This window comes from Vicugna pacos, unplaced genomic scaffold (assembly GCF_048564905.1).
Source record: "Vicugna pacos unplaced genomic scaffold, VicPac4 scaffold_20, whole genome shotgun sequence".
Taxonomy (NCBI): Eukaryota; Metazoa; Chordata; class Mammalia; order Artiodactyla; family Camelidae; genus Vicugna; species Vicugna pacos.
This window is the reverse complement of record NW_027328741.1, coordinates 42,201,674-42,273,762: the sequence shown is the minus strand read 5'-3', so window position 1 is coordinate 42,273,762 and position 72,089 is coordinate 42,201,674. Positions and strand designations below refer to the sequence as shown.

Here is a 72,089-nt window from a genome sequence, read left to right as displayed (position 1 = left end):
AGTAAATGGAATGTGAATAAATGGAATTGCTCATTGCTTCTAGAAATGACATTAGCCTGCTCAATGAGGGGTCTTAGACTAAGATCAGAATACTAGAAAATAACGTTTGCATCCCAATCTTGTTTTTGCTTTGGCCTTGGTTTTTAATCCCTTATATTTGCTTCAAAAATAAGGTATGAAATTTCCTGTTACCCCTTGAAATCTCAGCAAGAGTAACCTTTACTTCATAGGTTTCAATTACACTTTTAAAGTGTTTAGAGACAAATTACTAAACACTAAGAATATTCACTGGTGAGAGGAATTCCCATCATCCTTAAGTTCAGTGGTGCCATCTCTGTTGTAGGCAAGTACAGAAGGTGTGATCCACCACTGCAGAAATGGATGCCTTGATAGTATTGGGGAATGAAAAACCCAGACACACGGAGGCCAGCTGTTGGCATTTAAACACCAGAATTCAAGTACATACAATGAGAGTAAGGAGCATCGTGGTTTGTCTTAGCCCAGGCTGCTATAACAAATTACCATAGACTGTGTGGCTTACAAAACAAACATTTATTTCTCCCAGTTCTGGAGGCTGTAATTCCAAAAGCACTGTGCCAGCATTGTTGTATTCTTGGTAAGGGTCCTCTTCCAGCTTTACAGATGACAAGGTTCTTACTGTGTCCTAGCATGGTGAAGAGAGAGAGACAGAGAGAGAGAATGAATCTCATGATTCTTTGTTATACGGGCACTAATTAGATTCATGAAGGCCCCACACTCATTATCTAATCCCTCCCAAACCCGATTTCCAAACACATTGGGACATTGGTAGTTGGGGTTTCCTCAAATGGATTTTGGAGAACACATTCAAACATTCAATCTATAATTTGGTTGGAGTGGCAGCCAGCAGACCTGACCAGAGAAAATTCTGAAGATGGCAAATAAAACAAGGTGTCTGTAGAGAGAAAAAGAATGGGGAGGAAACAATTGGAATCAAGGATATTTATAGGAAGCTGAGAGGTAACATTGATAAAAGGTTATAATCCCTAGCCTTGATCTAAACCAATTTCAGATGATGGAACTATCACCTGGAGGAGAGGTCAGGATCCCGAGAGAGAGGACCTTGCAGCTCTGGGATGAGGATAAATGATAATGATTTTCACAGTGCCTCTCCTAAGGGACCTCTGTAAATGTACTTGGATCCATATGCTGGGAAATGAGAATGCCCAAACACTTCAAGGACTCTCAGAATCAGGATCCAAGCTAGGAGTGATGCTCAGATCCTGAAAAGACATCACAGTCTCCCTGTTAGAGGTACATGACATCCTGGTATAAACACAGTCTTGGCCCAGGTGCAACTAACTTGGTCTAGTATTTGTTTTCAAATAAAAATAAAGTTCGTCTGAAGACAGACACCATTATATATATATATATAAAATATATTTTTTCTGTACATCTTCATAGTGTATGTTTAGGCACAGAGAGTACTTAGTAAGAAACTTCTGTAAAAACAAAAAGCTGACCCATGTGTGATTGTTTTCAATTGCCAGAATTCCACGATTACTCCAAACCTCTGACATAATAGATTGTTTGGATTTTAGATACTAGATTAAGGTCTCTAAGTTGACATAAGGACCAGAGAAGCAGAAGAAACTCTTTCAGTACTGTCTCCCCCTCTGTGTTCTTATGCACCACAGTCTCTGTATCTCTGCGAGGATGTTAACTCATCTCCACTGGAGACTTTAAATGACTCCATCTAGCCATGGCTTCAAGTGTTCAGAAGGAAGAATGAATGGCTTTGCCTTTTAAAGAAGAAACCATATAGTAATGAATATGTGACCAATGTATCATGGGTTTTAATGGAAAAGTAAACTATTCTACAGAAATATCTGTACATCTGTTCCCACTGAGAGCTTGACTTAAGCAGATGTTCTAATCCCTTGGACTAGACACATCCTGCATTGAAGAGCAAAGAGAAGCCTTGCCTTTTTTAGATTCGACATGTAAGTGATATTGCACTGTACTTGTCTTTCTCTGACCTATCTCACTAAGCATAATGTGCTCAAGGTCCATTGATGTTAGCAAATGGCAGGATATCCTCCTTCCTTGTGACTGAATAATATTCCCTTGTGTATATGTATATGTGCCACATCTTTTGTATCCATTCATGTGTTGGGCATTTAGGTTGCTTTCATTTCTTTGCTATTGTGGTTAATGCTGCAATAAACATGAGTGCAGATATCTCTTTGAAATACTGTTTCTATTTTCCTTCAATAAAAATATAATAAAACTGACAATGGTCACTTAGAAAAATAAAAAGGCTTTAAAAAATAGTTAACAATTTATTCACACATCTATTCTAATCCTCATTAAGGAATGCTTGGTTCTAATTATTTACATTGTTAAATTCTTATGTCCTCTCTGCCATTGTTCTGGGTTATGTAAAGAGAGAAAAGCAAAGATCTTGTCCTCACGCAGCTTACACCGTGTATGGGTCTTACATAATGTTATTTAGGCAGAAATAAATATTGCAATTATATAAATGTATATATATATGTGTGTGTGTGTGTATGTGTGTGTGTGTGTGTGTGTGTATAATTATTTTATGTGTAGTGATCAAGAATCTAAGTAGCAACCAAATAGTCATTTTTTAAGTTTGGTTTCAACCTAGTGCATCTTGCCTGTAGATATAATTGTGTATTATAGAGCCCTAAGGACCAAATATGATAACTTTAAAGTAAGGTAAATCCTAGAGTGCATGGTGATTGAAACAATGAATAAATAGATTAATGTTTGGATGTATGAATAAGTGTGACATTTGTTTATTATTTCAAAGGGTAATAAATATCCCTCTTATTACCTATAGGCAAAAATGTAAAGGCTTTGATGAAGAATTTTGTGTCCTTTGATCTCTCTTCCTTTATCACCTGTACAAATTTATTATGTTTAAACAAACTAAAGTGGATTCTGTTTCTATGACTGTACTAGGACTGATATGACAACTCTGGAATATTCTTCCTTGTGTCTCTTTTTCCATGGAAGTGTGGTTGTGCCACTCAACAGTGTTATTTGGATGGAATTCCTTTTATTTCAGATAATGTTATCTTATTCCCTGACCACTGTTTTGTGGACAGTGGTCCCAGGCTGCATTGAATATGGTGCCCACTCTTAGCCCAGGAAACAGTCCCTGATCAAACATGAGTAATGCATTCCTCCCCTGATATATTTGGTCTAAGGTCCCAATCTCTCTCTGCCCCTGCTGACTATCCATTAATATAGAAAATGCAGACAATCAAGTTCTATTTCCCTCCCACTTAAAGTACCTAATTATTTTATTTTGATGAAATATGCACAACTATTTACTATTTTAACTATTTAAAGTGTACAATATAGTGGAATTAAGTATATTCACATAGATGTTGCAATCATCATCACTATCTACCTCCAATCCTTTGCATCATGCTCAACTGAAACTCTGTATCCAATAAACAAGTCCCCATTTCCCTCTCCCCAAGCTCCTGGTAAGTGTGAGTAAACTTTCTGTTTCTATGAATTTACCCTGGATACCTCATAAAAATGACATCATATAGTATTTTTCTTTTTGTGACTGGCTTATTTCAGTTAGCATAATGTCCTCAGGTTTATTTAGACTGTAACATGTGTTAGAATATCCTTCTTTTTAAGGCTGAATAACATTCCATGGTAAGAATGTACTACATACTATTTTATTTTTTTAACTTCTAATTTTTATACAACTTTTACATTTCCACTTAATTTGCAGTTATTACAAAATACTGGCTATGTTCTCTGTGTTGTGCAGTATATATTTGTAGCTGTCTTATACTCAATAGTGTGTTACTCCCACTCCTCCACACCTTTATTGCCCACCCCACTTCCCACAGGTAACCACTGGTTTGTTCTCTATATCTGTGAGTCTGCTTTTTTTGTTGTTGATTTTGTTATATTCAATAGTTTGTTGTATTTTTTACATTCTACATATAAGTGATATCATATATTATTTGTCTTTCTCTGTCTGACTTATTTCACTTAGCATAATGCCATCCAAGTCCATCCATGTTGCTGTTAATAGCAAAATTTCATTTTTATGGCTGAGTAGTATTCCATTGTGTGTGTGTGTGTGTGTGTGTGTGTGTGTGTGTGTGTGTTTGTGTGTGTGTGTGTGTGTGTAGTATACAATAAATATCTATACATACTATATTTATCTATATCTATCTATCTCTGTGTGTGTGTCATATCTTCTTTATTCATTCATCTGTTCATGGACACTTAGGTTGCTTCCATACCTTGGCAATTGTAGATAATGATGCTATGAACATTGACATGCATGTATCTTTTCAAATTAGTCGTTTTGGTTTTGGTTTTGGTTTTGGTTTTGGTTTTGGTTTTGGTTTTGGTTTTATATACCCAGGGGTGGAATTTCTGGGTCATACAGTAATTATATTTTGATATTTTTGGAGAAATCTCCATACTATTTTCCACAGTGGCTGCATGAATTTACTTTCCCACCAAGAGCCTACCAAGGGTTTCTTTTCTCCACTTCATTGCCAATATTTGTTATTTGTATTCTTTTGATTACAGCCATTTTGACCAGCAAATACACTACAATTTATTTACCCATTCATATGTTGGTGGATAACTAGATTGATTCCATTTTTTTGTATTGTTTTGAATAATGCTATTATAAACATTGGTGTACAACTATATAGTTGAGTTCCTACTTTCAGTTCTATTGAGATATATAACTAGAAGTTGAACTGTTGAATCAAATGGTAATTTTATGTTTAATTTTCTGAGAAATTGTTATACTGTTTTCTACATTAGCTGTTCAATTTGTTCCTACCAATGATGTACAGGATTCTCAATTTCTCTACATCCTCACCAAAATTTGTTTTCTGTTTCTAAAGAAATGGCAACCATAGTAATGTGTGTGAAATGTATCTTATTTCCTTAATGAATAATGATGATGAGCACCTTTTCAGGTACTTATTGGCCATTTATCTCTGTTATTTGGGGAAGGTCTCTTTAAGTCCATGACTATTTTTGAAATGAGCTCTTTGTTTTTGTTTTTGTTGTTTCTGAGTTAAAGGGTTCTTTTTATATTCTGAATATTAATTTCTTATCAAATGTATGATTTGTAAACATTTTCTCCCATCCTGTGAGTTTCCCTTTATTCTTTTGATATTGTCCTTTGATATGCACGAAAGTTTTAAGTTTTTGTAAAAACCAATTTATCTATTTTTTCATTTGTTTTCTACACACACCTTTAGTGTATATCCAAGAAATCATTGCCAAACCCAATAGAATGAAGAGTTTCCCCTACGTTTTCTTCTAAGAGATTTTGTTTAGCTTTTACTTTAAGATCTTTGTTCTATTTTGAGTAAACTTTAAATATGGAGGAAGGTAAGGGTATAACTTCATTCTTTTGCATGTGAATATCAAATTTCCTCAGTATCACTTGTTGAAAATATTGTGCTTTTCCCACTAAATGGTCTTGACACCCTTACCAAATCATTTGACCGCATATGAGAAGATTTATTTACTATATTGGTCTATATGTCTATTTGGATTACAATAGTTTGTACTAAGTTTTGAAATCAGGAATTATGATATCTCCCACTTTGTTCTTCTGTTTTCAAGATTTTTTCTTTGTTTATTTGGGATTTTTGAAATTCCCTATGAATTTTAGAACTTTTTATTTTCTGGAAAAATATTGGAATGTTGATAAGAATTGCATGAGATCTGTAGAATCTGTTGAATAGTACTGACATCTTAACAGTATTAAAACTTCCAACCTATGAACATGGGTGTCTATTTCTTTATGTCTTATTTAATGTCTTTGGCAATGTTTTCAGTTTGCAAGTCTTTCTTCTTCTAGGCTAAATTTATTTTTAATTAATCGTTTTGATTCTATTTTAAATGGGATTGCTTTCTTAATTTTTTGAATTGTCATGTCAGTGTATAGAAATGCAACGGATTTTTAATTGTTGATTTTGTATCCTCCAAATTTGCTGAATTTGTTTATTTTTTCTATTTTTTGGTGAAATCTTTGATATTACTATATTTAATATCATGCAAATTAAAAGCAAGACAAGACACTCTAAATTGGAGATCTGCTTGCTGTTGGTGAGAATGCCTTGAAATATTGTTCTTGATCTATATGCGAAAGTATAGGGACACACTTGTCAAAAGAGAATACAAAGTTCAATCTAACCAATCCATCTTGTGCAGATTTTCCCTTCATTCAGTGCAAGTTTAAAATGTATAAATTATTTTGATCAGAATTCATCAATAAAATCTTAACTCAAAAACAAAAACAACAGAAGTGTCTTGTTCACACAATGCCTGTGTGTCTTTGAAAAATGAAAACTACCTGGAAGCAATCCTCTCTGTACCTCTCTGCCAATTTTGATTAACAGATTCCCTCATCTTGACTTGGAGCAACTCTCTTAGAACCATAAATTGTGAAAATGGATTGCACATTAAAGGTTCTGGCTCCCGAGGACCTTGAGTTTTCCAAATAATGTTTTTCAAGACATTTAACTAAATGCAACTATTGTGTAAGGAGATGGCAGTTGTCAATATGAACACTTCAATAGAGTAGAAGTAGTCATGTTGAATATTTTGTATTCAATTATTCATTCTATGTTATATGATAACACATAATCTATTAATTATTTTTTAACTATCACAATTAAATTTGTCAGAATTTTTGGTAAAATCACTACCAAAAACAGCAATGACTAAACATGCTTTTATAAGGATCAAGCAACCAATGCAGTTTAACACATAATCCATTAGAACCTCTCTTTTCAAATCCTGGAGTTCTTGGTGGAAAAAGGTGGAAAAAATGTAAATACTGTATACATTACAGAAGAGATCTTACAAAATTTTATCAATAAATATCCACAAAACTATTGCATGTCACTGTTAAAATTCAATTTCACTATTCTGTTGAAAAAATTCCATTGGTTACATATCTCATTTAAGTGTTGGAAAGAATACTCAGTGACTTCTAAGAAATGATGGACAATCTGAATTACATAGCCAATTAACTTAAAATCAAAACTATAAGTTACATATTTGATAAAAGTAATCTATATGTGTGCTTATCACACTAATATAATGTAGAATAAGTTGGCTATATTTGTGGATGACTGGATCTACAGAGGTAGTAAAATGGTCCTGCTAGCTAGTAAATATGATTATTATATTCAGGAAGGAATAAGAAGAAAGTAGGGTAGAGTGGGAGAGAGGAAGATGAGAGGAAGTGAAAGAGAAGAAGGAGGGAAGGAAGGAACGATTTATAATCAAACTGTTACATGTCAGGCCCTAAAATAAATTCTTTTCTTAATTCTCCAACACTGGTTCTATTGTCCCCAGAATTTATTTTAGCTTTTTTTTCCCAAGGTGAAAACATCAAGGTTTAAGAAGATTAAATAAACTTTCTGTGAACACATAAATAATGAAGAAAGAAACAGGACTTTAAACTATTGACTTTTTATTATATCTGGACAGCAAAAGTTACTTAAAAATAGACTGATTAAATAAATATTTACTACTATTTATTTTTATCATTTACCCACTTTCCTGTAACTATGATAATCACCAGCAAAAACTCAGGATGTAATGTCTCTTTATTTCACCATTGTAACAGTAGAAATGGAAAAAATATTTCCTATACAAAACATTTGATTTTAAGATATTTTTTACTCAGCATGCTGAAGATAAATTCAATTAATGGTAGTTAAAATTAATCAGCAAGAAATTGAATGGGACAAAGGGCCTAAGTGTTCCTTAAAATGTTTATTTCACAGTCTGTTCTAGATGTCATTTTTTATGACGTCTTGTTGGGATAACTCTTAATAATAAAAATAGTTACTTTTTTAAGATACACTTTTGAAAGGTTGTGATAATATAATACAAATAGAATTATTGCTGTTTTACTAAACTTGCATAAATGCAAATTCTGAAACACAAGCATAAGGTCAGCTTTGTTTCTCAGTACAAAATTAAACTATACTAAATTAAACTATGCTAAAGGGAAGTGCTTGGCTAAGGGAGTTTGGCCATCTCAATAAATGATCATCATTTATGCAGTTTGCTCATTCCCCTGCAATGCTTTTGCATGTTAAATAAAAATTGATATGAGTGAAAGGATATGAAATTTCTACCAACAAATTAGAAAGAAAAAATAACACACTAACTTAAAATAAACTTCAGCTACCTATCATGAGCAAATTTTAAAAAGCCTTAATAGAAAGAAGCACAGTATTTGGCAATATCAGTATTTGCTTGTATAGATGATTCAGCTTATTTGAGTCTTAAAAAGGACTTAGACATATTTGTATCTTCATATCTGAATGCTATGTGGTTTTCCTGTGGGATAAGGTGAATTATTTCCATTTAATAAATTTAGAAACAAAAGATAGGATATTTCCATATTAAATTTTAGATGTTGGTATTTAAAATAGCACCTTTGGCCATAACTTGACCTCATATTTTGTTTCTCTTTATTTTATATTAATCTTAAATCATCATTTGCAAAATTTTGTGTATGGTACTTCTTGTGAATAATTAAAATGGGTCAAACCAAGGAATTGTATTTGACTTCTTTAGGGCAGAAAACGGGGAGAAAAAGTTAAAAAATTCTACCATTTTACTAGAGATTGCTCTGCAAGGCTGACTGCAGGGGACTTTCAACTGCTTACCCATGCAAGGGTTTATCAATAAACTGACAATTTCAACAGTCTGTATTTACAAGTTCCTGCTGTTCAACGTCAATAAACTCACTGACTGAATTCATGCAATTCAGCCACACAGCCGAGCACTGACTGCAACTGCAAGGAATGCCTTTGAAAATTTGAGATCAAAGATTGAAAACTTGCACTTATAAGTGTAGATCCATTCAAATTCTTTATGACTCTTTAGGGAAGCACAGCAGTGGACAGTCATATAACTGCTATGCACTTACAGTTGGTGTTATTTTGTTAAGGAAATGTATGGCAATTAGAAACCAGAAAAGGGATTGACAAGATGACAGAGTAGAAGGACACATGGTCCACCCTGTCCCATGAACACACCAAAAATTATATGCAAATACAGAACAATTCACACAGAATAACTCCTGAAATTTGGCATATTTTCTCTTACTTTGGAAATACAAGGAAAGCCCCACAAAACCAGGTAGAGGAAAAAAAAAGAAAGAAAAAGGAAATTGGTGCATGATATGCTTCACAGAAAGAGAGCAGCATAGAAAGAAAAGTGCCCTCACCCTGGGAAGCTCCCTCTCCAGCAAGGAGATCCACAGGGACAGAACAGGAGCTTCAGAGGTTCAGAGGAGGCAGCAACAGCTGCTTAGCAGAAAGAACTAAGAGAAACCAGCAGTGAGAGTCACTTTGAATCCTAGCCTAAGATGCATGCAAGTGGGGACAGGCTGGGCTGGGCTGCTGGAACTCAGGCTTCCACGGATGAACCTGGGGAGAGGACTGGCATTGACTGCACACAGGCAGCCTCAGGAGCCTGGAGTGTGGTGCGGGCTGTGGCTAGAAGAGAGTGCAAATCAATCTGGATCCCTCCATAGAAAGCACCATTGCATGTGGGATGAGGGGTGCTTTGCAACCTTCATAGATGCCATCTCTACCAGTGCACAGGGTGTTGCTCTGCACCAATGTTGATGAGCATTCTTGTGAGAAGAGAGGCGGGGTTCAGTCACAGCCATCTTCTCAGCTTGCTCTGGAGCGGTACAACTGCTGGTGCTCGTCTTCTGGGCAGAGAAGGGGCTGAAACATGAACTGTTACTCAGGGGCCATCCAACATCACAGGCAAGACTGTCATTCTAGTCCCAGGAAGAGGTGGTGGATTTGCTCTCCTGGTGCCTTTGTGGAGCTGTGCCTCTAAGACAAATGAGTGGAGATTTGGTGCACATTTGGGATGGGTTTGGCATCAACCGTAGGTCTGTGTACCCTGTTTTTGATTTGTGGTTACCCTGTTTTTAATTATGTTAGCCCATTAGTATATCTATTTGCTTTAGAGTGGTAGTCATAAAGGCTCTAACACATCCTATGTAGAATGCAAAGAAAATTTACATTTGGTTTCACTGGGGAATTCTACCAAACATACAAAGAAGAACTCATATTGATCCTTCTCAATCTCTTCCAAAAGATTGAAGAGGAGGGAATACTACCAAACTCATTCTACAAAGACACCATCACCCCAATATCAAAACCACGTAAATATACTACCAAAAACAGAAAATTATAGGCCAATATCATTGATGAACATAGATGCAAAAATCCCTCACAAAATATTAGCAAACAGACTCCAATGACACATAAAAAGATCATACACAATGATCAAGTTGGATTCATCACAGGGATGGTTCAATATACACAAATTAAACAATGTGACACACCACATCAACAAAAGAAAGGACAAAAATCACATGATCATCTCAATAGATGCAGAAAAAAAGCATTTGATAAAATTCAAAAATCATTTAAGATAAAAATTCTTACCTAAGTGGGCATAGAAGGAACATATCTCAACATAATGAAAGCTATTTATAACAAACCCACAGCCAGCATAATACTCAACAGTTAAAAGGTGAAAACCTTCCCTCTAAAATCTGGAACAAGACAAAGATGCCCATTCTCATCACTTCTATTCAACAGAGTAGTGGAAGTACTGGCCACAGCAATTAGACAAGAAAAAGAAATAAAAGGAATCTAAATTCAAAGAGAAGAAGTAAAATTGTCACTAAATGTGGATTACATGATACAATACATACAAAACATTAAAGGCTCTACACTAAAACTAATAAAGCTGATAAAAAATTTGGCAAGGTAGCAGGATACAAGATTAACATAGACAAGTCAGTTGCACTTCTTCACACTAACAATGAAATATCAGAAAAGGAAAATAAAGAAACAATCTCTTTTAAAATCTCATCCAATTAAAAAAAAATTCTTAGGAATAAATCTGACCAAGGAGGGGAAAGATTTGTATCAGGAGAACTACAAAACATTAATTAAGGGAATTAAAGATAACTCAAAGAAATAGAAAGATATCCCATGGTCTTGGATTGGAGAAATTAATATTGTTAAAATGGTCACACTACCAAAAGCAATCATTAAAAAGTCCATGAATGATAAACGCAAGAGAGAGTGTGGAGTAAAGGGAGCCCTCACACACTGCTGGTGAGAATGTATTTTGGTACAGCTATTATGGAAAACAGTATGGAGATTCCTTAACAAAAACTAAAAATAAAGTTACAATATGATCCAGCAATCCCACTCCTGGGCATATATCTGGAGATAACTCTAATTCAAAAAGATACATGCACCCCAGTGTTCATAGCAGCACTATATACAGGTAGCCAAGACATGGAAGCAGCCTAAGTGTCCATTGACAGATGGCTGGATAAAGAAACTGTGGTATATTTATACAATGGAAAACTACTCAGCCATAAAAAGAATAAAAGAATGCCATTTGCAGCAATATTGATGGACATGGAGGTTATCATTCTAAGTGAAGTAAGCCAGAAAGAAAAAAAAGTTATATGTGATATCACTCATATGTGGAATCTAAAACAAATTAAAAATAAAGACACAAATGAACTTATTTAGAAAGCAGAAATAGACTCACAGACATAGAAAATAAACTTATGGTTACTAGGGTGAAAGCAGGTGGGAATGAATAAATTAGGAGTTTGTAGATATATGTACTATTATATATATAATAGATAAGCAACAAGCTTCTTCTCTATAGCACAGGGAAGTATATTCAGTATTTTGTAGTAACCTAAAATGAAAAATAATATGAAAACAAATATATGTATGAATACAAATATGACAGAAACATTATGCTGTGCACCAGAAATTGACACAACTTTGTAAACTGACTTTACTTCAATTGAAAGAAAGAAAGAAAGAAAGAAAGAAAGAAAGAAAGAAAGAAAGAAAGAAAGAAAGAAACTAAAAAATTTAAAAAGAAAAAAGAAGGCCAACAAAAATAATAAACAAAAAAGAGGAAAATTGGATTGGATTGTTTCAAAGTACCCATTCATCTTATTATTTATAATTTAGTCAGTCCTCTATTCAACCATATATCAGTTGGTTATTGCCCCTGACTGTCACTGACCTACTTTCTCTCTCTATCGTCCTACTTAATCCAAACATTTCATATAAGTGGAATCCAATATGTGGCTTTTTGTGTATGACTCCTTTCACTTAGCATAATCAGAACTTCATTCTTTTTATGGCCAAATAATATTGTATTGTATGGATATACCATATTTTATTTACCCAATTACTTATTGATATACTTTTGCTTGTTTTCATTTTGGGGCTATCATGCATATTGATGCTGTGAATATCTGTGTACAAATTTTTGAACGTATTTTTTAAATTTTCTTGGGCATAACAGTGGAGTTGCTGGATCATATGATAATTCTTTCTTTAACTTTTTGAAGAACCAGCTGCCTTACAAATTGGCTTCACTATTTTACATCCCCCCGACTCTAAGCAATGTATGATGTTTCCAATTTCTTCACATTCTTTCCTGTTATTGCTTGTCTTTTTTTTTTTAATGATAGCCGTCCTGGTAGGTGTGAAGTGGTACCTAAAATTGTATTAACATTCTTAGCATTTACAAACTAAGTGATATATGGGTAGATATGAAACTAGATTCATAGGGACATAATTAGATACATGATAGAAGAAGGTATACAGGAATATCTCAAAGATATTGCATGTTCAATTCCAGACAACTACAATAAAGCACATATCACAGTAAAATGAGCCACATAATTTTTTAGGTTTCCAAGTGCATATAAAATTTATGTTATACTACACTGTAGTCTATTTAGCTTGCAATAGTATTATATCTAAAAAGCAATACACATACCTTAATTAAAAATACTTTAAAATCTGTTAGCCATCATTTGAGACTTCAGTGAGTCATAATTTTTTTATTGGTGTAGGGTCTTGCCTCGATGCTGACAGATCAGGCTAGCAGTTGCTGAAAGTTGAGATGTCTGGCAATTTCTTAAAATAACAATAAATAATAATTGATAGTGAAATATTGATTGATTCCTCTTTTACTTGAACACTTAGAGGCCACTGTAGGTTTATCAACACATCTAATTTAAATATTGTGTCTCAGGGAATAGTGAGGCCCAAGAAAAGAAAGAGAGGGGGGAACAGTCAAGTCAATGGAGCACTCAGAACACACACAGCATCTGTGAATCTGGTTTTCATCTCATGTGGGTGGGGTTCATGGCACCCTGAAACAATTACAATAGTAACATCAAAAATCACAGGCCACCATAACAAATATAATAATAATGAAATAGTTTGAAATACTGGTAAAATTACCAAAGTGTGACAGAGAGATACAATGTGGAAAAATGACAGTGATAGACTTGCCAGAGACCAGGTTGCCACAAACTTCCAACTTGTAAGGAAAAAACTCAATATCTGCAAAGTACAGTTAAGTGAAACACAATAAAATAAGATGTACCTGCATATAGAAACTTCCAAACAAACTATGCAAATTCATGTTTTTTTCTGAGAAAAAGCATAGTCACAAGGTCAGATACTCTTTTGTGAGAGGAAGGACCCTTTTGAAGTCACCGGCATTGACTGCTTTTTGAAGGATGAACACTATTCACACAGAGTGAGAAGAGAGAGAAAACTCTTCAAATAGAATATTTAAAGTAACATTTTGGGAAGGCAAAGTGTACAGGGTATCATTGTGAATCACTGGGTAGTTCTACTTTGCTTGAGCAGACAGTTTTACAATTGAAGAAAATAAACCTGGTAAAACATATAACCATTACAACTAAAATAAGGCAACATAAATAATTAGAGTAATTACATACATTCAATAATTTGAAACAATGCAAGATGATGATATGTTCAAGTGGCATCATGAGTGAAACATCATAATTAACATGACTGTGCACTGAAATTTTCATAAGAGTTTCAGATAGGGATAGTATTTGGATGGACATAGACACATCCCAAGTTGGTCCAATAGCAGAAGGAAGTATTGAGAATTAGATAAGCTATGAACAAAGCTGTGCCTGCTATTCATTTCTCTCCACAAGCCTTGTGCTGTACCATGATATCCCACTGAATCTGGGCTTTCTGAGGACCCTAGAGCTAAGGTTGCTTCTGATCTCCATGTATTTCTATTCTTTTGAACCCAATTTGTCTACTAGTTAAATTATGTTTATATAAACAAAGTGTTTTATGTGAGGGTATTAATTAGCTATGTCAGCACTGGACTTCATCCTGCAGGTCTACAAGCCCTGTACTTGCCCAGCTTCAAGACCTGAGAAAAAGCCCAGAGTCAGCAACAGAGATAATCAATAGTTTAATGATTAGGGTGATCTTGCACATCTGAAGCAAAGTCCTGGAGCAACATCCTGCCATGTGTGGGAGCTGGAGGGCAGGACATGATAGCAGTGTTTGCTCCTGGTGGGGAAGTAAAGGTTACCAGTTATAGGGGAGTTGATGTCAGGTTGGCTCATTGGTTACCAGGGTAATCAGCAGAGGGTCATGCCTCTTACCACCCCTATGATAAGCATAGTGGTGATTTCTGATCTAAATCTAGAACAGTCATTAGCTCGGGCCTGGGGCAAATATGAAGGAAGATCAGTCATGTGAGTTGTGTGTAGGTGAAGCAGGCACCAGTCAAGCAGGAGATGTATAGAGAGCAGCCATCTTGAGTTGCCTGACCATACAGCCATCATCAGAGGTACATGTTATTTATTGACTGAAAATAAAGAATCACGGAGTAGTGACATCAGAATTCCCATGCTCTCTTAAGGTTATAATTGCTTGTTCTCACTGTATGGTCAGAACCCTTGCCCCCAAGTTTCTGTTGAAACATGTTTCAGGGAAGTGTCTTCCAGAATAATGTTCCTTGTATACAGGAAATGGAACTGGAAATTAAGAGAATGGTTAGGATATTAGAAAACTAGACAAAATGATGACAAAGTGATGGCTATCCATTCAGAGGAGAACATAAGGAAAGAGATGGGAGAATGGCAATCTGATAGTGGACACTTAAAATAACCAACTTCAGAAACAAACTTTGGGAGGACATTTTACTTTTCAATAGTAGGAGATCACCAAAAAGGAAATCATAAAGTTGGCTTGGAATGTGTGCCATCATCCTAAATAGTCTTAAGACATGTGATATGATATGTCGAGTTCTCTGGTGAGTGGAGTGAATAAGCTCTAATGACAGCTCCACAGGGCACAATGTCAGGAACCAGTCCTGTTGCTTTTCTGTTGAGGAGGGCAGTAGGGTGGAAGTGGGATTCCATTTTCAAGTTCTTTTAATATGCTGGTCCTCAAGCCAGTGCATATGTATCCGGGGCAGCTGAAAAGAAGAAGGATGAAGAAGGGCATTGAAACCCTTTAAAACTGTACTCAAAGAACAAGTAACACTTACTTTTATATGTGGCTGACTACAATTTAGTCACTAAATCTAGCTACAAGTCATGCTGGGAAATGTTCCCAGATAAGAACAACTATCATTTCTACCCAGGAAAGGAGCAGCAGACATTGAATGATAGAAAACTGGCAGTCTGGCCCACAACTCCTTTAACAAAGAATCAGAGTAAATCCCCTTATAAACCTGTAGTTTTATGACTCTCAACCGTTTTCTCACAGAAAAGAAAAGTGAGTTTCAGAATCAAGAGTAAGCATTTGTATCCTGCCTTCCTCTGCTCTAACGTCACTTGTTCTCAGTAAGTCAGCTGCTCATTCAGAGGAGAAACTATCAGATGCCAAAAGCAAAATTGATCTATTGTGAAAGAGATGAACTGTGTTCTAAAGAAACTTTAGACACTTCTCATTCCTCGACACTGAAGGCCTTCAGGATGTTATGAGATTGTTATAATTATTTTTGGTTCCTTTAAGCCTGTGCTTAGAGCATGGGACAGGTAGTTGTATTTTATTTTAAATATATTTGTATGATACAATTCACTGAGAAAATTTTGATCGGACTTAATGCATATGAAGATCTGTGTTAGTCCTGATAATTACTTTAGGAGAGAACAAAATATACATAAAATTGTGATGTGTTACAGACCCCCAGGCACCCATAGTACAATGAGAAGATGACAAGTATTTCAACAACCAGCATGAACAGCTTTACCACACATACACATGCCACATATAGAATATGTTATGTTATACATGCTATAACATATATGCTACATATTATATTATACTATAATGTATTATACTATACACTTTACTGTAGAGGTGAGTAATACATTCTTCCCATTTTCCAGGAGATAAATCCTTAGTAATTTGCATTCAAAGGGAAAGTAGAAGAAGAAATGCTACCACTTGTTTCGGGAAAGAGACAACATGTAAATATACTCAATCAATAAGGCAAATGAGTTGAGGGTACTTCTTTTTTTATGTGTTCCTCAATACATGCACTTTCTTGTAGAAGTGTACTTGAGCATTTTGATCACTAACATGTACACATTATGAAGATGCTGGGTGAAGATGAGTGTTTCAATAGGAAACTCCATAGCATACTCAACTGGAGCATTCTGCCACTGGCTAGAATGACAGATTCAGTGTAAATGTCTAAGTACAGCACTAAGACTATTTAAGTTTCCCTTTTCTATGTGAAACACTGAGGTCATGCTCCTTACATGCAGCTTGCTTGCGGGGTAATTGGAGAAGGTGATCAGGGCAATCACACTACCTTGTGGATGGCTGGAGGGGATGGTGGGCACAGAATGCCCTGGAATATGACACGATAGATTTCTACTCCTCTTACAATGTGTACCCCCCCAAAATAAGCTACTTTTTAGTATTTTTAAATACATATACATATATATATAATATTATTATATATAGATATATATATAATATTTCTCCTTAGATATTTAGTTTAATTCAATTAAACTTTTGGATAAATTTGCAGTCTTATAGTCTGTCAGACAACCTGATGTTACAGGTAAATAGAATATAAATTTAACACATTTTAATTCACTGTATAGAAAAGCACTTTAAGATGAGAAAATTCACAATTTCAAAATTTTTATATCAATCTTTAAAGGGCACTATCTGCTTTTAGTTTGGGGAAGCAAACACCGAGGGATTTTTGTGATTGAAACATCATTGTGGTTTCCCATTTTCTCTATGGCATCATTGTCATTACTCACATCTAATTTAATCCATCCATCTTATTAGTGTTTTCTGACTTTAAAAAGGATATAAAATTACATTTTATTGAATTATAAATGTGAGTATAATAGCTATTAATATTTCCTGTGGGTTGATGTCCATGCACCAGAATGTAATTGTACTATTTTATTAAATTCAAAAATGTTTCTGTTTTGCTGCCCATTTGGTTTGCACATTCTGTGTCTTGAGTGATGTTCACAAAGTTTTCTTAAGATTTGTTTCTGCCATTGCCACAATACAACACATTTTTATAGTAATACTTTCCTTTAGTAATTTAAGACAAAAAGTTGTAATAATTTGGAAAGATAGTTATGTTTCTAACAATCCTTCCTATGCTCTGGCAATCAGAGGAAGTCAAATTCTGCATTTTCTAAATGTTTATAAAAGCTTTATAGCTAGACAGAATAAAATGATGCTGACAATATAAAAAATAATATACACATATAATATTTTGATAAAAAGTGCATTTAGACAACATTATAATATTTAATTTTCATAACATTCTGGTACAGGAATGCTATTATCTACAATTGAAGAGAAGTGAGTCCAAGAGAGGTCAGTAAACATGTTCAAAGTCGCACAGTTTAGATTTCAGATCCAGAACCACACAGTGAATCTTGTGACTCCAAATCTCTTACTCATTCTGCTAGACAATTCTTCCAGAAATAGATCCAGGCAGCACAGGTCTATCTCCACAGGATTCTTTCTCAAAAGAAATTTCATGGTAGGCCAAATTAAATTAAAAAATGAACATCTATCTTTTTCTCATATTTAATTCAAGATTAATCTCCCTCTTCTAAATGTGTCTTTATACTTGACCTTCACTTCAAATCCAAGTGCCTTTTTAAATGAGTTTAAATTTATTGTATCTTGTTTATCTTTTAAACTAAGTAAATGATTTTCAACTTCAGCCTCTACCACCAATTGAAACTGGTTAGTAAAAATGACTTTCCTTTTGATCATATTTTTTAAATTTTGTTTTGATAGAGGAGGTATTGATTTATTTGTTAATCTATCTATTTATGATTTGTTTGTTTGTTTGTTTCTTTAAATGAAGATACTGGGGATTGAACCCAGAATCCTGTGTACACTAAACATGTACTCTACCACTGAGCTAGAATTTTGTTATAGAATGAACTGTGTCCCTGTATAATTTGTATGCTGAAGTCTAAAACTTGGCTGCCTCAGAATGTGACCTTATATGGAATAGAGCTGTTGAAGGTGTGATTACTGAAGATGAAATCATGCTGGACTAGTGTGGGCCTCTGACCTAATATGACAGGAGTCCTGTGAAAAGGGAATATTAGAGCATGGATACACATGGACACAGGGACAATGCCACGTGAAAATGAAGGTAGAGATTGGGGCAATGCTTCTTCACACCAAGGAATGCTAAGGACTGCCAGAAAACCACCAGAAACTAGGGGAGAAGCCCAAGAAGGAATTAGCCCCACTAAAACCTAGATCTCAGACTTTTAGCATCCTAATCAATAAATTGCTGCTTAAGCTACTTAGTTTGTGGTATTTTGCAGGCCTCATCGGTATATATATATAGCCTTTTCTTTTCTTTATCAAATCCACTATTCTTTCCAGGCTCTTTCATCTTTATTATGATTCTTTAAGAGTCTCTAAAAAATTTGGATTTACCATCCCCTATAATGCCTAAAATGCTGGTCTTCTTGAGGATCGTCCTTTATATACAGTTTTAGAATAATATCAAAATCTGTGGTTTAAACTAGTACTCATTTATATGCCGAAATTGCATATGTCTTCTAAAATCAGGCACAGATTACCCAACATATCTAAAACTGAATTCACTACACTTGGTGCATTTCCCTATCTTCTTATCTCTCCCCCACTCTCTCTATTGCTGTAAGTCACTCCTTTGACTCAGTTACTCCAGCAAGAATCTTGAATGAAAGTCAATCTATACTTGTCAACTTCATGTCCTACTTTTAAATAGTACATAAGCCCATCAGTTCTATCTCCTTAATAATTCTTGATAAATCCAGCTTTTTATAACCCTTTATATTCTCTCCTGGTCAACTACACTACTTTCCTACCTAGGTTTCTGACCTCTGCCTTGTGTACTTCCCCAAATTCATTGCTTGAATGTTGTTCTGTTTAAAGACCCATATTGTTCTGAAAGATATAACACAGTGTATTGTGACTTTTTAATTTTATTTTTCATTTAACTCAGGAATAATTGACAAATAAATTGAAATTGTGATTCTTAATACACATTAATGAGAATAACAGTTTTTAGATGCAGTTCATTTATGCAAAACATCTATCTATTTATAGCATCTAGGTGTCTTTAATCTTAATGCATTTTTATTTCCATCCTTTGTAATGATGAAACATTGCAGATTTAAATAAATTTACATCAGTGTTTATATTATCTCTTAAGTTTAAAACACCATAAACAAAGCCTCTTTTTTCCCTATCTACTTCACCTTCAAACCTCCTGCCCCTCCCCAAACACATGCATACACACACACACACACACACACACACACACACACACAAAATCATCACTCTCTCTTTTTTTCTCATTTGTGTCAGCAACATGCCATGGATATAGCAAACATATTTCTTGGTTGGTCTTTTTGTGAGTCTAAATGAGGTTCTTGTGCATCTGTAGGTGATTAAAAGGAAATTTTTGATTTCATAGAAAAAGTGGTATAATGCTTTGGAAAGTCTTTTAAAATAGCATTTCTAAACTTGAAGTGGAATTTTGACATTTTGGCATTTAGCATTTAAAGTTTTATCCATTTATTAAGCAATTTAATGTGTTTTTGTCACCTGGCCTTTTCTGTGTTACACATATATTTCCAGATGGTACAAATTTCTTCCCCAAAGAAAGTTCATAATGGCAAGAATGTTAGTTATATTCTTGATTTTGCATTCTGTAAGGTTTTATTGAACCATACAATTCTAATAACATCTTTTTTTCTGTTTTGGTGGAAATGGGAGAATAAAAAATCATTTGTATCATTCTAAGTCAAATACTACTTTCTTTCAATAATTAAATATTTTAAGTAAACTTATCTATTAACAGTTTCTCTTTTTAATTTTTTCTTGTTCATTTCCCTCCATGAAAATCCCTAGTTTTTAGCACAGTAAGCAAAATTTCCTTGGGTGACTAGTTCTTAGAAATTGGAAAATGCATTTGCTCAGGCAATAAGTGCTTTACTATATCAACATATTTCTGCCATGCTTATAAAATCATTAAGCTTGCACCTTTGGGAAGATTTTAATTAATTACAAAAAGTCAATTAATCGATGGAGTAAAATGAGCAAAGGTAACATGGAACAGATTTAGCAATATACAAAAGAGTTGGATATCTTCAGTCTATGCTTGATAGAAAGTTCTAATTTCCCTATCTTGAGAACAAAGGACACTGGACTTAGACATCTGTTTCCAATTTTGCTGTTAAGGAGATTTGGGCCCAGGAAGGTCACTTAACTGATGGACATCTCTTTTCTCATAAATGAAAGGACAGGACCAGAGTACGTAATTTCTAAAATTCTTTTCAACTCTAATATTTTATTTTTTTGTCAAAATCTATCAGCCTCAGTGATACATGTTGTCAAAGACTAGAGATATAGAGAATGATGATGATGATAATGATGATTTTGATAATGTCTAATATTATTGAGTGCTATATGCCTGCATTTGATCCCCTAATTGTTCTAATAGTGGAATATTACTGCCTTCCATTTTATTAATGAGAAAATTGAGGAACAGATAATTTAACTAATATGCCCAATATCATAAAGCCCTATGCCAAAGTCAATTATTTCAAATATTAAGCTTTATGGAAAAAATATTATCAGTGTTCATTTGTATCCTTTCTGTGCACCAACAAGACTATATTATTTATCCACTTGAAGATAAATAAGGTCATGTAATTAGCTTTGTCCAATGGCCATGAGTCAAATTTACATGTATAAATTTTGGCACTAAGCACGGAAAAACCAGAAATGGCTCTGCAGGTGCTACTTTTTCTGAGATGCCCATCAGGAGGCAGTAGGTTCAAGACGGTGATACTTTCCTTGTTCTGAATCACTGAGTTGCTGGTTGTGGAACAGTTCACCTTGCTTCTTATCTGGATACAGACTTTGCTAGAGTAAATTCTAAATCTTTGTTGTTTAATCCACTGAAATTTGGGGCTATATATATATATGTGTATGTGTGTGTATGTATACACACACATACACACACACACACATACACATATGAGGATATCTAGCCTATATACAAAACCAGGACATTTTTATCTTCAATGAAAGTTAAGGGCATGAAGCTTTGAAAGTTTTCCATGTTATGAATTATACCAGTATTTTCTGATATAACCAGCCACCTGGTAGTTAGCATTGGCTATCATGAAAACATTCTTAAGCATGAATTATTCTCTCCTGCTAGATTATCTCCTTTTTTCTCACTTCTGTCTCTCTTGAAACCTCTTATTCCTTGCTCCCAAATTCTTTTTTAGTAAATACATAACCTAACATCTCCCCCCCTTTTTTTTTGGAAATATTCTTTCTTTCAAGATTGAGAAATATTAAGAAATATTTGATTTTCAATACTGACATTTAATAGCAGTGTGATCTCATCAAAGTTATGTCTCAGTCAGATTCAATCTGAAAATGTAAACAAATCTGAGTATTATGTAATAAAGAGTTAGATATGTGATAGCACTTCCCCAAATTGTGTGTATTGCTGGGGTCATAAATTTCTAAAAGGGAGAATTGGAGGATCAGAGAAAAGACAATTACCAACCCTTTGAAATAAAGCAGTTTGGGCTGCCAAAGTGGGTCTGCAAAGGGGAACTGGTGGAAAAGATTATGGAAAGCTGCTGTCTCCACTTATCTGTTGGGTCTCAGTGGCTCTTGGTCAGCAAGATTTTCATTTGGGAAGATGATGTGGGTGTGGAGCCAAAGACAGCAAGAACTAGCTAGAATCCACATGTATCTCTTTTTTTTGTTACTCGTACCTCTAAAATAACAGATTTCAGATGAGCTACTTTATTTTCCCCTTCCAAAATTTGTAAAAAGAATTTCTTATTGGGCCAGTTAACAAAGTATCCTACAGGATACGGGATTCTTGTAAACTATTCTAGCTTAGCCAAGATGACAGTGCAAAAAACTGCTGCAAGTCAATTAATTTTCCTATACTTAAATTTCTTTATTTTTAAAATGTTTGATTTTGCTTCAGCAACTCAGTGTCATAGTTGTTGGAATCACATGTGAATATACACTGAAAATTAGGATAATGATAAAAATTATTGTTGTTTCCAAAGTAATTGTGACAACAGACTTTAAAACGATTTGCCTAAACACATCAATCTGTGAAAATAAATATTTAATGCATTTTAAAAATAGAAGCCTCATGAAACAGTGTGGGCTTAACTTGTCTTGTGTATATCTGCTTATTCTATAGTCTATGATTGTAGACTTCAAATTTTTACAGTGCAGTACACAAAATTTACATATAAAATTCCATAATCATCTGTTAACTAAGTCCTTACTTGTGACTTCTAAGATAATATATTAATAATTTAATGTTCATGACACATACAAAGAGGTGGATAGCTTACAAATTCTATTACATGGAATTCTGTAGTTCATGTACTACCAAGAAAATTATAAATATAGATTTGAATCTTATGTAACTGCTGCTCTGATAAAATTAGTTGGAAGAAAATTCAGTGCTTTGAGTTTTTAATAGTTATTATTTTTAATACTTATTTACTTCAATTTTAGCTAATTAACAGTGAAAACCAACACACATTTAAGTCAGTAATTTCTACCTCTAGCCAGAAACACATAGGAACTGTGTATAAATGAATTCAAATGCCATTAATATATAGATTTTTAAAGTTCTACTATATTTTTCTTGGAAATGAAGAGAAATTTCAAAATTATCTTTCTTAATCCTATCATTTGATAGATAAAAACAGAAAATTACCCAGATAAAGTAAGAAAAATTATATAGATCATAAATAAAAATTTTGTATAATTTACTGAACTTTTCATGTGCCTGTTTTATTTTATTATTGTTTTTTGTAACACAACTGATTACTTACACCAACCACTGTGGTATATATTTTACCAATTGTGCACATATTCTATGATTCAGTCATACAAACGTTGATTATGGTGTGTTCCAAATTCATTTGGGTTTGCAAACCTAATCATAACTAAAACAACTGAGGAATTAGAAATTCACTTTAAACAAAAATCAAAGGACACTTTGCAAGAGACTATCCCAATCAAACCTATGGCCCTATTGTAGAAAACAGATGTTAAACAAATCTGGGCTAGGCCTTGATATGTACACAGTATATAGACTGAGGTTCAAACCACAGTGTCTGATGTTGGGAGTATGTGGTCTTATTAAGATAGTGAAAGACATGTAGTCAGTAGTTACAGAGCAGTGCAAGTATTTGACAGTGACTGTTTCATAGGAGAGGCAGTGAAGTATTCATTTCTGTGTTTTCATCAGAGACATAGAGTTCAAAACAATGACTTTGGTCCTAAACTTAGGAGATTTTATACTACAATAAATAGTAGTAAGGAGGACTTGTGGATATATTGTGTTCTGCGTGTGGGAGCACACACACACATGCCTGTTTTGGGCAAAGGTAATGTGTTATTGGCAGGGTAACTCATATAGCCGATACTAAAAAAAATTGGGGGACATAGATCCCAAGTGACTTTGTGATTTTTACTACTAATAATTATAAAGAAAAACACTGGCAAAATAAGTGAAAATTACAGAATTTTTCTAGTTTTTTTTTTATTTTTTAACATTTTTTATTGATTTATAATCACTTTACAATGTTGTGTCAAATTTCAGTGTTCAGCACAATTTTTCAGTCATTCATGGACATATACACACTCGTCACACTTTTTTCTCTGTGAGTTATCATAACATTTTCTGTATATTTCCCTGTGCTATACAGTGGATTTTGTTTATCTATTCTACAATTTTAAAATCCCAGTCTATCCCTTCCCACCCTCCACCCCCCTGTTATCCACAAGTCTGTATTCTGTCTGTGAGTCTATTTCTGTCCTGTTTGGTGCAGCCACTATGGAAAACAGTGTGGAGATTCCTCAAAAGACTAGGAATAGACTTACCATATGACCCAGGAATCCCACTTCTGGGCTTGTATCCAGAAGGAAATCTACTTCAGGATGACACCTGCACCCCAATGTTCATAGCAGCAATATTTACAATAGCCAAAACATGGAAACAGCCTAAATGTCCATCAACAGGTGACTGGATAAAGAAGATGTGGTATATTTATACAATGGAATTCTATTCAGCCATAAAAACCGACAACATAATGCCATTTGCAGCAACATGGATGCTCCTGGAGAATGTCATTCTAAGTGAAGTAAGCCAGAAAGAGAATGAAAAATACCATATGAGATCACTCATATGTGGAATCTAAATCACAAAAATAAAAACAAACAAACAAAAACAAAGAATTTTTCTAGTTTTTAAATCCGAAGTCTGTTTATTTTTTCAAGCAACTGTTATACTCACTGAAGGGGAATAACAGTTCCTGCCTTTCACAGTGAAGGAATAAAGAGTATTCATGATGTGACTATTCATTAAAATATGAAGTTTCCCATCCTAAGGTCCTACAAAATGAGTTATTCTACCCTGATCAAAAATGGTCCTCTGGGCATTGACTCATATGGGGTAATTTAATGGAATTTCACATTCTGTAATTGAGACTATATGTTCATGTAATGATGCCAAGCATATTTTAAAAACCCCTCAATGCTGAAGTTTCAGTCTTCTGCCATGATTATTCATACCTCTCAGTTGATTAGTGATTCTAAATGACAATGCAAATCAAAGTGAATTTTCATATTGTGTTTACACCATTAGTGAAAATCTAATTAAATATCTAATAATTAATGCAACTTCTTCCAGGAGAGTTAATACATCAGAAAATGTCAATGGGGAATATCCAGTGGGAATATTACCTTCATTGTTGTGTTTCATATTGTGAATTGAGTGAATTATAGTGTATATTATATTTTATATGCATATTTTTTAAAAACTGCGTGGGCAAGACAATCCAGTTCTTGGTACAATAATGTAACTTTCTTTTAGTTGGACATTATTATATTGATAACATGTCTATGTGTCTGACACCAGGTCACCCAGCCAGCTAGCCAGTAAACATTTAGAAAGTGCCTAATACATGACCAGCAATGTGTTAAATGTCAGTGATATTGAAAGCGTTAATATAGAGACCTTTTTCTAAAAAAGATCTTTTTTAAAATTACTAACCATTATAATTAAGCTTCTAATTTTCAGTGGGGAACTTTTGAGTGGAGGTCAGAGAAGGTTATGGTGCATATTAGAATATCCTTTGGCATTATATTTCCACACGAGGAGTATTTATCTTCTCCTACTTTTGGGTTTGAACTTGTAACTTGCTTTGGCCCGTAGGCTATCAGCAGATATGATGTGATGCAAGCCAAGGCTTGAAATGTGCTTATGCACTGGGCTTTCTCTCTTGTACTCAACCTCAACCATGAAGACATGCTGAGTAGGCTGATTGGTCTCAAACAAATCAAAGGCACTTAAGATTAGACCTGAACTGAACCCATGTCCTAGAACTAAACAAAAGTGAGGGCATCAGAGGTCTCAGCAGAGCTGGCCCAGTGGGTCAGCAGTTTGAGGTAGAACCCCAGCTGAACAATTAGTCAGTGCACAAGAATATTTATCTTTATAAGCCTCTAAGTTTTGGGATGTTTTGTTGCAGACCCATAGCTGACAGACACAAACGAATCTGTGTTTTATAGTGATTGCAATAACAGATATGTTTTTCTTTTTAGATCTTGTATTTAAAAATATTTACAGGAGTATAAATATGTTTTCCCTGTTTTAAGGAAACAGAGGCTTCATCATTATTTAACTATAACTTAAGAACCAAGCAACAAAGGCAGAAACAGTGAAAACATCAATGGTATAAATGTAATAATATGAATGATTGTATTCTACCAAATGTATCCATGACAATTTCTTAAGTGATCATCAAAGTATAGGCAAATTATTCTCCTCAGAATGCCCTGTAAGCTCCCTGTGTAGTTAACCAGTTTACAAAAACATGGAAGACAGTGATGGAGTTGCTTCTTGATTTAAGAAAAAAAGATGTGTCAGTGTGTTTAGGTAATTTTTTAGAGTTGTGTTTGTGTTTCATCTGAGTTGTCTCAAAAAATGACAAATAGGCAACGCAAATATAAAAATTCAAGGCCACTAAGAGAAAGAAATATATGCTAGACTTAAAGCCATTAATATGTAATTGTTAACTCCTTAAAATAAAGCACACTCATATTTTATACTATACACCTCTAGTCCTTAGAGCTATGTCTTTCATGATGTTGGTATATCATGTGTGAGCAATAAATAGTATTACATGATTAAAAAATGATCACACATAAATATATTACTAATGAAATGTTAAATGTTTAGGGACCTTTGTATTGTTAGTCATTGTATAATGTACAAAATTTACTAAAACAACCTTTTCATGTACATATGTACATTAATAATACAAATTCATTTGGCATAAATTAACTGTGCATTTTCAGTGATTATAGTCACACCTCAAATCTCTGGAAGCAGTTATTTGGTACACTTTGACATGGACCCTTTTAAAATTAGATTAAATTATTAGTAACTATAAAATCTCTGACAAGAATATGCTCCTTCCAGCACATTATATATAAATATAAAATTAAAAGAAGGATGTACCCTTCTGTGAGAAAAGCAAATGTAAATATCCAGTTATGTGGATTAGGTGAAGCAAGGACCTAGTGTTCAATTTACATAGTTTTATAGCGGGCGTTTTTTCACCATGACTCCTTCATCACAGGTTGAGTAAATGTGACTTGTTCATAACTCACAATTTAAATACTTTGAGCTCATGTACCCCTTATGAAAAAAGTGAGATTCAGCATTGCATACTTAATTCTTAAAGCGTAAACTGTCTCATATTTACTATCACACATAATAACAGAACAAAAATAGGTAAATACAGTAGAAAAATATGAATCTGTAGGCAAAATTGACCTGTAAAAATAAATGGGATTATTCCAACAATGCAAATTAGTCTGCCTGTAAACAATAAATTAATGTAGTATGGCACACTAATAGATTACAAAACTATAAGTAGAAAAGCAATTGATCATTTCAGAAGATGCAGAGAAAGTACGTGATTGAAGTCCAATATTAGTCCTGAAAAAAAGCTCTTAGAAAACAAGAAATGAAAAACTTCTTTATTCTGACGAAGAATATCTGAAAAAAAACCCCAAAGTAAACTATTGTGATTAATACAAAAAAGGTAAAAACATTAACTTCAATATTAGAAACAAGGTAACAATATCCTCTATGACCTCTTCCGTTCATCATTGTAAGGGAGGTACTTAAGAACTTAGTAAGAAACAGAATCAAATGTATTATTTACTAGAATCTGTAAGAAATAATCTAAACTGTTTATGTTTAAAACAAGGTATAAAAAGAGTAGTTTTCAGAGACTAAATATCAGGTGTATTTCTATGCCTAGAAACAAAATGTTAGAAATGCAATAAACAGATACAATTTTAACCACAGAAAATATGAAGAAAAGTAATTCACCAAATAAAAGTCTTGCATGCCATCAGAAAAAAAAATATGACTGTGTGGAAATGCGTTAAAGATACAAAAGTAAATGGAGAAATATAGCTTCTACATGAATATGGAAAGCCTATATTTTAACCATATAAAATCTTACCAAAGTGATTCACAGATTTAATCTCTATGATCAAATCCTGGCAGAGGTTTGAATGGTACTCAACAAACTTACTCTAAAATTTATATGGAAAAAGACACAGCCAATGATAGTCAAGTTATTCTTGAAGAAATTTAGGTGACTGTAAATTCCAGCCATAAATATTAGACAGTAACACTTAGCAGAAAAGTTAGAAAAACACTTACACAAACGTGAAACTTCAAGTTTAAACTTTAAACATTAAGTACAAGAGATGCGGTGTTGGGGCAAGGAATAGCGACTTCATTTGGAAAGCTGGCAGACCGAGAGGATGGCCGACTAATGTCTTGGAGAACCATCCAGATGCAGTCACAATACAGGCTTCTTTTATACAAAACAAAACTAAAAACAAACAACAACAACAAACAAACAAAAAACAAGGGAGGGTATATGGTTGGTTGTTGCAAACATCTTGCTGTAGAAATTCTTTGTTCTTGCAGCTGTCCATGTGGGTCAGTTCATGGTGTCCCTGTAAACCTCCAACAAACAAATGCTATTCTCTATTCTACAGCTTGTTATCTTTATGTGAGTGCAAAGTTTGCAAGACTAGGCCTAGGAAACAGGGCACAGTGGTCAAAGCTAAAGGAACAGATCTAATATAGAGGCAGATTTGTTCTCCCCTTTTACATTAACTTCAGAAAATTATAATATCCTTATAAATTAAAGGTGTCAACACTCGAACTCTAGCAATTTCTTTCCTAAGTTACCTTCAACCTTCTGCCTGTGTTCACTGTGCACCAAGATAAATATACAAGTATGTTCATAACATCATTGCTTATAGTAATCAAACATTGTAAATAACTCAAATATTCACTTTTTAGAAAATGGATAAATGGAGTAATTTTTAAGTTTCATTCTAAAAATTTCAGTTTTATAAAAATTAATAATTCTAAATATAAAAATTGCAGTAAAGAGAATGTTTCAGGGGAAATTGAACAAAAATATAACATTTAAAAAATATAAATGGCAACTTAAACTAAATGATATCATTTTATTGATATATATGTGTGTTCAAGAAATAATAAAGAAAAGCAGGAGAATGCATTTTAAAATCTCAGGATGCTCAGTAGTGAAGAAAGAGAGGTAAATAGGATTAAAATAAAAGCACATTAAGGGCTTTAATAATATACTACATGTTTTAGTTAATTTCAAAAAGAAGGTTTATAAATTTCAGTTAGCCAGACAATTAGCCATTTTTGTTTTTTAAATTTTATCTTACTTATTTTTATGAAAATAGTACAACTTTAGCATCATGAAATTTGTGGACACTTCCTTTCTGACATACTATATAGTTATTTTTTGTCATTTTTATATGTACGTTTCAAAATATATATTCTGTGAGGTGTACAAATTGTTAGACAAAAGTTGGAAACTCTATAAGAAAATCCTCTCTGTACTTTTTTTGTCTAATTAATCTCGAAATCTTCAAGGGATTAGTTGGTTTTTATTATTGTAAATCTTCTCAATTTAATTTTGAGTTTCTCAATATCCAGACATTCTTTTTTTATCAGTCTACCCTATATCTACATATATGAGAGGACCAAGACCCTGATGCAACAATCATTCTTCCCAGAGAAAGCCCATGTCCTGGGATCTGTAGGACCCAGCAGAATATATAAATATATACTTATCTACACTGACACATTATAATCACTCATAATTACCTTTGGACTCACTCTTGGTGTTGAATACTCTATGTGTCTGGAAAAGTGTACAATGGTATTTATCCACTATTACAGTACCACACACAATTGTTTCACTGCCCTAAAAATCCTCTGTGCTTTACCTAATCAATCTTCCCTTTCTCATAACACTTAGCAACTTTTCATCTTTTTATTCTCCCCATAGTATTGTTTTTTCCAGAATATCATGAGATTGGAATCATATAATACATAGCCTTTGTAGATTGGCTTCTTTCACTTATCATTATACATTTAAGGATCTATATTATCTTTTTATGGCTTAATAGCTCATTTCTTTTCAGCACTGAATAATAATCCATTGTCTGATTGTACTATGGTTTATCCATTCTCCTACTGAAAGATATTTTTGTTGCTTCCATGTTTTGATAATTACAAACAAACCTGATGTAAATATCCTTGTTTAGGTTCTCATGTGGACATAGTTTTCAGGTCTTTAGGTCAACTGCAAAGTGTAGACTTGAAGGATTTTATGGTAAGAGCACATTTAGTTTTGTAAGAAACTGCCAAACTACCTTCCAAACTGTTTTAATCATTTTGTATTAATAAGTAAGAGTTCCTGTTGCTCTACATCTTGGCAGGATGTTTGGTGTTGTCAGTGTTCTAGATTTGGTTAGTCTAATAGGTATGTAGTAGTATCTTCTTGTTTTAATTTGTAGTTTCCTAATGGCATATAATGGTGAACATATTTTTGTATGTTTGCTTGCTATCTGTTATCTTCTTTGGTGAGATATCTGCTCAGGTAATTTGCTCATTTTTTAAATCAGGTTGTTTAATGTTCTATTGTTGAGCTTTTTAGAATTCTTTGTATATTTTGGCTAATAGCCTTTTATCAGATATATCTTTTGCAAATACATCTTCCCAATCTGTGGCGTCTTATCATTCTTTTGACAGTGTCTTTTGCAAAGAAAACAAATTGTAATATTTTAAAACTTCAGCTTAGAAATTATTCCTTTCTTTGATCATGACTTTGGTGCCATATCAAAAAGTAAAGTGAACAAAGTCAAAATATGGACTAGATAATCCTTTAAATAGCAGAACCAAATTTCCAAAGATGGAGCAAAATACCATAATATACTTATAATACAAAAAACAGTTAACATGACTATTTTCTTGATATAAAGAAGAAAATATTTAAAAAATATATAATTAGAAAAAATTTAACTATCCTTGTGTAGGATAGAATAATAACTATCAGAAAAATAAACAATAAACAGGTTGTTTTTTATATAATATTGGTAAAACTGGATTAAAGACAGCTTCTTGAAATTTATGTTTTGTAGAAAAGTCATCCTGAATTTTAAATTCTAGAAATATCCAAAATATTATACAAGTATGAAATAAATGAAATTATCTTCAGCGGTATAAAGAATGAGGTGTTTAATGCCTGAAAAACACATCTGAAGAAAACAAAAGAAAGTCACTCAAGAAAATGAAAATTATTGAACAATGGTATATGTGGAAAACAAAATAAAGTCATAAATAAATTAGTCAATAATACATATGGATAAGCCTAAATTGAGTCAATTTTCCTATTAAAAGACATTAAAATGCATACATTCTCAGATATTTGGGGGGAATCTCTAGGATATTTCAAGAGGAACAGTTAAACATGCTGCAAAAATTATTGAAAATAAAAATATAGGAAAAGAAACACCAGAAAGAAATACCTATTACTATAAAAAGTAGTTATATCAGTTTTAGTTTTAAGCAACATAAAAGAGCAAGGGTAAATATATTGGAAATGTCTTGTTTTATTTCTCAGTTTGGGTGGTAGAATAATGGATATATATTTTATAATCATAACCTGTATGTATCAAATGTTTCATAATTTAGAAATGTAAATAAAAACTATAATCAAATCTTACTGTAATGTAACAAGTAAAGAATTAAACATTCTTTTTTGTATGTAATTCCTGGGTATTAGTTATGTGTGTGTATATTATATATATGTATGTTTTTGTCCTAGAATCAAATTATGCACACAATTTTGCTCTATGAACATTAGATATTCTATATTGAGAATTCCTTATGGTTTTAAAAGATTGTAAATATATCTTTTAATAACAAAGTAACTTTTTATTTGTGAAAACCATAAGAAATAATAATTACTCAGCTTTACTGATGTTGTTACATTGTTTTTAATGCTTCACACTGGCATTTTTCTATTAAAATAACCATTCTAATATCTCTTTATTTATACATTTGAAATGATTTTAACTTTGTAATTAAATTCTTAAAAATCTTTAGTGAATAATATAGGTTATGAAATTTAGAAACAGAAAAAATATTACTCATAAGCCCATAATTAACTAAATTTAATCTTTGATATAGAGACTTCCAGAATGGTATCATTAAAAATATATTCATTATTATAATCATAAATTTTGCACAGAAATTTTAAAATGTTTTGCATATCCAAGAAGTCATTAACTCTGTTTTCCTTTTCTTCTTTTTCCCTACTACTTATACCTGACAGGGATCAGTCTTGAAGGGATCATCAAGAGGACATGACTACTGGAATGTGTTTCGCTTGCCTTCCCTGCAGAAGCCCCACCAAGTACTCAGCCTTGTGACAGTAATGTGCTTGTTGCCGAGAACATCCGGACAGTATTTTAAGGCTTCTATACAAACTTTTAAGATTCTGGTGGGGTTGCAGGGAGACTCTTGTGGCTGCTCAAGACAAGTCTCATAAGTAAGTTATCTTGCTGATAAAACCTGCCGCCCACTAAGCTGCAGGGCTCTGCTTCTTTCTATGGTCTCTCCCTCCCCTCTGTGTTGGACCAGTTCGTGGATCATCAAGTAGACTGGGCTGAAGTACATCCTCCAGAAATTCTCTCTGTGAAGATGTCTGGGTGCAAATTTTTTTCATCCTTTTTATTTCTAGAAGTATGTTTGGTTATTACTCTCACAACTGCTAATTTGTCCAGATGCATAGTTTTAAGCTTAGAGTGATTTATCTTCCCTTCATCATGCTGAAAATATCTCTCCTTACACAGATTCATTATCATGGTGGCCCAGTTTTTATTTTTTATTTCAGTTTGAAATTATATAGGCAGAGGTATCTTTTCACCAATTGTGACATCAATGTTTTGAACTATTTTAATATACATGCTGTTTACTGAAATAAAATTGTATAACATGAGAGTTGTGGATTAAGTTTTATTTGGGGCTAAATGAGGACTATAATCTAGAAGAGAGCACCTCAGATGGTTCTGAGGACCTTTTCTGAAGAGGCAGGGGGAAACTCAATATTATATATGTAATTTTAGTGAAGGGGAGTATGTGCAGTCAAACACACATTGAGTTCTTTTGCCAGTTATGAGGAGCAGACATCACCATTAATCAATTATTGCTCTTCTAGATATAAGGAGATGCAAGAATTGGGGCTTATAAAATCTTCTCCTGAAAACATCTATCTGAAGCTCTATTTTGTCAGTTTTCCCACAGCACAAAGTGCCCCAATCCTGATCTCCACTGTGAAATTTCAGGGAGTGTTGGAGGTCAGCGTCTACAGTGGCTTGTGATTGGTTATAGTACCAAGCAGAGGTAGATGGCAAATGTTATAAACGATTATTCCCCTTAACATTATTATTTGAATCATTTTTTGCTTACTTTTTTCTCCATTATAATTTTATATTTTACTGAAAATATAAAGACTTATGATTAATAAAAATTCACTGTTTAATCTTTTATTTGTAAATATTAGAAAAGAAAGTTATTTTTGCTATCTCAACTTTTTTATAATTTTCTTTTATTTGTATCTGTGTTATTAACTATATAATAATCAAAAATGCAAATTGATATAAAGTAACATGCAGTTTCAAAATCAAACAAGTTAGACGGAAGTATCATTTTAAGAATTATTTTTATTTATTGGCATTTATTTTGAAATATTTTCAAAATAGACGTGATCCTTATTTTGTCCACCTTTTGATTCAATACCCTTTAACAGCATTTATATAATCATATCTTACTTCTTAAATTTTAAAAAATGTATCCTTTTCTTAGTATTTATTATTATTTTTTAGGATAAATATATAGTTACCATTCCTTCTGATTCTTTCAATGTCTTGGTATTACTTTGGCTTAACTACAAACATAACAACCTTAGTGGTAACACAATTATAGAATTATAATATTTTTTCTCAAAGCTTTACAGCTATTTCCATAATATTTTGTGGCTAGTCAGTCTTTAATAGAAGAAGACAAGGCTATTCTTTGTTTTCTCTATAGAAGTAATTTTATTTATTTTTTTTTCTGGTCCAATTTAAGTTTAACATTTTGAAATAGATATAGATATATATGTATTTTGCATTATAATTAAGCTTTAAACATGGTATATTCTTTTACTTATCTTGATATGCCTATTTCCCTGCCCTGAGAACAAATCTGAGTATCCAACAGTTTGTCACATTTTCTTGGTTGTTCTCTGATTGCTTAGAGTCAGGTCATACCCATGCTTTAGCTACTGCACTGGATGACTGAATTTCTAATGCTATTTCCGTCTTTTGAGCTGCAGTTTCATTAAATTTATGTATTATTTATTGTAGAAGCAAATAAAAGTTTATATTTGTAGGTAAATGGCATAAGTTTTAGTGGAATGTGGAGGTCACAATACAAATGTTTAGTTGATATAAATCTTTACTCTAAATAATGATGAAATTTTTTGATGTTAAGTTGCCTTCCTGCTTTCCTTCTCTCTCCTTTTCTTTCTTTTTGATTGGTATTTTTGGCTCTAAAATTTATTTTTTTTGGCAAAATCTTATTTGAATTGATACAGAGATGAAGGATACACACACACACACACATGTCTATATAAACTCTGCTAAATAAATAATCATAAAATCTCTGTTTCTCCAATCAATTCAAAATATTTTAAGAATGCTGCTTTCCTTGAATTAAACTTAATTCTTCTCACTTATTTATTAAGCAGCATTCCTTTGTCATGCGGTGAGTATAGCCTTGTTCTTCCTATAAGTAATTGTGTTTTATAAATTTGTAAGCAACCAGAGTGATTTCAGAATTTGTTAAAGATTTACAAAAAATTGACATGATCTTAACCACATGCTGCTATTGCCAATATGCCCTTTAGAGTGATGATTTTACTAAAAGCATTGTCTAACTCCTTCACATTCCTACAATAATGGCCTTATTATTATACTACAAAAGATGACATCTTCAAATAAAAATGTCTAACTCTATAACAATATTCCATGAATTCACTTATTACACAATATTAACAAACTACTTAAAGAATGAATCAAAACCATATAAGATATTATTTCTCATGTATTGGAAAAAATAATACGATGAAGTAAATTAAATCTAATAGTGTTTAAATATTCAAAGCCTTTCTAATGATAAAAACTTTAAATATAAAATATTCTACTTCAAAAATGCTTTCAGAGATGTTATAAATGGTGAGAGGATTACATATCATATATAGTTTTCTGTTTATTAATTTGATTATAGCAATGGAACAGTGTAATATTAAATTTTAAAAAATGCATATCAATTGAAGATATAAATTAACCTCAAATTTGGGTTGTAAATAATTTTACATTTAGCTTTCAGTTTTCTTTATGTGTTTTTATATGCTTTCAGGAAAATAATTATCATATACAAATGTACAGATCTGAGTATCTAATATGTCTCAATCTCAAGAGATCTAAAACCCCTCCATTTCCTTCTTTCCTTCCTTCCTTCCTTTCTTGGTATAAAAGTTAATTGTTGGCAATATTTTATCAGAACTTATATTGTGAATGAATGATGAAAGATATATACATATATACACACACACACATATAGTGATGATCCAACTTGGAATAAATATTTCCATATTTCTATGAAAAATTATGAATGAATTTAACTATAGTATGTAATTCCTTAACATTTTTCATAATATAAAGTATATGTACTTACAACTTTATACTGTGAACTTAATTGTTTAATATCTACCTTAATGCATGGAAGAGTTTTTATGTTATTATAAAGTATACTTTAATAAGTGTGATAAAGGAGCATTACATGGTGTTAAGGAATAATGTTAATGTAATGGGCTTTGTGAATTCACAAATTAGCTGAGCCATGAGAGTGATTGGAATTAGATAGGCAAATCCCTTGAGGGGAGTAGGGGATTGATGTGTAAACGATTATTTCTAAGAGTGAGAATAGCATGTGCATGCCCCTGTAGCATGAGGGAACATAGTTAAGTACGAGGATTGTAAGAAGTATATCTATGGTAATGATCCTGAAGGTGAACAAGGAATGATTTGAGGCTACTAACAAGGCTAAAGCCAAATATGTAACAGTCAGCATATTATAGCAGGCTGTCCGGCGAGCCGGCCCTCCGCCCGCGCCGCATGGTGAGCAAGCGCCCCGTGGGGGTCTCGGGCTCCCAGCCCACTGCCCGGCCTCCCTGCCACATGCTATGAGTCATCCGGGGATGCCCCTCACCGAGAGAGACTCTCAGTCACAAGTCACCCGCCCTCCCCACCCTCCTCGCCGTGCCTTGCAACAGCGCCCCCGAACTGCCTCCCGATCTCCGTGCAGTAACCCCCGCCCCTCGCCGGGAAGAACGCAGTGACTCCAAGAGGCGTGGCGGCTCTTTGAGCCCAAGGGGCGAGCGAGGCAGCCATTGGCGGAGGCCGCTGCCTCCGGCTGTCAATCCCGTGGCCCGGCCCCGCCCCACCGGCGGAGCGTGGCAGGACGCAGGGCCGCGGGGACTGTCCAGACGGCTCGAAGATGGTCGCGCGCTTGGGGTCCGCACCGGCTGGCGGCCCTGAGCTCCGTTCACTGCCACCGCTGCTGAGCGGAGCCGCTGGTCGGGCCGGCGACTCCGGGGGCTGTACACGCGGGGCGGGAGGCCGCCATGGCGACCCTGGAAAACCTGGCGAAAGCCTTCGAGTCCCACAAGTCTTTCCAGCAGCCGCTGCCTCAGCCCCCTCAGTCGGCACTGCAGCCGCTGACCCCCCAGCCCCCTCAGCCGGCACCGCAGCCGCCGCCGCTTCAGACCCTTCAGCCGGCACCGCAGCCTCAACCGTCACAGCCGCCCGCCCAGCCCCCTCAGCCGACACTGGAGCCGCCGCCGCTTCAGCCCCTTCGGCCGGTACCGCCGCCGATGCCGCCTCAGCCACTTCAGCCGGCACTTCAGCAGCCGCCGCTTCAGTCCCCTCAGCCTGCACCGCAGCCTCAACCGCCACCGCCGCCCGCCCAGCCCCCTCAGCCGACACGGGAGCCGCCGCCGCTTCAGAACCATCAGCCGGCACTGCAGCCGCCTCGGCCCCCTCAGCCGGAACAGCCGCCTCAGCGGGTACCGCCGCCGCTGCCGCCTCAGCCCCCTTTAGCCGGCACCTCAGCAGCCGCCGCTTCAGCCCCCTCAGCCGGCACCACCGCCGCCTCAACCGCCACCGCCGCCCGCCCAGCTGTGGGTCAGGAGCCGCTGCACAGATGGTGAGTCCCTGCAGGCCCCTCCCCAACCCTGCGCGGGTCTCCGTCCCTCCCTCGGCCTCCCACGAAGGCCCCGATGCTGTCCGGGCCCCACACCTCTTTCCCAGCTGCGAAACTCGGGAAGGAACGGGGCTGTGTTGTGATCCGAGGCCCCGCGTCCCGTTCGGCTTCCTCTGGGCCACTCCCCACCCCTCTCCTCATCCGGGCCAGGTGTAACATTTTGTCTTCCCTTTTCAACTGACGGCTTAAAACAGTGTTTCAGATAACTGTCAAAACACTGTGCATGCAAAATACTAGGTCAACTTAAGGGAAGGAGTAGGAGAGAAGGGGGAAAGGAGCGAAGTTCACCGGTCACTTCTGTGGGGGTGGGTTAGGTGGTCACAGTGGTGGACGCGTAACTGCTACATGGCCCCGTGCGCTTACCATCATAGTCGTTACTGTTACTAACCCCGGACAGCCCTGTTATTAAGGAGGCATGACCACAGAACATGTGCTCATTGAGCTTAATTTTACACAAACAGTAAGATTTCCACGGAATCAAGACAGGCAGTAAACGCCAGCTGCAGAGGACAGCTTGTGCAGGGCTGGGAAAGAGCATGGCATGATCAGAACTTTAGTTTGACTGGCTTGAAATGTAGAGGGAAAGGGAAACTTCACACTGATGAATCAGAGAGGAGATAGCTGTTTTTTATTAAACTAAAATGGTTGAATGAGCCTTGTTGGTTAATGATTTGCCTTAGCAATGTGAATTTGGATTCTGCAAGTATTTTATAAGTTCTGTAAGAAGCTTGTTTTAAAATTTCAGAACTCTTAAGGTATTAGAAGTTGTTTTATTTTATAAGAATTTTTTAAAAAGTGTTTATTTAACTCAATTAGAACAGAGTTCCTTTAACATAGGAGACTTTATTATCTCATTAATACCCTCTAGAGGTACACAATGAAAAATGTGATTTATAAACAGATACATACAGACACAAGGAAAACAGAGCATGTAGCTTCAGTAACAGTTTAAGAGAAAAGTCAGAAACAGAAATTTTCCCTGGTCAAAATATCAAAAAAAGCACCTGGGGCTTATATCCCTTAATTGATTTGAGCTCTAAACGGACAAATACACATTTTTTAAAAAAAAGTTGCTAAGAACAAGATTGTTTTTCACATTGAGTAATAACTTTGAAGTTTAAGTAAATACCAACAATGGAGCTATGAGGGAGGAAAAATATAAAATACTGATTTTTTTTTTATTTCACCGTAAGGTGCATTCTTAAATACATAAGAGAGAGCTGTCATGATTTGCGCAACTCGCTTGCAAATAGTTCAACAGTATTAACAATGATTGAGTTTAGGTGGTGGGCATATGGGAATTTATTATCCTATTAAACAGTTTTCTGTACTTCTGAGACTTATAATAAAACATTGGAAGGAACCTGTTAGACATAATGCTCCATGTAAAGTAATTTGTTCCCTTTGTGAAATTCTAGGAAGGTTAAAATGCATGTTCATAACATCAAGAAAATCACAAGCATTTACGATGTAATCAGAACTACCTGAGGATCTGTGAAACTTGGTGAGTTGGTGAATTTTTGAAAATGTCTTAAAACATTTTGTCTTTACAAAGATTACAGGAGTAAGAGAAGATAAATCTTAATCAACTCTTAATATTTTTTTCCTGGTTGATGTGATATAATTAAATGTGGGGAAAAAAAGGTAAATTCTAAAAGGAGACACTACCTTGATGGTTTTCTATGGAGGAAACTCAAGCAGGAGGAAGTTTAATTTAAAAACATAAATTACTGCTCTTTATAATACATTCTAAGTTGTCATTCTTTTGAATGCCTTCCTTTCCAGACAGATGAGTTATTCTGGGAGATCATCAGGACTTCTGGGTATTTGGAGGTATTGACCTAACCAGTGGAACTGCTGATTTATAAGAAGTTGTCCAGAATTTTGGAAAACTGATTAGTAAAGGTAAATAATGTTTCCTTGGCAAGTGATGACAGAAAGTGACTTCAGTGAATTTTCCTTTGTTTTTAGGCAGGTGTACCTAACCATGTATGTTAACAATGCTTACAGGCTGGAGACCGAGAAGAACTGCCATTTTTGCCAGCTGGGATGCAGAAAAATTTGGACTTCTGGGTTTCACAAATGGACTGAGGTAACTAAGACAGTAAAAGTATCTTCTTGGTCAACATGTATCTCAGGGTAATCACAGATGTGTTCCATTACCTGATACTGTTTTAATTTGGATAAAAACAAGAAAATTTAAGAAATAGAGTTTGGTTTTGCTTTTACATCAGTTTGGCAAAACAGAACAACCTCTTAATTACTAAGCACAAACCAATTTTTTCATTAATTTTAAAATATTTTAGTTTCTATTTATATTTGTTTTGTGATAAGTAAGTAAAATCTGTAAGCTCAGAAAATAGTCAAACGTAGGAAGCTGCTTCTGACAAGTGAATTAGCTTATTGAAAATCTGATTTAGATCCTTGGCATTAATTTTCAAGATCCTTGGCATTAATTTTCAATTTTTTACAGTTTCCTTGGATTTCTTCTATCCAGGAAAACAACATGCTCTTTTAAGATGACTATACTCTGATTATAGTCTCTCCTTTATGGATTCCACACTAAATTGTAACCATAGGTATATTTTACCATTTACAAAAGTGCCTGGTTGGAAAGTATAGTACAATGATTTTGTAAATTGAATTACTCTAAAATTTCAAGGATTTATTTTTAATTCAATTATGATTAATTTTCATTTGTCACTGGCTATTAATGCTTTATTTTGAAGTGTCTCTCATAGACCCCCTTCTTTCATCTTCTTCCCTTAGGCTCTCTGTCCAGTAACTCTAAGTTCTTACATGTTCAAGGTAGGCTTGTGTATTTTTTTAAAGGCAGGTGCACCAAAAAGCACTTTTCCTGTGACTATCCTCTGTTTTGTTCATCATTTATGAGTCCAAATTTTATAGAATTGATTTAAAGAATGTCATATCTTTCTTATTATTGTGTCTGGTTTTTAAAATGCTTTCCTTCTGACTCATTTCTGCATACTTTAAAATAATAATATGAATGAAATAAGTATGGGAATAAAATCACAGTTACTTGTATCACATTTGATTCCATTTATATGGCAAAGTCTTATTATTATGTTGGTGTTATGAACATGCATTTCATAATACACTTATTTAGGTGAATCAGATCTTATTCATTAAGGTCATCTACTTTTAGAAATATGTAATTTCTTGTGAATACATGTATATAGAAATACATGTGTCTTTCTATAATTTAAGCAGCTTAAAATACAGATAAAATAAATCCAAGATACAAGATAATATGCCTTGCATTAATTTAAATTCATGTGAGTTAAAAGACAATTTGAATATTGTTTCCCATTTTCTACTATCTTGATCATATTCAGCAGCACATTTACCTTTACATATAGTTAAGGAATCTTTTTTATTTCTACTGTAGCTCTGTCATAATGGAAACTCTGCCGCAGAATCAGCTGTCATCTATCCCATGTGGCCAAGTGCAGAGGTGAGAATTCTCATTTGTGGGATGACCACTCACAGCTTTAAATGTTTTTACTGTAACTGCTTTTATAAGGTAGCAAGCTAGAGAGAGAGAGAGAAACAGAGAGAAGAAAAGAGTTCTCTCTGCATATTCCCATGTTGTGTGATGGCATTAGTCTTCTTCTGCTGTATTTCTCTAGAATGTGTGTGCGTGTGTGCATGTATGTGTGAGAAATGTCTTGTCTTTGTCCTAATAGCCACTCTTCTCTCCCTCTAGTTTTTTCTCTTTCCTCCCCTCCTATATTTTTCTTTTTCATCAATATCTTCTCTTTCAAAAAATTCTTGATAAATCAAATTTCCAACTTCCTCACTTTTAATATGGTAAAGTTACTTGGATCCCCAACATCAAGGGATCTCATACTTTAATGTCTGTAAGGATTGCCAGGGACAACTTTTAAAAATACAGATTTCCAGGCCTTACTTTGAGCAGTCCTCTTCCAGTAGATCCAGGGTGAGGCTGAGCATCTCGAGCCTTCCCCCTTCATATTATGGTGCAGGGGATCAGGGGCAGTTTTCCTCTGGGTCTCCCTGCTGCTGCTATGAACAGTGGCTACAGCATCACTAATATTTTTCTTTCTTGTTTTAATTGCATTATCAACCAGTTAATAGTATTTTCTTAAAATTATGGTCAAAAGCATAGGTATTTGATTTATAATGGCACCTGCAAACCACTCTTTTACTGAATTAATTTGTTTTGCTTGTATTTCCACAATTGTAAACGCTGTGAGTTAAGTGACTGCTTTGGTTCAACTACAGGAGAATGTGAAAACACTCCAGGAGAGAGAGGTTGCATATATCAATGCAGACTCATACACAGAAGGTAAATTTTATTTCAGATTGTCATTAAATAGTATACCAGTATTTAAGTCTATCAACTCCAACTCATAAACTAGGATTATCCTCTTTCTATGAGATGCCTCAATAATACCTCCATTTCTCCATTTTACCAGAGAGAACATTATTATGATTCAAATGAATCATTGTGATTCATAGCTAAGCTATTGATCCTAATTTCTTTAGTATATTTACCATTTGCCTATCTTGGATTACTACTTAAAACTTTAGTACTTTTGACATTTTTCCTGTGGAGCTATTTTTAAAAGTTGGGCTAAAATATTTCATACAGAAATAGTTCCTGTATGTATTGGAACAACTCTGAAATAAGCACCCACTACAGACTTCCTTTTGACCCTGACATGTGGCATGTGCATCTGTAGGCTTTCATCGTATTATGGTTATTTCTAGGTAAGTGTCACAGGACACATGTTAGTTACTGACATGCTCTAGTCTAAAGTCTTGATATTGAATTGAATGAATGAATAAAAACATGAACATTATGGCCTTACCACTTCCTTTGCCAAAGACCCCTAGGTACTGCTGCCGTAATGAGCAATGACCCTTACTGTAACTGCAGGAGCCTTAGCAGCAGAGTCCGCCTCTGCAGTCTCCTATCCTGAGTGTGTGCTGCAGCCTCTCTGGCTCCTGAAGAGTTATTTCCACCTTGTGTTTTAGTTTTAGCCAGACTGTCTGCCTGTCTATTTATCTCCCTACCTATCTATCTATTCTAAAATTTTATTTATTTCTTTTTACTGAAGTACATTTGACTTGTAATATTAGTTTCAGGTGTACAGCAAAGTTACTCAGTTATATAGATATACATATACATATACATATACATATACATATACATATACATATACATATACATTGTTTTTAGATTTTCCATTATAGGTTATTATAAGATACTGAATATAATTCCCTGTGCTATACAGTAGGTCCCTGTTGGTTATCTGTTTCATATATAATAGTGTATATCTGTTAATCCTGAACTCCTAACATATCTCTTCCCTTCCCCCTTTCCCCTTAGGTAACCATAGTTTCTTTTCTATGTCGTGAATCTATTTCTGGTTTGTAAATAAGTTCATTTGTATCATTTTTTTGTTTGTTTACATTCCACATAGAAGTGATAGAATTTGATATTTGCCTTTCTCTGTCTGACATACTTCACTTAATATGATAATCTGTAGGGTCCACCCTATTTTTAATTCTCCAGGAATGATGCCTTCAATTTGAAATCTGTTATATATTGTTTATAATTAGAAAATAAAGTTAGAATTAAATACAGGTTTGAAGTCCATTTGGAGGTATTAAAATTCTCTCTTATTTATTTTGCAGGCAATTATACTCTCAGAGTTGACTGTACACCCCTTCTTTTCCAGTTGGTATATAAACTGACATAAGAGGTATGTAAATAGATCTGTCGTAATGTTTTCTGATGAGTAGATAAATCAATAACTTTTGTTTTCTAAATTACTAATATTTAAACTGGTGACAGACATAGCTGATTTGTATAAACAAGAAATCAGAACGAGCTTTAATACACTACTTATTTGACATAACTATGAGAACAGTAGTGCTAGTCTCTGTTCTAATAATAGTTCCTAATAATTGTATACATTTGTTAAAATGTGCAGGATCTATTGTTTCATGGGGCAGAGTCTCTTTGATATAACAGAAAGAATACTGAGCTGGGTTGGGGAAGCCTTGGCTGTGAAGATTGCCTTGGCTATTCATTCATTCATTCATTCATTCAGGAAGTATTTATTGTGTGGTTACTATGTATCAGGTCCTATGAAAGGAACTCTAGCAGCAACAGTGATAAAAGCACAAGGTTACTGAATCCAAATACTTTGTAATCTAGAGAGGCCACAGACCTGTAAATGAGGACTCATAATTCACTTGAATATTGGATACTATATACAGTGGGGGACAGTTGCAGAAGAGAGAAGTTTAAATCCTGGGATAGCTGGTGAGGTTGGAAAGCATTAGAAGGTGTTTAGAGAAGGATTAGTGTTTAGGCTGTAAAATGGAAGGATGTGAAAGTGGGGAGAAGGTTTCTCCTCAGAGGACACAGGACCTAATAAAGATGTGGATGTATGAAAGAACATTTCCTGACCTCTGGGTAATGCACTATAACCTAAATGTAAGGTGTTGGTGAAAAAGCTGGTAAGAAATGGGGCCTGACACATAGGCCTAAATGTTCATAAATCTGGTGATGGTGAAATTAAAGAATCTTTAACAAGGTTGTACATTATCATTTTTATTCATTAGAAAAATTACTCTGTATCAGTGCAGTAAATAGGTTAAGCTGTAGTAAGTCTAAAAGCAAAATGGAAATAATTCCACATACTTATTTAGCACACAGGAATTTATAAATACTAGTTATTGATGTAAAAAGTACTCTGAAAATGCTACTGCACTCTGAATCTCTAAAAATTATGTGATCTACTCATTGAGTATATGTGTGCTTCATTTAAATAACCCCCATTATAGAATTTAACTTTAGAAATGTTTCTTTCAAGTAGGTATCACTCAGATGACAGTGGGAATTAGATGTCACATCTCTGTGATCCTGTTTCCCAATCACCCTTCATCTTGCCCTGTCCTTTTCACTGTTAGTGTCTTTAACATCTCATCCTCCCAAGTGAGCATCCTCCCATGACCATCACAACTCCCACCATACTGGGAAGCTTAGGTCCTTGATCCTTTTATTGAAATGTCCCATAAAAACATCTAAAAGCATGCTGTAAAGACAGCCCTTGTTGGGGAATCCTTCTCAGGAGATACATTTACACTCTGTCCTACAGAGGAGGCTCCTGACTTTATAGGAGGTGTAGTAAGAATTTTAGGACCAAGAAGGAGAAGCTTAGGTCTATCCCCTTTGTACATTTATTTAATAAGTATTAAATGTGTAAGTGGTTACCATAGTGACAGGATAAATCAAACATAGTTTCTGCTATTAGTGTGTTACCTGTGTAGCCAGGAGAGACTATGATCAAGAATTTTCAAATCCAAGATAGAGATTAAAATCATCAAAGGGTATACAAATAAAAGTGTGGGAAGCAAAAAATAAGTATCTTAGTTTATTATTTTACATGTTGGAATTAAACAGCCTGCTTAATGGGAAATTGCAAATTTTTTTTTCCATTTTAAAGCCTCTTTTATGTTAATTTGAATTGAATTTTCATGCCACTTTAGATACAATACATTTGTCTTTCAGAGTTTTTGTTTTAGGTAGTTTTTTAACAGTTTAACTGGGAAATTAAAATGTATATTTAGAAGTTACATTATCAGGATGAACTAATTAATTGTCCAGAAGAGAAGAGTGAGATTTTATAATCTTGTTTGATTTGATTGTCAGTGGAAGAATCAGACATCATTCATCTGGAGAAATGCTATTGGTTGCTGAGGGCTCAATCCCAAACTGGATGATTTGATTTAGAGACATTTGGCCCATTGCCTTCACCACCAATTCGTCCATCTCTGAGTGAAGTTGGGAATCCTTCTATTTTCTACAAATGTTCTTTGCTAAACACGTGAGCCTTGTTCCACCTTTGGAGCCTTGTGTAAGTCGTTTTACCTTTCTGCACCTGAATATTCTCATATATAAAATCAGTTTGACCAAGACAATCATTATGAAACTGTGCTCCAGTGCGGTGCCTCAGCGTCTGGTGCAGGGTCAGGGTGGTGGACACTGAATAGGCAAAGCTCTAGCTTCCACACTTGACCCCACCTCTTCCTCAGCTGAGGAATGTCTATTGTATTTCTTTTATATAGAAGAAGGTTCCACTGCTGTATCCTTCCCCCACCCTTAAAAAATTAAGAGACACCACTGGACTAGACCATCTCTAAGGTCCCCACTTAGCTCTAAACTTTTCACTACTATATATATTAAATGAGGTTTACAAGGAGCAGTTGTGGGTGATAATCACAAAAACTGTATTTGAAATCTGAAAGCTTGGTTTCTTCTTCTGATTCAGACCTTTTTAAAAAAATTTCTTACTTTTAGCAAGTCATTTAACTACTTCTTAGCTTCAATTTTCTGCTCTTTGAGGACACAGAACTAGATTCTTGAAATAGATAGTCTGTATTCTTCAGGTTTCTAGTGTGTTTTAGAAATATTTGTTAGGGGAGCTAGAACAGACAGGGCTTCTACTTCAGCAGTGCAGTTATGTTTTTACCTTTTTATAATTAGAGATTGAGAAATCATTTCATTTGAAAATAAAATGATTCCATTTATTTTTTATGAAAAGTTTAAAAACCAAAGGATTAGATTATAAATTGCCCTTTATTTCTGAAATTTAATATATTTAGTTATACAGATTAAGTGGTACAATGAAGACTGCAGTACAGAATTTCTGTCTCTTATAGTGTGTTAGTTTTCTTTGCTTTATGAAGGAGCTGTATGAAGCTCATTAATAACAACACAGTATATCTTTGATAGAGTTCAACTTTTCTTCTTCTTTTTTCCTTTTTCTTCTTAGTCTTTCCAAATTAGGATAATTGTCGTCTCTGACTTTTTTCCAGTTAAATTTTTAAAATACAGTTTTGTTTTTTACATTCTACAATCACTTTTGACTTTTGGATTTAATATAAGATAGAGACAGGTATGCAGACAAAACCAAACACTAAATGATAGTATTTTCTTCTAGGAAGTTAAATTTTGGTTATAATTATGCCAGGGGGGGAAAAAAAAAACAAACTTCCTAAGACAGTGGAAACTACTGATAACTTTTAAAAACTAAATCAGTTTATGCGAGTCATGCCTCCTTTCATAGGCATGTCATTATTAACAGGAAGTTTGTTGGCTGTGATTTATTCTGTCTGTGTTCCTATTTTACAGGTTTATTTAATGCTTTTGGTGAAAATCATGACAGCCACATAGATTTTATGGAGATATCCTGTGGGCTATCAGCTTGTTGCAGAGGACCTCTGGCTGAAAGACAGAAATGTAAGTGTGTTAAACATCACAAAATTTGGAAGCTATACAGAGAAAAAAATTAGCATCCATTCATGTAAAAAATCATCTGATTAAGGCTTGAATTTTCATCCCTTTGGCAAATAGCAATCTCTTGCTGAGGTTTTACTGAGGTCAGTGTAAATGTTCAATCATCTATTCTTTTTTACTGTGGAGTAATTTAAGATCTTTGTTATTAATAATGGTTGATTTTCCAGATAAATGTGCAATTCGTGATAAATGAATTACACCAGTCATGATGTGTTTGAAAATGTTAAGCATATAGAAAATATTTTCTGGTAGTCTATATAGAAAATTTGTCTTGCTTAACTTGAATTCCAACTTATTTTCTATCACTGTGTATATTGATATTTTATTAGCAAAATTAAATTTATGATAAAGCAATTTTATTAAATACTAAATTTATCTTTTAAACCTAGCTAAAATATTATGGCATAATTTATAAGCATATTACATTCATAAATCTTAACCATATTTGTTTAGAAAAATGCAGCTGTTTACATTTAATTGGAACCTAATTCTTACATATTCACTAGGGTCATTATCTCTGCATCTTTCTAAAATACAGCTTCACAAATACTGCATATTTTGGGTATGATACTTAATAGTTCAATATTCTTTAGTAATGTTGTACTGTGATGCACTCAGTTTAATTTAATAGCATAATTATTACATGGGTGTGTGAAGTAGATAATTATTTAATCTTAAAAATTTAGATTCCTTTTATCTTCCCTGATAGTATACCATTACTCTAACCTGGCTTTGTGTTAGATTATTTGTTCACATTAAAGTTCTGGTATTAAAGAGGCTGAAGTCTTTGTTTCTCAATTGAGGTTAATTGTTGTCTTAAATTTTTTTTAAATTTATTTTTTTGCCAGTGGACTAGTGGAAGTTAACCAACTAGACTAACTAGCAATTTTGCTAATATTGTTGTTAATTAGCAAAGTGCTGATATTTTGGGTTTTTAGCTTGTTGTATATAAACTTCATAGAAGATTTGAAATTTTTCTTAGGCAAAAATATTGGGCGCACATTAATTACATTGGAGAGGCAAAATCTTTATACAGTCATCTCTCATTATCTGCTGAGGATTGTTTCTGAGACACCCCTCAGATACCAAATCCATGGATGCTCATGTCCTTATGTAAAATGGCATAGTATTTGCATATAACCTATGCACATCCTCCTGTATACTTTAAATCATCTCTAGGTAACTTGTAATACCTAATACAATGTAATTATTTGTAAATACAATGTAAATGATATGTGAATAGTTGTCAGTGCATAGCAAATTCAAGTTTTGCTTTTGAGAACTTTCTGGGAAAATTTATATATATATATATTTTGATCTATTGTTTATACCTGTGAATGCAGAACCAATGGATACAGGGGGCTGACTGTAGCAGCTTTTTGTTGATTCTTAATGTAGATGGAATATTTTCAGCATTGTAAGAATCAACTCTGAAGTGATCAGTTTTAAAAATTAGAAATTAATTTAAAAGCTTGAATTACCTTCTCAAAATCTGTGAGATATTGTATAGTAACTTGGCCCTTCTTTTTCAGTTTGCAAGAAATTTAGATTTAGGTGAAGGATAGAGTTCTCTAAGCTGGCTAATGATATAAGGAGAGAGACTTGTGAAGTGTACAGGAATTCCTACAAGTTCAAAGGACTTTAATGACACAATCTCCTCCAAATAAGAACTTAATCCAGAATGTAGTTGTTTGAGGAACTAAGTAATTTCATTAGGGCAGCTTGTAATAAAATGTATTATACTTCAGAATATAAAAGTAATTTTCCTCCATAAGAGTTTCTTTTCTTTAGTTTGCTTCAAGGTATTTGATGTTGACGGTGATGGAGTTCTCTCTAGGCTTGAACTGAGAGACACGTGGTTGCACAGAGGTCTGGAAGGACAACTGCACCGATGATACCCTGGTAAAGTCTGATTGTATACATCTTGCATGTAAACTTCCAACAGGAACATAGAGTGAAGAATTTTTTAAAAGAGGTTGAGAAAAAGATTTCTTACTACTTCTAGGTTCTATATTATGCTTCTCAAAATATTCATAGCCAAAGATGCAAAATTGGGAAGAGAATTTGCCTTAGAAAATTTAGTAAACTGTATGTATTATGTAAAAATAAAAAATGAAACCACTGGAAAATTGTCATAAATTTTTAAGGCAAACAAGCAATCTATTTCTGGAATTAAAAAAAAAAAAACTTGACCGAAAATATTTTATACTTCAGCTACTGGCTAATAAAAATGATACCTTCTCTTTCCTAACTACTGATTTGGGTTTCTGGTTTTAAAGGAATTACTTGTGGATCTATCCAACATTGTAGAAGACACATAGAATGCACATGACACCACAAAGGTGAGTCTAGCAGAGACTAATTTATTCTTTTCTAAAAATACATTATATTCTGAATTGGTATACATACCTTACATATACATACTTGAATCTCTTCTACATCATCCCTGCTAAATGCTTATTTGGACCTGTGGTTACAATAACTCCAAGTTGTCCCTAAGGAAAGCCCATTTGACCTTTAAAAAACTCCATTAAGTGTTATTTACATAAAAACATATTTTATAAGCTAGGCATTTTGTAAAAATTAAGTAGAGACGGCCCTTGCCATCTGTAGCTTATAATCTTTACTTCTCCCAGTTTAATACATTATGGTAAGACAAGACTTATATTGAGCAAAAGAAGCCACAGAATAAATGAACACATTGTACAATTTAATTTATATGAAGTTCTAGAAGAGAGACAGAACTTATGTTAATAAGTGTTACAATAGTGATTTTGGAGATGGGTGGTTGAACTGGGAAGGACCATAGGATATCTGGGATGTTGGAAATTATTTTTTATCTCAATCTGGGTGGTGTATATAGTTTTTAAAATTTTTTTTCAATAATATTGGTGAGGGTCTGTCCTAAGTTCTTTAATAGCAGCCAGAATAAGTGTATAATAGCAGAAACAAGCATGTACTTTACAAAGAATAAAGCCTTGAATTTTTTAGTTTCACAGCATTTATTAAAGATATTATAATAGGTTTGCCTTAATGTCTATGTATCCCTGTGAAACTGAAGATAATCCATATATGTGAGACACATATGAGTTAATTTGACCCTTTCTACTCAAATGTTGACGTGTACCAAGTTGCAGATGGTAGGATGTAGACCATAGTGGTCTTACACAGGCTTAGAAAAATAAGTAACATTTTTTTCAATCACAAATCCAGAAGAAATCATCATAGTCTTATTAACTGACACTCAATAGAAATAAATAATAGAAATGAATTTTTCAGCGCTTGATCTTTGTTTGGCAATTCAGATAACCGTCTTCATTTACTTTTCTGCCCAAAACTAAGGTAGCCATTTCTATTTCTATCAGCCATTTCTATCTGAAAACAGAAAAACAGGAAAGTTTCTATTAGGAAATACCTTATGTAGAGATACAATTTCCATCCCCTTTCTTCTGGGTGTTTGATAAGTATGGAGGTTATCATTGCTGTCTATTTTTATATAACACCGAGTTTCTCCTTATGACTGTAATTTGAACATTAAAAAAAAAGATCATTTAGCTTCTCCATCTCCGTGTAACCATAATAATGGAATGGTAAAAATTTAGAATAGAATTTGGACCTTTCAACCAAACCTATTACCCATATTCACTGGTGACTAGATGGTGACAATATTACCCATTATTTTGTACCATTACATTGGTGTTAATATACTTCAATGGAAGTTGCATCATGAAAGCCAATAATTACCATCACAGTGCTTTAAAATCTTTTCTTGTAATAAATGGTAATATATATTGAATGAATACATGAATATCATTAATAGTAAATATTATTAAATATCATTAAATAATAAATCATTAGATAATAAAAATATAATTAAGTAATAAACGCTAAGAACATTATTATTCATCTAGGATTGTTAAGGTGATTGTTCAAAACATGAAGTAAGAAGCATTTGGTTATATTTTTGACTGCCAAGAAATATTGTCTACTGTATATAAATGTAATTTTTGGTACACTTTGACACCAAAAAAAAAAATACTGCTTTACTCAACTTGTGAAAGTAATGTTAAATTTTATTTTGAAGAAATGTTAATATAGATACTCATATATTATATATATTTAGTTCTTTTAAGTCTCTTAAGAAGTCTAATAATATTGCCAGATGTTTTAAAGATCTTAGAAAATTGTTAGGGTCAAAGGGCATAATCCAAAGAGTTTGGAAAAATGCTTTCAAAGTTAGTAAATAGTCCTTTTTCTCTACCCAGAGCCTTTTGTGGGTTCTGTTAGTAAACTTCACCTTGAACCAGAAGATACTGTGAGTTATTTCCCAGGTCTTACTGGAGGAAGAAGATTTTTGGTGATAAATTGCCCATGTTATGACTGACTACTTCAGAGTTTGGTTACTTTTGAACTTACTTTTGCTGGCCTACTTTCAGATGAATACATAGAATCTACATTAAATCATTAGTTTTCTTTCAGACAAATGACCATTGCAAGTTTAATAAAACAAATTTAATTCAAATAATATAAGAAAATGAAGATTTAAGGTATTCTTAAATATTGTTTCTCTTTCAGAATGGCCATCTTAACTCTAGAAGAATATCAGATCTGGAGTGTGAAAAATGTTCTTACCAATGAGTTTTTGAATCTACTTTTCCAGGTATGTTTAAGGTAAATGACAGAGACTGAGGGCAGTGGTAACAGTAGTTCTACATCTTTTCCATTGTGTAGTAGTTAGACAACTAGACTACAAACCATATATTGTCAAGAGAACTGCATTAACCTGTACACCACCTGCAGATGGTAAGTTAGAGCGTGCGTGCTTCTCAGAGTCACAATGTGCATGATAGGAAAGTAGAGTATAGCTGATAATGTTTATCTTAATAACTCATGATAGAGCAGATTGTAGACACATAGAAAAGAATTTAAAATGTAAAAGCCATTATAATTTGCTATTTTTCTTTACTTTTTTTTAAGACCCTTCCTAACAAGTAAGGCAGTGTGGACAGAGACATAGATCATAAGTTGGCAGCTGTAAATTTTTCACAAAGTATACCATCTTTCCAGTTAGGAGGTTATTTTAGATGCAGAACTGTTTCTTAATTTTCTTTCTTTCTTTTTTTCTTTTTTGTAATTTAATTCTTTAGAAGGTCCAATAAAGATTGAAGGAGAAAGGAGGAAAGAAAAGCTGTCAGGGGTGAACATGAAATCATAAAACTTGCCAGATTTTAACTATTTTCCCAGTTAAAGTAGTTCTCTTTGCTCCAATTTAAAGAAACAACTTATAGTTTCCCATTTTTCATAGTTCTTCAAAAATATATGTTGATTTAATAGTATTTTACAGGGGGGAGGAGTGTGAGTAGGGACAGACTGGAAGTTCAAGATTTGTAAATACTGACAGGTATATATAGAATAGATAAACAAGCTTATACTGTATAGCACAGGGAAATATATTCAAGATTTTGTAGTAGCTCATGGTGAAAAAATATGAAAACAAATATACGTATATTCATAAAGGACTGAAAAATTGTGCTGTACACCAGAAATTGACACAACATTGTAAATGGACTATAACTCAGTAAAAAAATAAAAGATAAAACTGTTAGAACACTATAAAAAAAGTAGTATTTTAGATTTTCCTTATTTTATTCTCCTTTTCTTATAAAAGCACCCCTATGAAGATCAATAAGGCTTGAAATCTTTATATCTATCGTGATCCTCCATTGTAAATACAGAGTAACCTGCCTGTGGCACAGCTATGTTAGAATAAATGAAAATTGAACTCTTCCTGACAGCTAAAAACTAATGTATATTTAAAGCATATGAAATCTGATAAGCCTATGATGCCCATTTAAATCAATCAGTTGCTCCACTGTCAGTTATCAGCCAGGATCTAATTTGATGTCTTTATAAAGTATAAATACATATAAAAATAATATAAACCTACTATAAACAGAAATGACTTGCTTAGTAATATGAAAATTGAGCAGCTATTTTTATCTCATTTAAAATGATGCCCTCAATTACTTTATCTTTAATTATATAGACATTTTGACCACTTAAGTTTGTGTCTAAGTCATCTTGCAGCTCTTACATAGCAAAGCATTTTGAACTTTTGTATTGCCTTTCGTATTTTCTCATGCTTATCAGGGACTTGCATAGGCACTATTTTTTCTATGACTCTATAAACAGATGTATGCCTGAAATTTTCTTTTGTGTCTCAGTGTTTCTAGCATTATATTACTGACAGATTTTTTGTTGGTTAGCAATCTAATTTTTTTCTTGGTATATATAGTCCTTTCAGTCCTTTCAAATATATATATATGTAGTCAGTTTACAATGTTGTGTCAATTTCTGGTGTGCAGCACAATGCTTCAGTCATACATGAACGTACATATATTCATTTTCATACTCTTTTTCACCTTAAGTTACTACAAAACAGTATTGGATATAGTTCCCTGTGCTATACAGTATGAACTTGTTTATGACTTGGGAGTTTGAGATTTGCAGGTACTAAATATTAACATTACATTTTATGATGCTCACTTTATCCCATATTCAGACATGCTTTTAAAACTTTATGTTCACTTAATATATAAGTAAGCAGACTTACTCTAAATTGTTTTATTTCTGTCTGTTTCTAAAATAGAATGAGCTAATAAATTCAGTGATAAAAGCTTGAATTATACTTTTATTTTATTTGCCAAGATCCCACTCCTGGCTGACCATTTTGGGTATTTAAGTATAAAGTAAGTAAATGTCAGTAGAATTAGGAAACCATTCCTGTGGTAATATTATTTTCAGTCCTTTCAAATAAACTCAGTGCCCAATATTTTGCAGAGGAAGCATTCTAAACATGATCAGGGTCTTCTATCTTGTACGTTTGTCAGAAAGCGTCAAATGTTAAACAGTTTGATAAACAGAATAGTGCACCACACTGACCCCTACCTATATCCATGTTCTAATCGTGAAATCTGTGAATATGTTATTTTACATGGCAAAGGGGATTTTGCAGATGTATCAGGTTAAGGACTCTGAGACAGGGAGATTAGCCTGGATTATCTACATGGGTTTAGTCTAACAACAGGAGTCCTTAAAAATTGAAAATCTTTCCCAGATGTGGTCAGAAAGATATGACTTTGGAAGAAGGATTAGAAAGCTGTAAAGCTGTTAGCTTTGAAGATAGAGGAATGGCCATGGGTAAAGAAATGTGGGTGAACTCTAGAAGCCAGAGAAGACAAGGAAATATATTCTTCCTTTGACTTACAGAAGGGCATAGAGCCCTGCTGACATCTTGATTTTTAGCCAAGTGATATCTGTTCCTGACTTGACCTACAGAACCATAAAATAATGTTTGTGTTGCTTTAAGCTGCAAAATTTGTGATAATTTGTTACAGCAGTGATAAAAACAAGTATAGGGGAAGTAATCCAAATTTATGGATTGGAGGGCTCAACATTTTAAAGATGTCAGTTCCCCTTCAACTGATTCAAAGATTTATATGTGCACATCAAAATCCCCAAAACTTAACTGTTGTTACTGTTTTTTTGTAGAACTTGACAAGCTGATTCTAAATACATAGAGAAGCTTGAAGAGCCAACAATAGCCAAGCTGATATTAAAGAACAATGTTAAAGAACTTATTATAAAACAATATTAAGTCTATGTGATAACTACCTAAAGTTAGACATATAGACCAATGGAACAGTATTGAATTAAACCCTGTACCATACATGAACAGTAATTTTAGATAGATTATAAATCTAATAAATTTGAAACATAAAGCACAGCATCTGGGGGAGGGTAAAGCTCAGGTGGAATGTGTGCTTAGCATGCATAAGGTCTTGGGTTCAACTCCCAGTACCTCCATTAAAATAAATAACCTAATCCTCCACCAAAATAAAGCATCTAGAAAATAGTGTAGGAGATATTTTAATGACTTTGAAATGGCAAAGAGTTCTTAAACAGGACACAGCACTAAACATAAAAGAAGAGTTTTAAGTTGGACTTCAGTAAAATTCAGAATTATTTTTATCAACAGATACCATTAAGAAAGTGAAAAGCCACACGGTGGGAAAATATATTTTCTATACCTATATCCAACAAAAGACTTGTATCTAGGGCAAATAGAGAACAAAAACCAGTGGAGAAAAAGGCAAAACCTCAATATTAAAATGTGCAAAAAAATTGAACAGGTGCTTCACACACAAAAAAAAAAATCCAAATAAGCTATGAAAAGGGGCTGACCTCTTTGGTAATAATAAAAATACGTACTAAAACCACACTTGGAACACCACTAGACATCCACTAGAATAGTTAGTTGTTAAGTGATATGAAGCATTGATGAGGGCAACATGCAATGGGGACTCTTACACATGGCCAGTGGGAATATAAATTCTTACAAATACTTTGAAAATAGGCTTTTTGAAGGTTATATATATATATATATATGTGTGTGTGTGTATATATGTACACACACACATATATACATACATACACACACACTCCCTGTGTACCCTTCAGAAGCTTCTACATCTGAGCACAAAAGGACATCCAGAAAATTCTCATAATCACTATTTGTTATAGCCCCAAATAGAAAATGACCCAAACACCTGTCAACAATAAATACATAACCATAAGTGGTGGCACATGCATACAAGTTGTATACTTTAAAGCAATAAAAATAAATATACTAGTTTAAAGAAAACTCTAGTGGATGAATCTTACGTAATGTTGAGTGGAATGTAAGGGACTAAAAATTTCAAAAGCAAAAAACCAATCCATGGTGACTGAATTTAGGATGGTGAATCCATCAAAGAGATGCCATAGTATCTGGGAAGAAACCCAAAGTGGAACAGCAATGTTCTGTTTCTTGACTGGATGAAGGTTACATAGATGTGTTTACTTTGTGAAAAATCACTGAGCTGTATACTTAAGATATGTTCACATTTAAGCATGTATATTATATTTGCATTTTTTTAAAAATGTTTGCTTGCAAAAAAAGATATCCAAAGCCTAAGTATTTATCAGTAGGAGAATGGATAAAACAAATGATAGTATATTCAAATAATGGAATCAATTCAACAATAAAAAAGAATCAACAACTGATGCAAAGATGAACCTCAAAAGCCTAATTTATACATTTCATTGTCAGGTAAATTTTAGCTCAGAAGGTAAACAAAACTATAAACAGGCATGTGCCCTGGGGGGAGGGGTGCTGAAGCCTTTGTCTCCTCAAACCTGTGCCATTACTGGCACATCTCGCAAGAAGAGAGGCGGGGCTCAGCCACAGCTACCATCTCCTCCTGTGCATAGTGCCCGGGCGGGGTCGGGGCTGAGACCTGAATCTGCACATGGGGGCCCCACAACCTCTTAGGCAGGACTGAGACTTGTTTATAGCCTGAGGCAGAGAGGATTTTTCTACCCTAACACCTCAGAGAACTTGTGCTGCCAAGGGAAACAAGGAGCTCAGATTTGGCACACAGCATAGGCAGGGCTGTTCCGTGGTCTTCCCCGAGCCCACCTACAGACCGCCTACCCAAGGCAGAGCAGGCAGCTGCACAGAGCAGCGGAGCGACCAGCACCAGGAGAAGGCAGGTGGGCAGCCACTCACCTTCCTGGCAGGAACACAGCACCTGACCACGGTGCTGGGACGGGGTGTGATCTGCCCACCTGCTTCCCCCCAAGCACAGCATCTGACTGTGGCATCAGGAGGGGGAGTGACCTGCCCACCCACTGGGTAAGAGCTCAGCTCCTGACCTACTGTTAGGAGGGGGCACAATCTGCTGGCCAACAGCCACTGAGAGCAGCACAGATGAGGGCACCAACAGAAGGCCTATGAAACAGCAAGCTGAGTTCGTGAAGCAGGGTAAAGACACAAAGACCTCTCAATAAAATCATTAAGGGCACACCATCTCCAGGATACGTAGGTAACTGCTACTCCTTAAGCCACTGTGCCAGAGAGATATGAGCAATGTGAAGAAGCAGAGAAACCACTCCCAATTAAAATATCAAGAGAAATCCCCTGAAAGCATGATCAAGGAAATAGACATTGATGGTCTATTAGATCAAGATTTCAAAAAAAGAGTGATCAAAGTACTGAAGGAACTAAAAGAAATAGTGTTTAGGTATATAAAATGTTCAAAAATGAAATAGAAACGATAAAGAAGAACTAGGTAGAATTAGTAAACTCATTGGCTGAAATGAGAGCTGACCTAAAGGCTGTGCAAAGCAGACAAGAAAATACAGAAGAATAAATAAGTGACCTAGAAGACAGGACAACAGAAAGCACACAATCAGAACAGCTGAGAGAAAAACAAATGAAAAACAAAACAACATATGGGACCTATGGGGTAAAAAAAACTGTGCCAATCTATGCATAATAGGAGTTCCAGAAGGGGAAAAAGAACAAATGGGATTGAAAAGGTATGGGAAGGACTCATGACTGAAAACTTCTCAAACCTAAAGAAGGAATCATATCCAAGCACAGGAGGCTCAGAGGGTCCCAAACAGGAAGAACTGAAACAGACCCACACCAAGGCATATCCTAATCAAGATAGCCAGAGTCAAGGATAAAGAAATGATCCTAATGGAAGCAAGAGAAAAACAAAGAGTGAGTTACAAGGGAACCCCCATAAGGTTTTCAGCTGATTTTTCTACACAATTTACAACAGCTAAGACATGGAAACAGCCTAAAATGCCCATCAACAGATGACTGGATAAAGATGTGGGATATTTATATGATGGGATACTATTCAGCCACAAAAACTGACTACATAACGCCATTTGCAGAGATATGGATGCTCTTGAAGAATGTTATTCTAGGTGGAGCAGAACAGAAAGAGAAAGAGGAATACCATGTGAGATCACTCATGTGTGGAATCTTAAATATATGCAAGATCTTGTTGTAACTCACACCAAAAAATAAAAAAGTGACAATATATGTACGTTCATGTATAACTGAAAAATTGTGCTCTACACTGGAATTTGTCATAACCGTAAAATGACTATTACTAAATAAAAAATGTTTAAAAATAAGTAAAATAAAATATAACCTTTAAAATACTGTATAATGAGAGGTGTGATGTTCTAGTATCTGTTCTAAGAAGTACGTTAGACACACATAAGAATAGCCAATGGTCAGAATGATCACATGTTATCAGCTACCACCCCATGCAAATTAATGGCATTTAGCAGATATTCATATATGTGTGTACATATATAAAATAGGTATTAGTATATATGTAAATCAAATAAAATATTATAATCTAATGTAAAATCATATCAGCAAAAGCACTGTGCTGACATAAGTGTCTAGGTGTAAACAGATTACAATTTTTTATTGAGTTGTCATAATGGGATAATATTGTGAACCAAGTGGAAATTGTAAAAAAAAAAAAAAAGTTATCCAAAAAAAAAAAATATCCTGACTACATGAAAAGATGCACAGTTACTATACGGCCTCTCCCATTGTTTACTATCAGTGTCAGAAAGTCTTGGAATAAGTTAGGAGAATTAAAGCTCTAACAAGACACAAGAATGCACTCTCTGTTAAAGAAAATAAACCAAAAGAAAAAAACAAATGTATAGACAATTAAGATCCTACAGATAAAAATACCAATTTTTATGGGAAATAGCCTTAAAATAAAAAATAAGGAGATTATATTCTAATTTCACCTTTTGAATAAAGATATACAAAATTTAGCTGAATTCCTTCGTATTTTGCACTTAGGAAGAAAAAAATGTATTTGCAATGAAAAAGCAGCCATTATCCTGCCTTTTGAGTATTCTAAAGTTTTAGGTTTGAATATATTTCATCTTAAATGATCTTAAGCACTATGCAGTGGTTGGTGTTTTAAAAATACCACTGTGTGTGGAACTTCTAAAAGTGCTTCAAAAAATTTATATTTTTGTAATAATTTAGTAATGGCCTGGATATTATTTTTAACAAGACTACTCACCATGGAATACTGCAAGATTTTTTCAATGAGTTTATATTCACACATGTTTAAGATTGTCACTATATTATGAGAAAATGTCAACCGTGGCAGTATTTTGACTTGAAAATGAGATAAGCTGAGAAGCATATTTTAAGTATAAACTAAATGATTGCATTCCTTTTAAGACAAGAAAGTGAAAGCATGATAAACTCTGACTTTGACACACTTAAAATATAAAAATTAACAATGTGATTTTACACACTTCTCTTTAACTCTCAGTACTTTCTCAGCCCCTTTCCCATTACACCCGCGTCCCCGCTCCTGACCCTTGGTGTACACACCTCCGTTCACACGGAGAAAGGGGGGACCCGGGCGGTGAGGACCAGGGGCGCGGACACCCCAGCGGCCCCGATGGACACGGACACTCACCCGCTCCCGGCGGGCGAGGAGAATAGTCGAAGCGGGCCCGCCAGCGCACCCGTCTCCTCCTGCCCTGCTGGCCGGGGCCCCAGCTCGGTCAGGTCCACACACACCCCGGCGGGAAGCGGGCTTAGGCAGTGGGAAACCAGCGTAACTTCAGACAGAGAGCGGGGAGCATCCTCCCGCAGACACGCAGGCAGCGCTGTCCCGGAGCCTCCTTGGCGCCGCCCTCTCAGCCCTGAGGAAAGCAAGCTCCGCCCCCAGGGAAGACGCTGGCTGCTGACGCGGACTGCGCATGCGCACCGCCACCTAAGGCACGCTGGCTTCGTTCGCCCCCTGCAGGTCCTCGAGGGCAGTGCAGGATACTCGGAACTCACTGTAGAACACATGACCCCTCCCAGCCATGATGCTAAATCACTGGAAATCTCAGTGCCCTGGCCTCTTTTTTAATGGCACTGGTGATGCTCTCATCCAGCCATGCCTGCTCTCTTGCCTGGCACATGCTTCAGTCCTTGGAATCCCGCCTGAATCAGATTCTGTTCTGGAGGAAGGACAGGTGCAGAAGAATCTCTCAAAATCCAGACTTAGATGACCAGGAACCCAAACTCAACTCTGTCAACTCCCTGGGGTCCCCTGAGGAGTGTGGTTTTCTCAGAACCATCTGCCCTGTGTCAGGAGCAGACCAAGCATCAGGTAGCTTAGAGAGGCTATCATGCAGCACATGCTTTGGACGGTTCTCAGTTCTGACCTGCATGATCTTGAGACCCTTTTGTAACTCCTAACACTCTGTTTTCTCATACCTATAGTGATGGTTATTAATGACTGAGTTAATCCTCTTACAATGCTGAGGTGCTATTGTTCCTTGGATAACAGAATATTTTGAAGGGATCAATTGTTTATCACTTCCCCCTAATGAAGTATGTTTTTAAAACTAGAAATGTTTCGGGGGGACTCAGGTCCTCCTCTTGCACCAGTTCCTGAGGTGTTGGCAGTTTCTGCTCTGAGCTCCAGATCCTGATCCTGCCAGTGGTCTATGGTGATGCCAGTGTGTACATGCTCTTTTGCACCGGTGTGGAAAGGTGACAGCCCTTCCCCTACATGAGGCTGCAACATGCTGACACTCAAAGCAGGCACAATGAAGAATCAGCTATAGTCCCCGGTACCAGCTGTCCCAGGTAGAAACATCACCTTCACCACAGTGTTCCTGTGCTCTTATCAGGCCTTAACTACTCCCAGCAGGCCATGCATGAGCAGTGTGACAGGTGACTGACTGTCCCAGCACAGCATGGTGGTGATGATCCCACCTTATCTGTTCGTTTTTGGAATGTCCCCACACCTCTCTGAGCTTCACTTTGCTCTTCTCACAGGCAGAGTTGTACAGGCATGAACCTCACAGGGTTATGGTAGGTAGTCACGGTAGCTGCTCACCCAGTGGCAGGCTCTGCCGAGAGGGCTGCTGGAAGTGCTGTGTTTCTTCACACTTGTCCTTCACTCTCCCCAATGAAAACACCCTTGGCCTTATCCTTCCCTGGCCTGCGGCCTTTCTGTGCTTGCAAAAGAACATGGAAACAATCTGCAAAGAAGTTTTGAGGTTCTGTCCATCTGGTCCAGGAAATGCTGACTCTGCTACATGTGCTGTTGGGTGGGCTCTCATGGGAGGGGCTTGGGCAGGACTTCCTTTTGCAATAAGCTGCCCCACCCAGCCCTTTCCATGATCCAGACTCCTGGGACCGGGGTGCAAATCCTCAGCTCCCCACTTGTCAACCATGTGACCTGGGCAACTTTCTCAAACCCAAGCTTTGCCCACCCAAGGTCAGCAGAGATGGGGGATAACAGGATGTCCCGCACAGAGTGTCTGTGCAGATTAAGTGAGGTAGAACAGACAGAACAGTGGTGGGGCCTGGCCCATTGGTTGGCAGAAGGGAGCTCACCATGTGCAGCAAGTTCCGTGGGTCACACAGCAATCTGCCCAGAGGCTTAGCCACTCCATCGCTATCATGCATCTGAAGTCCACTTAACCACATGGGAGAGAAACAAACACATATTCTGAGTGTAGCTGCCACAGGGAAAATTGCATCTGAGCGGGGAGTAATACCCGAGGGTGATCAGGATGGCGGAAGCTGCCCCCTGGGTTTGAGCACACTGGAGCTGCCCTCCAGAGCCTGGGGTTAGTGAGGATGGGCTTGTAGAAATGCCCCTCTCCTTTACCCATCAATGCTGGGTCCTGCGGGTACTGAGTCCCACAATCGGTGTGCTGCTAGTGCCCTCAGCACAGAGAAAAACCCAGGGGTTCCCACAAGGCTTCGGCCACGTCCTCTGCTTCCTGAACTCCCACTCTGGTGACCCCACCTGGGATGCAGAGATGAGGTGAGGCAGGGACCTGTGCTGTCAACATCACTGCTCTACCCTGGGAATCTGGCACACAGTAGGTGCTTGGTAAGTCATTTTTGAATGAACAGCAATACTGGGCCAAGTTTCTGTGGGTGTCTGTGCCCCCAGATCAGGGACCCCTCAGGGCCCACGTCACAAGTGACATGAAAATAATGATCCCACCAGGAGCAATAACAGTTCCTCAGAATAAACGGGCTTTTCCAAGCACTCTCCACCTGTTGCAAAGGCCTCCCAGCAGGGAAGTGGGCTGTCAGGGGCAGCACTGCACTCTCCACTGTAACAAGGAGAAAGCCAAGGGCCACAGAGAGGAGTGCCTTTCCAGTGTCACTGCTCACTTTCCCACCTTTTGGGAGACCAGGAGGCTTTCCTACTACATTCTGGCTCTGAAGCCCCAATACTGTGTGGACATGCCTCCCTCCCTGGAGCAAGGAACCACTAAGTGACCTGTCACTTGTCACCAAGCAGACAGGCTCATTCCAGCTCATTGTGCCACCAGCAGGTTGTGCTAGAAACAGGATCCTCTGGGAGACATCACACTATCCCAAGCTGGAAACAGGTGAACAGCTCACAGGTTTCCTGGAGAGGATGGTCACATGGCCTTGATCTGGCCGATCAGCATTTTCCATCCTCCCTGGCCACTGTGATTGGCTCAAGGCTGAGCACCAGCCCAATCAGGCTCCACGGAGGTCAGGCCTAGTTGCTGGAATCCTGGGAGCAGAGAAGTTCTATTTCAGTTGGGAGTTGAGGGGTGGTGATGTCAGCCTGTGGCAGTTGGTGACTATCTTGCTTTCATAAAGGCAGAGCCATGTGAAGATGACAACAGTGGCAGAGCCCAGAGGTGGGGAAGGATGACTTTTGTTGATGTCACTGAGCACCAGGTACAGACCTGCCTGAAGCTATCTCCCTGTGGACGTCTCAGTTAGGTAAGTCATTCTCTCCTGCCCTGTTTGTTTCTTTAAGCCACTTTGGTTTTCTGTCACTGGTTTTAAGAAAAAGTTTGACTATTCCTTCAAGCTGGCTAAATGGAGACCCTGGAACTGCAACAGTGAGGTGACAGGCAACAATGTGGCTAATAGACTCCAGAGGCCTCTGTTCAAACAGGGGATTGTAAATGACAAGGGAGAGTACACATGGCCTCAGTGAACAGATTTGCTACTGGTAGCTCCCAGTTCCTGGATATTAGAGTGCATGCACTCAGCCAAGTCTCAGCTCTGCTGTCACACCTGCTAACCCACACCTCTCCTCTCCCACCTGCCAGGCCTAGGGGGGCTGGGCACCCCCGGGCACCTGAAACAGCTCAGGGCTTTGTGTTGTAATTTACACAGGCTGCCCCCAGTTCTGAGGGTGAGGGTGACTGGGTTCCAGTTTACAGAGTAAGCAGACTAGACGGTCTTAATTGTGAGATGTGGGGGTGGGACCCCAATCTACCATCTGACCTATGACTTCGGAGTGGACTGCCTCCCCACCCTCAGCCAGGATGCTTGCTAAGCCCAGGGGCTCAGGAGTCCTGCTCCCTCCATCACTCCTCCTGGAGGTGAGAGTGGGGGCTCTTCTCTATACAACATTCACCCCTGCAGGGGCACACTTGTGACCTCACAGTCTGTCATCCCTTCCTTATGACCTGGACCTCCTTGATGTGTGAGCACTGCAGATCATGGGTGCACACGTGGGCAGGTGCACCATGACTGAGAGGACAGCACTCCAATTTAAGCCCCCTCCATGCTCAGATGATTACATTCTGGAATTGAGGGGTTCCCAGGGGTCAGGTGGCCAATTCTGGAATTAGGGGCAAATTCTTATCACCCAGGGGGCTAATTTTTAAATTAAATTACACATTTGCAATTCAATAGTCAAGCCCCTTTCTAGGCAGCCTTGTAGCCTCTCAGATTTTACCCCTCGCTGTGACCATGTTCTAAGCTTCAAATTGAGTGCTATTATGGACATGAACATGTCCCTGTCATGTGTCACCTTCACAGTAAGCGGCCACCCCAAACTCCCCTCCCTTCCCCTTGTCGATATCTCCACACAGGGAGTAGGGCCCTTTTGATGCAGTTGTGCAAATGTGTGAGCTAAGGGTTTAGAATGTCCAGGCTAGGAGGGGTCTGCCCCACATGGCAGGGCAGGTGGGCTGGCAGGGGGTGATGGTTCACTTGCAAAACCTCAGCTGGTTTCAGGCAGTGACAACAGACTGGCAGCCAAGAGCTCAGCTGGTGCAGAGTAAGCAGATTAACTGTGTTCACCCAGACGCCTTGGGGGTGGCAGCCCTGGAGTACGACTACAAGTGAGGAAGGTGGAGGGTCCCCAGTGCCTGGACCTCCACCTTCTAAAAATCAGGACTGAGATGTGGCTCTGAAGTCAGAACACTGGAGTTCAAAGCTTCCCCCACCACTTAGTCAATAATTCAAAGCAAATGAGCCTCAGTTTTCTCATGTGTAAAATGAGAACTTTGAAGCCTCTCCCTCTGAGGGTGTGGAGGGAAGTAAATGCGGTGACAGCAGAGCACAGGAGCTGTCTGGGCTGAGCCTGCATACAGGCAGGCCGTTGTTGCTGCCATGACCACTGTCTTCCAGGGCAGGGTCTTCACTCTCTCCCTGTGAAGGTCCAGACAGTAAACATTCTAGGCTTTGAGGGACCTACAGTCCCTGTCACAACTACCACCCTCTGCTGTTGGAGGGCAAAGGCAGCTCCTGCAGTAGGTAGTCCAGGCTCGCACCCCCGCTTCCTGACATAAGTATTCCTGAGATACAATTTTCACATAACTTTGTTGGCTTTAGGTGTGCAGCATAATGCCTTGTTACATGTGCATATTGTGAAATGATCAGTGCATTAAGTTTACTTGACGTCTGTCATCACCCATAGTCACACACTATTTTCCTTGTGATGAGAAATTTTAAGAGGTACACTCTTAACTATCAAATGCACAACGCAGTGCTGTTAACTACAGTCACCTTGCAGTACATTATGTCCCCAGGACTTGTTTATCTTCTAACTGGAAGTTTGTACATTTTGATTATCTTCCCGAATTTCAATCACCCCCTGACTCACCTCTGGCAACCACCAACCTGATCTCTGTTTCTATGTGTTACGGTTTATTTTGTAGATTCCACATATAAATGAGATCATAGGTATTTGTCTTTCTGTCTTATTTATTTCACTTAGCATAATACCCTGAAGGTCCACCCAAGTTGTCACAAATGGCAGTATTTCACTTTTTTAATGTCTGAATAAGATTCCATTTTATATACATATATATGCATCACGTTATCTGTACCCATTCACCTGCTGATGGACACTTAGGTTGTTTACATATCTTGGTTATTGTAAATAATGATACAGTGAACATGAGGGTGCAGTTGTCTCATTGACATAGTGATTTCATTTCCTTTGGATATATTCCCTGCAGTGGACTTGCTGGATCATATGGAAGTTCTAATTTTAAATTTTGGGGGAGCCTTCTTACTCTTTTCCCGAGTGATGGCACCAATTTACATTCCCACCAACATTACACAAGTTTCCCATTTCTTCACACCACCACCATCACTTGTTATCTCTTGTATTTTGATGACACCCACCCTGACAGGTGAGAGGGGGTATCTCATTGATTTGCATTTCCCTGATTGTGAGTGATGTTGAGCACCTTTTCATGTACCTGTTAGACATCTGTGTGCCTTCTTTGGAAAAATGTCTATTCAGTTCCTCTGCCCACTTTTTAAATCAGATTGCTTGTTTTTTGCTGTTGAATTTTAAGAGTTCTGTATATGTTTTGGGTGTTAACCCCTTATCAGATATATAGTCTGAAAGTACTTTCTCCCCTTCTGTCTGTTACCCTACCCTCTGCTTTCTGGATGACAGGGGTCCAGGCATTTGGGAATCTCTGCTTCTCACGTGTTTCCAATGGTGGGTGGGTGAGGGCTGTGTTCTGATAAAAGTGTGCACACCCGTGGGTCACTACCCCTTATTTTAGAAGGTGGACTCTGAAGAGTGTAGTGTGGGAAGGGGTGTTTCCCTGAAGTCATCATTTGGATGGTCATGTGCTCTGGAACTCACATCATCTAGCCCGGATGTGATGGGGCAATTTGCAAAGGGAGGACCTTGCAGCTAAGACACTGACCAGGTGCTCTTGTGTCTTGTTGGAAGGACCTGGAAACAACGTTGTGTGGAACAGGGACTCCTCCAGGTCACAAGGCTCAGTTCAGACTTCTGGGATGCAGAGTCCTCTCTGAGCCACTGTCACTGAGGAGGGAAGGGCCTCAGGCAGGAGGGAGGAGTTGCTGGATTTCACTTGCCCTGTTTGTCAAGTTTCAGCTCTGGTGATGTGTGGAACATGGGCTTAGCTTTGGGAATGTAAGAGGAGAGGTTCCTGGGGAAGGGCTGGCTTTTTCCTCTGATTGAGGTCCTACTGTGTGCCAATCACAGCAGTCCTCTGAGTCAGGGCTGGAAAGCCAGGCACAGAGAGATCAGGGAGTTTCCAGGTCACACAACATTAGGGACATCATTAGGGTCTGATGCAGACCTGACGCCCAGCCCACATTCTCTCTCCTTTCCCAGGACCATCATGATCCCACATGTCAGAATCACCCAGAGAGGCCCAGGTATGGGCACTGGGACCTTTCCTGCCTAACATGCCAGGAGCCTTAAGAGGGACGACAAGACACTTCCTGAGTCCATGATGCCCAGAGGCTGCTCTTAGCAAGAGGCTCAGCACACACTCCTGGATGAATCCTAGCTCTGTCCTGAGTCACTCTGTCCTCCCTGCCTCAGTTCTTCTGCCCACATGGGGCTGGAAACAGCAGCCACTTCACAAGGGTCTATGGAACCTCCAGGATCCTGGAAGCAGTGCCCTCTCACAGGAAGCACGTTCTCCTTAACTTTTCCTCACCTCTTTGCTGGATGTAGAGTCCCAGCAGGGCCCTGGCTTGTCCCAATTCTCACCCCAGATCAGGGTCCAGCAGGGGGTGGTGTCCAGGCTGGACTCTGTCCTCTGCCCCTTTTGGGGACCCTCATTCATCGCACCTTGGCTGCCTGGCCACTGTCTTACAGGGGCCACTCTGTGCCTCCCACACCTACCTAGCATCCACCCACCCTGGGTTACTCCAGCGCCCTCTGGCCCTTTGCCACACACCTACTCCGTGTTGAGTGGAAATGAGGTGACCGACATGCTGGGCCTCCTGGACAGTCTGGAGGAGCCCGATATCCCCAACCTGCCCACCACCCCAAGTGCCCAAGATGGGGAGAGGGTGTGCCTCCATTCATACTCTGATTTGTTCAGATTCTCAGCATCTACTTTGCTGGGTGGATATGGGGGTAGAGGTATGATGTAAAAGCAGGAGACCTGGACTGCAGACCATGAGAAGGGGGCTAGCCCAGGCTGGTCTCATAACCCCCTTAGCTTTGGCTTTATCATCTTTAAAGTGGGACAGACTATTGTGAGGTGAGCAGGATCCTGACCCATAGACAGGCACTGTCCTACACGCCTTAGAGAAGCTCACTGACTCCTCATAAAAATCTGTGGGGCTGGGACGGGCATTATCACCCATTTCTGCAGAAGTAACTGAGGCAGAGAGAGAACAGCTGAGGTGACCACCCCAGATTACAGAGCCCAGGTCATCTGGTTTCAGTGTCCAGGCTCATGGTCAGTGTCCATTCTGGGTTTTCCTCCTCCCTTCATCCTCCACTGGGACCCATGGCCGCAGCCTCATCTCAGGGTGATTGTTCATGGGGAGCATGATGGGTGCACTGAGGGCCCGTTTCTCTGAGGACTGCTTTCCCAGAAGGCTCAAGGGGTTGACTGTATTCACTACTGGACACCCAGGCCTGGGCCCAGGCCAGCCACACTGCAAAGCCTGAATCAATGATTGTTGAGTGAATACCTGAACCTCTGCATGTACCTGCGTGTTGCCCCCATTTCCTCATCTCCACAGCTGGCTACCCGGCCAAAACGTCATGTAATCAGGCCTGGGCCAGGGACAGTCAAAGGGACCAGAGCTGCTCAGCTGGGGACAGGAAGCCTCAGGGGCCCTGTGGCTGTCCCAAGCATCTCCTGGGGCAATTCACAGGGAAGCCCAGCCAGCTTCCAGGAACAGGAATCAGGTCCCAATCCCAGGGGTATAGGGTAGGTCTTGAGGGGTGTTTCCTGAGACTGACTTTGTGTATGAAGGGGGCTTGGGGGTCAGGCTGCTTTCAACGTCCATTCCAGGCCCACACCCCTGCTGGCAGCATGGAGCTAATCATAAAGGACACAGGCCGTGGGGCCAAGGCTATAGCAGGGCTCTGCTCCCTCTCTGTGGCTCAGTGTCCTCATCTGTAACAGAGAACTTGTAACAGGGCCATGGGAGGGCTCACTGAAACCCTCCTCTGTGACTTTGGTTGGACACTGCCCTCTCTCTGCTCAGTGCCCTTCTCTGTAATAGAGAACTAGTAACATTTTTCTTAGCCCGTTTTGGCCCCATTTTTCTGAGTCTCTTTCTACATTGGGCCCAGGGCTTTCACAGAGATCACAGACTTGGGATGTAATCAGAGTGTGGTCACAGCCCTAGTGGTCTCAACTGAGGCCAGAGGAGCTTCGGGGGGGTGGGAATCCAGAACTGCTTCATGGAGGAGGTGAGATCTGAGCTGTGTCCCCAAGGATGAGCTGTCATCTAGCTGAGGCCTGGCACTGAGCAGGACCCATGTACATGGTTAATGAGGGTGTGAATGAATGAATGGGCACCCCTCTAACAGAGAGTGAGGGGGGAGTCCCCTAGGCCAAAGCAGAAAACACAGGGCACCCTGGGGGTGCAGAGGGCGGGGCTGCAGTGTGATGCCTGCCTCACCCTTTATGGGTGTCTTGTCACCACTTTAGCGTGTGTTCTGGTGGATTGGGAGCCCTTTCCTCTCCTCTGCTACAGTATCCTGCTCTTCATTCCCAGCAACACCCGCCTGTGTCACCTCAGTGTCCCCAAGTGGACCTGGACCTGTCTTTTGGGAGGTTGTGAAGAGGGATTTGTTGTGCAGCCCAAGACTAAAGTGTGAGGGAGAGGATAATAGGGACCTCCAGAGTGGATCATGGGCTGGGAGACATCGGAGGGGTGGGGAAAGCAGAGCCTCAGAGCTGTAGGATGCTGCTAGTGATGGCTCCTTCACGAGGGGCTTCACAGGAAGGAAGCAATCATGGGGTAAAGGCAGAGCTCAGTTTGGGGCTTGCTGACATGGAACAGCTCATCACAGAGATGTCCAGAGGAGCTGGATGTCAGGAACGAAGATGCCACTGATGTCAGGGTCAAAGCCTGAGACCCAGATGTGGTGGGGCGGTGGTGCAGGGGAAGGGGCTTGAGGATATCAAGATGTTCATTCATTGGGGTCCTCAGGGTGGGGACCTTCGTGTTCATTTCACAGCCATCTGGTGCCTGACGGAGCTAGGCTTAGGGAGGTCACTGTGTAGACACGTGCCGATAACCTAGACTCTCCTCTTTCCACATAAAGTCCCTGGTGTGAAGCCGGCAGCCACTCTTCAGAGTCATACACCCTCACCCATGGGCTCTTTGTGTGCCTAGAGCCCAGTGGCCCCTTACCTGCCACTCCCCACTGCAGGACCCTTTGCACACCTGCATTTCCACAAGCTATAAAACATCTTCTCTTGCTGTGTGTTTACCCTATGAAACCTCATTGCCCCAGGAAGAGAGGCCTCACATCCTTCCCCTATTAAAGTGGTAAAGCCTTTTGTTCAGAGAAGCCCCTGACAGATCTCACAACCAACCAGGTACCTGTGCATGAATTGATCATGCAGCCCCCTCCTCCTTGTGTGCACAGCACCCCCCCCAATAACAGACCCCACACACTCAACCTTGGCGCTCGTGTAGTCACCTCTTGCCTGTGTGGCCTGATATTGCCTATAGCAGTGTCCCTATTGAACTTTCCTAAACCCTTCTCAGACGCTGGTAATTCTTTACCAACCCAAGTAATTAGCCTGCCATTGTGCCCACAAAACCTGAAACAGAGTTGGCTAAATTATGCAGATTGATGATGCAGGTTAATTTGCTATACAGGTGAAATCAAGATTTACAAATAAAAGCAACATACATATTCAAGGCAGGACTAAGAACTCACACGGATAACTAAGACCCTCCACATACATCCCACTTTGCCCTTAGGGCCTTTGGGATGGCTGCTCTTTCAGCCAGGATCTCTCTCCGCCTGCTTCTTAAACACCTCCCGGAATCTGCTCAAATGTCCTCCCTGACCTTATTTTTCTCCATGGAACATATCACCTCCGGACATTGTGTATATTTTAATTAATTTTCTCTGTGTCCCCCACCAGGCTGTCTGCTGCATGAGGATGGAGACCTGACTGCTTCACTACCTGCTGTGCCCAGTATCTGGAACCCACCCAACACACAGTAGGACCTCAGAGATTGTGTGACGGGTGTGTGATCACTGTAGGCCACAGACAAAAGCCTTCCCAGCAGTCATTGTTAGAGTCATTCATTCTCTAATTACTGAGCCCTACTGTGTGCTGGATACTGACCTGGGTGGGAGGCATGCAGTGGATTAGACACAGTGAGCACACACCGCATGTTAGGAGGGACATGTGCTCTGGAGAGCACATAGGGCTGGGGGAAGTCAGGAGTGCAGGAGTGGAGGAGAAGAGGGCCAGGTGGAGACAGTGGTGGCAGAGGAGACAGAGAGGTGGGGCCCAGGTCGTGCAGGGCTTTATGGCTCCTGTGAGGGCTTTTCCTCAGGGCAGCGGAACCATGGCTGGGTACGGAGCAGGGGCCCGTGTCCTGAATGCTATGCAGGAAATGGAGCAGTTGTCTGCTGGGGAGATGTGCGTGGAGGAGGCTGTCCCTGAAGACTGTGCAGGCAGAGAAGGCTCCTCTGAGGAGGTGACACCTGAGCTGAGCCCTTGTATGGACCGTGTTTCCACCTTCTGTAGACTGGATGCTTTCATCTGCCCTGCAGCCCTATGCAGGATACACCCTGTTCTCAGTCACCTGGACTTGGCCTCCTGCCTCCCTTGTGGGCCTTCCCACCCCAGAAGGAGTCCTTCTAGATCTAACTCACTACCTCCTCCACTGGACTTGGACTCACACTGAGCCACTGTCCACCTGCCCAACTCACCCAGAGTCAAGTCCAGACACTTGGGGGAGCCCCTCCACCCCAGAGCCCATGAACTTACTCAAATGGCCAGTCCTCAGCCTGCTCACATGCCTCACACTCCCCTCCTGCAGAAACCCTGTGAGAGATCATGTCCACAGCACCCTGCTCCTCCGATCCTGACCCCAGGTTTTCCCATGGGGTGTGACCAAGCATGGGTTGCAGTCCCCTCCTCCAGTCTGGTGAGTAGAAACTACCTTTTATTTTTTCTTTTGTTAATATATTTATTTTTTTAATTTTTATTTTATTGAGTTATAGTCAGTTTGCATTGTTGTGTCAATTTCCAGCATAGAACATAATTTTGTCAATTGTGTTTACTCTTTCAAGAAACCATCTCTTGGCTTAATTTTTTCAAATGTTTCTTATATCTCTATTTTATTTATTTCCTCCCTGATCTTTATTATTTCCTTCCTTCTGCTTACTTTTCTTATTTTTGCTCTTCTTTTTCTAATTCTTTTAGGTGGTAAGTTTGATTGTTTATTGCAGTTGTTCCTCGTTTTTGAGGTAGACCTGAGTCTCGCTATAAACTTCCCTCTAAGCACTGCCTTTTCTGGATCCCATAGGTTCTGTGTGGTTGTGTTTTCATCATCATTTGTCTCAATGTGTTTTTTATTTCTTCTTTGATTTCATCATCCACCCATTTTTTTTTTAAACTAGTATGTTGTTTAACCTCCATACTGTCATTTTTTTCTCCTTTATTTTTCTGTAGTTAATTTCTAGTTTCATGGTATTGTGGTCAGAAAAAGTTGCTTCAAATATTTTCTATCTTCTTCAAATTGTTAATGCTTCTTTTGTGCCAAAGTATATGATCTATCCTAGAAAATATGGTATGTGCACTTGAGAAGAATGTATGTTCTATTTTAGGGAAATATAATGTTCTGAAAATATTACCCAAGACAAATTGTTCTATTGTATCATTTAATTTCTATGTTGTCTTATTAATTTTATGTATGGAATATCTGTCCAGTGATGTTAATGGATTATTAAAGTCTTCTACCGTGATTGTATTCCGATCAAATTTTCCCTTTTTATCTGTTAGTATTTTCTATTTATCTGTTATGTATTTAGGTGCTCCTATGTTGTGTTCATATATGTTAATGAGTGTAATATCTTCATCTATGACTCCTTTAATCATTATAAAATGTCCTTCTTAATCTTTCTTTATAATCTTTGTTTTAAAGTCTATTTTATTTGAAATCACTGTTGATATTCCTGCTTTCTTGTCATTTCCATTTGTGTGGAATATCTTTTTCAATCCTCTCACTTTCGATCTATGTGTGTCCTTCTCCCTATCGTGGGTCTCTTGTATACAGCGTATTGTAGATACTTTCTTTATTATCCACTCTGCACTCTATGTCCTTTGATTAAAGCATTTAGTCCATTGACATTTATATTAACTATTGATAGAAATGTGTTTTTTACATTTTGAACTTTGTTTTGCAGTTCATTTTGTATTTCCTCTTTGTTCCTTACTTTTTCTTTTTGTGGTTTGATAATTTTCCTTTTTATTATCTTGGTGTCTTTTTAGTTTTGTGACTCTATTGTAACTTTTTGGCTTGTGGTTACCCTACTTTGTA

General features: G+C 37.1%; 2 long non-coding RNA genes and 1 pseudogene across 3 annotated transcripts; all 3 read left to right on the top strand.

The window, feature by feature from the left end:
- LOC102526111 (guanylate-binding protein 6-like) overlaps positions 1-2,220 on the top strand; it is a 15,448-nt pseudogene extending 13,228 nt beyond the window's left edge.
- Positions 2,221-38,601: 36,381 nt separating this feature from the next.
- Positions 38,602-45,118, top strand: LOC140694015 (uncharacterized). Its single transcript, XR_012069739.1, has 8 exons — positions 38,602-38,779; positions 39,061-39,180; positions 39,286-39,367; positions 40,045-40,083; positions 40,685-40,750; positions 41,542-41,605; positions 42,961-43,028; positions 44,987-45,118. It is a non-coding gene; the product is annotated as an uncharacterized lncRNA (long non-coding RNA).
- A 1,348-nt stretch (positions 45,119-46,466) lies between these two features.
- On the top strand, positions 46,467-69,829 carry LOC140694013 (uncharacterized). 2 transcript variants are annotated; one of them, XR_012069737.1, is made up of 6 exons: positions 46,467-46,576; positions 48,425-48,535; positions 48,913-48,975; positions 51,209-51,293; positions 62,178-62,303; positions 69,677-69,829. It is a non-coding gene; the product is annotated as an uncharacterized lncRNA (long non-coding RNA). The 2 variants fall into 2 exon arrangements; XR_012069738.1 differs by lacking the exons at positions 62,178-62,303; positions 69,677-69,829 and adding an exon at positions 54,185-54,355.
- The last annotated feature ends 2,260 nt before the right edge of the window (positions 69,830-72,089 follow it).